The sequence below is a fragment of the Canis lupus genome, chromosome 21 (genome assembly GCF_048164855.1).
Source record: "Canis lupus baileyi chromosome 21, mCanLup2.hap1, whole genome shotgun sequence".
Taxonomy (NCBI): Eukaryota; Metazoa; Chordata; class Mammalia; order Carnivora; family Canidae; genus Canis; species Canis lupus.
The window spans coordinates 10,013,643-10,081,385 of record NC_132858.1 but is presented as its reverse complement, the minus strand read 5'-3'; the positions used below and the strand labels follow the sequence as shown (position 1 = coordinate 10,081,385).

The 67,743-nt window shown below is 64.1% G+C and overlaps 1 protein-coding gene and 4 long non-coding RNA genes across 21 annotated transcripts; 2 read left to right on the top strand and 3 right to left on the bottom strand.

The window, feature by feature from the left end:
- The first annotated feature begins 157 nt into the window (after positions 1–157).
- Positions 158–6,958, top strand: MRPL23 (mitochondrial ribosomal protein L23). Of its 9 annotated transcripts, none has more exons than XM_072790406.1 (6): positions 1,114–1,345; positions 1,592–1,724; positions 2,019–2,141; positions 2,941–3,023; positions 3,527–3,600; positions 5,975–6,958. In XM_072790406.1, the coding sequence occupies exons 1-6, from the start codon at positions 1,294–1,296 to the stop codon at positions 6,209–6,211; spliced, it is 702 nt and encodes a 233-aa protein (XP_072646507.1). In that variant the 5' UTR covers positions 1,114–1,293; the 3' UTR covers positions 6,212–6,958. The 9 variants fall into 9 exon arrangements, with proteins under 9 accessions (XP_072646510.1, XP_072646509.1, XP_072646513.1 ...); XM_072790407.1 differs by having other exon boundaries at positions 1,132–1,345; positions 6,756–6,958; XM_072790409.1 differs by lacking the exons at positions 1,114–1,345; positions 1,592–1,724 and adding an exon at positions 158–261 and having other exon boundaries at positions 6,756–6,958.
- A 2,767-nt stretch (positions 6,959–9,725) lies between these two features.
- Positions 9,726–20,033, bottom strand: LOC140612626 (uncharacterized). The gene is made up of 2 exons (XR_012013774.1): positions 12,036–20,033; positions 9,726–11,848 (listed from the first exon to the last, which is right to left on the bottom strand). It is a non-coding gene; the product is annotated as an uncharacterized lncRNA (long non-coding RNA).
- On the top strand, positions 17,887–22,445 carry LOC140612625 (uncharacterized). 9 transcript variants are annotated; one of them, XR_012013768.1, is made up of 6 exons: positions 17,887–19,628; positions 20,028–20,287; positions 20,568–20,666; positions 21,099–21,629; positions 21,936–22,058; positions 22,164–22,445. It is a non-coding gene; the product is annotated as an uncharacterized lncRNA (long non-coding RNA). The 9 variants fall into 9 exon arrangements; XR_012013766.1 differs by having other exon boundaries at positions 21,858–22,058; XR_012013769.1 differs by having other exon boundaries at positions 21,858–22,062.
- Positions 22,446–38,359: 15,914 nt separating this feature from the next.
- Positions 38,360–40,997, bottom strand: LOC140613308 (uncharacterized). Its single transcript, XR_012014459.1, has 5 exons — positions 39,640–40,997; positions 39,430–39,555; positions 39,232–39,349; positions 39,028–39,156; positions 38,360–38,944 (listed from the first exon to the last, which is right to left on the bottom strand). It is a non-coding gene; the product is annotated as an uncharacterized lncRNA (long non-coding RNA).
- Positions 40,998–63,540: 22,543 nt separating this feature from the next.
- On the bottom strand, positions 63,541–64,866 carry LOC140613307 (uncharacterized). The gene is made up of 4 exons (XR_012014458.1): positions 64,778–64,866; positions 64,397–64,507; positions 64,021–64,105; positions 63,541–63,760 (listed from the first exon to the last, which is right to left on the bottom strand). It is a non-coding gene; the product is annotated as an uncharacterized lncRNA (long non-coding RNA).
- Positions 64,867–67,743: the final 2,877 nt, after the last annotated feature.

Genomic DNA, 67,743 nt, shown 5'->3' with positions numbered 1-67,743 from the left:
TGAGCACGGAGGGGCGGGGCGGGGCCGACGCGGTGGGTAGGGAGACCCAGGGGGCGGGGCGACGGGGCAGGTGGACGGGGGAGGGGCGACAGGTGCAAGGGGGCGGGGCGGCAGGTGCAAGGGGCGGGGCGGGGGCGGGGCGGGGGCGGGGCGTCGCTGGCCCTCCCGGAAGCCAGGGGGCGCTGTGACGGGCCCACGCGGGCTGTGCGTGCCCCTCCTTCCGCCCGCGGCCCGGAAGCCGGCGATGGCGCGGAATGTGCTGTGAGTTGCCGGGGGCCGGGACGCGGGCCCGGGGGCCGTGGGGGCCGTGGGGGGCCGTGGGGGGCGGGGGCGCGGGGGCGGGGCGCCGTGCGGTCTGGGGCGGGGGGCGCGGCGCGCGGCGGGAACCACGAGCGCCCCCCAGGAGGGCTGCGCCCGTGGCCCTAGCGTGACGAGTGCCGTGTGCGCGCATGCGCGGCGGCGGGGGGCGCGCGGCCGGACCCGGCGGGGGCGGGGGCGGGGGCGGGGCGGGGCGGGGCGGGGGCGCCCCGGCAGGTGCGCGGGGCCCGGGAGCGGGCGGGGCCGGAGGAGAGCGGGCGGGGCGTGCTGGCGGGGAGGGTGGGGTCGCGGGTGAGTCACCGGCGGGGCCGGGGGAGCTAGACCGATGGCAGCCGGCCAGGTCGCTGGGTCGGGCGCGGGAGAAGCGCGCGGCGGCCCTGAGCCTCGCGGGCGTCGGGCTCGTGGGACCCGCGGGAGGGCCGGGCGGGCGGGGGCGGGGCCGAGGCCGTGCGGGCGGGCGCAGGTGTTCCGGCGCAGGGGCGCCCGGGGGTAGCCCTTCCCCGCCCACCGGCGGCGCGGGGACCCGGAGACGTGGAGGGTCAGGGCCCGGCCCCGACCGCGCGGCTCCCCCGGGTCCCGCCCTCGCCCCCTGCAGTGCCGCAGTCGGGCACCAGGGGGAATAAGCGAGCCCCGTCGGGTGCCGGCCATTGGCCCAGACTGCACTGGAGGAGGAAACAAGGCAGGCCTGTTCCGGGGCCGGGGGCGAGGCCTGGCCCATCAGAAGCCGCCTCCCGCCCTTGCCCACCCTGCGCCGGAGACCCCCACCCAGGGGCTGCTGCCGGTACCAGCCCACTCGGTCCATGGCAGACCGCGAGCAGACGGCCCTCAGCCACTGGGTCCTGCGGGGTCAGGGCCCCAGTCTTGCCTTCCCAGAGCCCCCACACCCCGCAGCGCCCCTGAGGCTCACCCTGGGCCTCTCACCCCCTGGCTCTGCTCATCCCGCCCAGCACAGCACTTGGCCTCCTTGAACCCATCATGATGCTGGTTGTGCCCCAAGATCAGGGGCCACGTGCAGTGCCTCAGAGAGGTAGCGGGGTGACCAGGCTGAGCCCCCTGATGACACTGTGTCCCTGCGTGCCCACCCTCCCCGCGGCCCCGGCCCTCTGCCTCCATGCAGACCCTGCAGACTGCGGGCACCCTCACCTGGCTGCTCTGCACTGGGCATGGCCTCTCACTGCTTCCCAGCTGCCTCTGCTTGCTCTGGGGGCTTTCACAGTGCGTGGGGGGAGGGGGTAAGTGGTCAAGGTGACTGGTGCCTCTCCCACCCACACAGAGAGTGTGCAAGTGGCCTCCCAGCCCGTGCTGCGGGGTAAGCCAGGGTTAGGAGCGACTCTGCAGCCAGCAGCCTGTCTGTGGGACCATCACTTTAAACAACCCTGGTCGCCAGCATCTTTGGGGGGGCCATGGTACACATGCTCTCTACTGGCCTATTTCTTGAGTCACTCATTGACCCTTTCCAGAGGCCAGCCCTCAGGTCCAGCAGCCCCCACTGGTCGAGCTGGTGGGCACCAGGGACCTTGGTGCCCACCTTGGGCAGATCTGACCAGTGAGCGAGGGAGGTTGTGGGGGCACTGGGCTGTAGGAAGCGCCCCCCGCTTTGCTTCTCACTGCTGTTGCTGTGGGTAGACACACGGAGGTCTGCTGGGGGCGCCCTTGGGGTTCTGAATGTTTGATACAGACCAATCTCTCCCTGCTCTCAGGTACCCTCTGTACCAGCTGGGCAACCCCCAGCTCCGCATCTTCCGAACAAACTTCTTCATTCAGCTGGTGCGGCCCGGCACGGCCCAGCCCGAGGACACCGTGCAGTTCCGGATCCCCATGGAGTAAGCCCCTGAGGAATTCAGGCTGGGGAGTACCCCCCTCCCTACTGGGGCAGTCCTGGTGGTGTCACAGAACCTGGCTCCTATGTGTGGCTTCTCCCCGCTGTGAAAACACCACAGGCGGCTCTCCGAGCTGCTCTGCAAATATTGACCGAGGGCCTGCTGTTTGCAGAGCCTCCGGTGGTGAGGCTGGGCTGCCCCCCACACGCCCACCCCTCCCCCACCAGGGAAGCCCAGTGGAGAGCCTAGCACTTCTTTAACTGCATTGAGCTCCGTGCTCTTTCCAGGCAGCTGGGCCGAGGCTCTCGGAGGTTCTTACCACAGCTTCCAAAACCCTAGTTTTCCAGGCGGTTCCCTCACAGAGGCCCCGGCAACTAGAGGGACACAGCATCCTGTCCCCCAGGCTGCAGGGCGCTACTCTGAAGTGTCAGGATGTGATGGCCCCAGCACATGGTCCCGGGGTTGACTTGAGCAGCAGCCTTTAGAGGCGGGGAGGAGCGGCCAGGCTGCGGTGATGATGCCACTTCAGGGGAAAAGGCCAGGGGGCCTAACTCCCCACCCCCTGGGCCCCCATTTCTAGGAAATGGCCTGGTGGTGGGCTGCAGACAGGACCGGCCCCAGTGGGCTCTCAGAGGCCTGGGGCGCCCCCCAGACTGACCCTTCCCTGGGGAGAGCTCTGCTCAGGAGCCCAGCCCCAAGTGAGCATGAGCCCCTTGCAGCCCCCCCTTCCTGTGTGGGGGACAGGTGGCCACTTGTCATCTCAGCCTGGCTGGGACATGCTTACCTTCCTTCTCTACCCCAGGATGACCAGGGTGGACCTGAGGAATTACCTAGAGCGCATCTACAACGTACCCGTGGCTGCCGTGCGGACGAGGGTGCAGCATGGTGCGTGCTGGCCCTGCTGCCCTGCTGTGGGGGGGCTCCCCACAGCCCCCCAAACACCCCTGGAGCTCACGAGGCCTCATCCCGACCACCACAGACAGGGTGCCCTTCCCCGTCCAGCTGGGAAGCTGGGGCGGCAGAGCGCTTCCTTGTTCCTCTTAACCCCCCCCCCCCCCCCCCCCCCCCCGCACCCTGAGGTGTAAGTACGCAGCCTTCCCGTGAGGGGTGCAGTGCCAACGAACAGAAGTCAATTTTTTTACTTATTTTAGATACGTTTGGGTGTTTAGCAGAGCAGAGGGTCGCGGTAGTGGCATGTGCTCCTGGAACATGGTCTGTAAATGTGAACTGGTCACACTTCGGGTGTGACGTGCTATCATCCGTGGGACACCAACCAATTCTTACATGTTTGCCTCTTTCTAGAAAGTGGGTCCTGGATGAGTTGGGCTGAAAAATCTCGTGCTCAGAATACAATGTGTCGTTTCCCCCCCCACACACACCCCCAACAGGTTCCAACAGGAAGAGGGATTACAGGAACGTGAGGGTGAAGAAACCAGACTACAAGGTGGCCTATGTGCAGCTGGTGAGTGGGCTTCGGGCAGAGGCCCAAGTCCTGGGCGTGACTTATCACGACCGTGACCTTGGTGCGGGGGACGTGTTTGTGCAGCGGCCCCGCCTGGGGCCCCGGGAGGCCCTGAGAGGCAGGATCTCCAGGCCCAGGGCGCAGGGCAGAGCCTGTGCTTCGTCCTAATCCCCGGCAGCCCCAGGCAGAGCTCATGGGAGGAGACGGCGCGGGGCATCTTGGAACTTCTCTGGGGCCAGCCGTGTCGTGCCCTTGGACTTTGAATGTGCTGTGGGCTCAGGCAGGCCCACTCAGGCCCAGGGGTTTGGGGCTCAGATGGAAGCCAGAGCTCTTGCCTCTGGAGAGCCCTGCAGGGCGGGCAGCCCCCAGCGGGGAGGCCATTGGTGCCCTGAGTTAAAGCTGCTGCAGGGGCCTGGGTCTCCACTGGACCCGTTTGCTACGCCCTGGGGTCCTGGTGGAGCCCCCTCCCCTCTGGATGGGGCCGTGAGGCTGTGGCACAGTCTGTCGGGTTCTCATGACCGTGTCTCCTGCCTGGCCTGGGGTGTGGGGGAGGGTCCAGTGCCCCATCTGAGCCTCTGCCAGCCCAGAGCATGACTTCAGGGCCCCTGCTCAGGCTCTCCCCTTCCAGCCAGAGGGGACCCCAGATGTGTTTCTGCAGATGAGCCCTCCAGGGGACGGCCGGGTCCCTCGCTATCTCCATGCAAACCTGCCAGGGACGGCCCTGCTTGCAGGGTCCCTTAGCTGCCCTTGCTGTTTGAAACCCCTGGAGGGGGATGGGGGGGTTCTTCCAGATTGTTCCATCCCAGGGTGGACAGCCGGAGTGGAGCCTGCGGCGGGAGGCGGCTGGCCGTGGCCGCTAGATGGCAGTAGCGCTATTGTGAAAACCTCCCGGGGCCTGCAGACCTATTTTGAGCATGAGGAGGCAGTTTGTTAAGAGACCCAGTCAGCGTGGCAGCTTTTCTGAAAAACAGTCACAGTTGTTGTTCTAAACAGGGGCCCCCCTAATTATTTGGCCTAATATTTGCTGTGCATATAATCAGCCAATCCAGGTGGAGAGAGCGCCCGTTGGCCATATAAAGGCGTCTGTGTCCTATGTGTGAAATTGGGCCATCTGTCTCTGTCATGGCGTGCGGGCTGACACCCCCTGTGCCGGCATTCGCCACCAGGCCTTCCGTGGGCCAGTGACGGTGACAAGTGGCTTCTGAGTCACCCGAACCCTTGCATTCTTCCCGCTTAGATCTGCTGCGTGCAGCTGCCGCGGGGGCGCCTTTCTTCCCCCGTGAGACCAGGCGGCACAGCCTAGGGCAGCGTCCCTGCTGGGCAGCCCCGCTCCCGCTGGTCCCCACTGACGTTCCGGGAGCCCCCACTGACATTCGGGAGTGTTCCCCCCGCCCCCCAGGCCCGCTCGCCTCTGTCCGGCCTGGAAACCGGCAGGAAGCCGGGGCCCTTGCCTCTCTGAAGGGGTCTCTTCTCTGCCCCCGTCTCCCGGGGCCAACCTCTCCCAGCGCGTCCCTGCGGGCCCCGCTCTGGGGCTTCTAAAAACAGAGCTAATTGTAAAGCACACAGAGGGTCAATCACGAACACAAATTAAGTTTCCGAATCTATTTTGAGTTGCCGGCTGCGGAAGAGCCCGTCAGGCGGGTGGGGGCCCCACGCTTCCCCCGACAACCTGATACACATCTCTGTGGCCCCGCATCCCACGCGGCAGAGGAGCGTCACCAGGCAGGCGGGAGCCCTCTGGGGCCCAGGCCATGGCCCGGGGCCGCTTCCCACACTGCTCCTTTCCTGCGCTTTTCTGCTGACCAGCACGCTCTCCACTGTGGCGGGTGGGGGCTGAGGGTTTACTTTTGAAAGTACAAGGTGAAGTTCCCTGGAGAGGGGCACCCACAAGTGGCTCTTGTCTCTGGTGAGAAGTGAAGAATTTCTCTCACCGGCTCCCTCCGTTTTTCCGGAGCTGTTGCAAATTGGCATCTTTGTATTTATATTTTAAAATGTCATTTTGGGTTTCCCCCACCTCAGAAAACTAGCAAAATCACCTCGATATATTAAACATAAATCCCCGTTCTGGGCAATCAGCCTTGCATGTAAACTATTGCCCTTTGGTATTTTAAAAAAGAAAAAAAAAAGCAGTGTTGAGCTGTGTAAGCTAATCCTGGTGCAGGCTGGCTACTGAGCGCACACAGCCCTGCTTTCTTCACTCGGGCCCGCGCTCCGCGCCATGTGATCAGAATTTATAAACCTTCCCTTCTCGGGTGGGGCGTGCGGGCTGTTTCAGATCATACTTGGCTGCCTGCCCAAAGCCAAATTTCTTTACAAAACAAGGGTCTCCAAGAACCAGCGCACTTTACTGATTTTACTTATTAAAATTTTCCAGATACGGATGCCGTCCTCCATCCTTTGCCCGTCTGGAAACAGCGCGGCTCTGGCGCGCGCCCCCTCTCGTGCCCTGATCTCGGGGGGCTGCTCCGTGGGACCCAGCAGACTGAAAGGGCACCTCAGAGCTGCCCGGGCCCCCTCCTCCGCTGCAGCGGTGGCCAGCCCGGTGCCCCACACACGTGCTCGGGGGTCTGGGTTGGGGCTTGGCCGACACTGGCACATTCTGAACTTTTAGTGAAAGATGTAAAACCAGTTAATTTGCAAAGCCGGTCTTGATTTATAGACTGCTGCATATGTACATTTCTTTGTACGTTCTATGCGTTTTATTTGCCAAGCTCCGAGCCGGGAGGAGGGGCAGCCTTTAATGTGGGCAGAGGCCTTTAGGTATTTTGGATGGAAAAAGTTTCAGTGTGGCACCAGACATCATTTGTGCCGTGTTTTCCCGTGCCTCGCTCCTGCCCCCCGGTCCGCCCGCGCTGCCCCCGCGCCCGTGAATGGGCGCTTTGCTGGGCTGCTTTTAATGAGGCTCCCGCCGGTGCAGACGCCACTCCATAAAGAGATAATGTCGATGAAAAGGGGCATTGTCCAGAGTAATGGTTTCCCGCTGTGAGATAAAAGCCAGCGGCCGGACGACATGTTTGTTTTCCAGGCAGGGACATCGCTCTGGACATGCTGGCCGCGTGTCCGTCCCGGGCCTTGGGCAGGAGGGTCCCGTCCCCCCCGCCCCCTGTGAGAAGGCTCCTGGACTCAGAGCTGCCCTGCTTGCCTTTGCTCCATAGGCGCACGGACAGACCTTCACGTTCCCGGATCTGTTTCCTGAGAAAAAGAGCCCTGACGGCAGCCCTGGTGACGATGACATCCGGGACCAGCTCCTGGAGGACCAGCGGCGGAGGCAGACCCGCGATCCCCGGCGCGGTGGCGTCCCCGACTGGTTCGGCCTGTGACGGCCCCAGTCCAAATAAAGTCCTGCGTGTGGAGCAAGGCCACAGGCTCCGTGTCCTCTGTCCCACATGTCCCTGTGCAGGGCTGTGCCCCATGGCACACGGCACACACGGCACCTGGCCGCAGGCACGGAGCAGGGCCTGTGGGGACTGTAACCATGTGACCCATTTCTGGCCCCGTGAGCCTACGGCGAAGGTCTTGGTGGGGAAGGTTGTGTCAGACAGGTTGTGAGGTGGGGTGGGGCGAGCACCACGGGCAGGGAGCCCGTCCTGCTGAGGGTCTAGGGTGGCAGCACTGGTGGCTCTCGAGTGGGGAGGTGTCCATGGGCGGACCCAGAGGAAGCGTGTTTAGCAGATGCCAACCCAGCACGAAGCAGTGCACAGAGGGTGGGAGATGCCGGAAACAGAGGACGAAGTGGGGGGGGTGGGAAGGATCACTGGCCTGAAGGCTTGAGGACAAGTTGGTGTGGTCAGTGGTCATCGGCTCCCTGGGGTGGACACTTGGGAAGGAGACGGTATCTGGGAGCCTGCAATGTGTACATTCAGCAGCCCTATTTGCACTGCGGGCCCGTGTGGTGGGTGCCCCGTGGGCCCCGGTGCTGTTCCCCAATTGGCAGGTAGTGTGACGGGGCTGAGCCTGCAGAGCTGGGAGCATTGGCAGCGTGCACATGGGTTTCGTGGTGACCCACTGGGCCTAGGGGTCTGGGAGCAAACCAGAGAGCACTGGGGTGTGCAGGAGAGTCGGCCACGTGGCCCCTGGGGTAGGACGTGGGTGCCACCAGGCTGTGGGGAGTCCTGTCCTCCAGCGCTGCCCTCCTGTGACCTCTGAGGGCCTTGCAGGAGCCGGCTCAGCACCCCCCTTCCGCCCAGAGGGACACCCAGCCCGGGGACAGCATCACGTGGGTCGCAGCTCCCTCCACTTGGAGGGTGAAGGTCCGGGCAGACGCCGCCCTTCAGCGTTGATTTAAAGTGATGGGGAAGGTCCGGAAGGCGACCGGAGAGCAGAGTCAACGGTATTCTCCGTAGAGAAATAATTCATGGGGCCTCACGGCCCTGAGGACCCCAACTCAAGGCTGGGAGAGGAATCCCATCCTTCATCCAAGCACGTCTAGCACGGGCCGCCACGCACACCCCAGACGCAGCCCAGTGCCTCCGCCAGCTGGCCTCCCCACTGGCGCCCCGCTCTGCAGCCTCCCCGAGACCCCCGTCCCCCTACCCCACCCCCCAGAGGCCTGGGCCACGAGGAAGGGGTGGGGAGCCGCTGTGTCCTTGGTGTCCCCAGCACCCCAGGGCTGACGGGGCCCCAGGCAGGGATGGGCCCCTGGGAATGAGCGTGGACGGACCGAGAGGAGGGCCGCGGTGGGGGCTGCCTTGCAGGTCCTCAGGAATCCAGGAAGTGGGCCTGCAGCCGGATGGAGGGGCGGGGGGAAGGGGGTGCTCCACCCCACCCCCAGGCCCAGAGCCTCAGGAGCTGGCCTGACACCCCTTCCCCTCCGGGTTGCACCCTCGATGGAGGCCCCTCCGTCTCTGCCCCTGAGACAATGGCTGTGTGGTTGTCTTGGCCGTGACTCAGTGTCCCCCGTCCTGTGCAGCGGGACACCATAGGAGGGGTTTCCCACATGGTGGACCCCTCACACGGGGCTGGGCACTGACCCCAGGGCCTCGAGTCCCCCTCCCGTGGGGATGGTCCTGCAGGGAGCGTCCCGGGCCCCAGCTTGTGGGGGAAGTGTGTGGATAGAGGGAAAGAGTGAGAGCCCCCAGTGCTACTCCCTCCTCAAGCCCCCCATCTTCTGTGATGTTCCTCTGTCGCCATGTGGGAGGTCTGTTTACTTAGCAAGAGGGAATGAGAGACCGGGGGACGCCAGGTTACAGGCAGGCAGGGGCCGGCGGGGCAGGGCAGGGCCGGCCGAGGGGGGCTGGGGCTGGGAAGGGCCCTGGGGACTGCCGCTCTGCTCAGTTCCTGGTCTGTACTGATGAGTTATAGCTGCGGCGGGCGGGCCCCGGGCCCCCAGGGACACATCCCAGACCCCCCCAGCAGCTCCAGGTGAGGCCCAGCCGCCCCAGGCCGCCGGGACAGAGCGGAAACCCATCTGGCCACAGTCTCTCCGTCAGCGGCTGGTTTTCTTCTTCGAGGGCCGGCGAGTCCTCCCCAGGGCTGCACCACGCTGTCTCCCCAGCTCCTAAGACATGGCTTAAGTCACAGACTGCAGATAACAGCCTGGAGCCGGGCAGGGGCAGGGGCCCCCACCCCACCCACCCGCCTGGCCGGGCCCTCTGCTGGGAGGGAGGGAAGGGGGGAGGGTCCCCCACAGCTCCTGCAGCCCCAAACCCCCCCCCCCCCCGCCCCTTCGTCGGGTAGGCTCCCTGCTGTCCGGCCTCCCTGCGTACCCCCTCCCCAGGAGCCCCCTTCCCCTGGCCCCCATGCCCCAGCAAGGGACCTAGGCCCAGGGATGCACACACAGCACTTCCTCTCATCCCCCACCCCCCAGGCCTTCTGGAAGGCAGCTCTGGGGCCCCCCTCCCACTTCCCGGCTTTCATGTGACCCTAAATTCTGCTAGTTTGTGCAAGGGGATGCGGGTGCAGGAGCATAACTGGGGAACCGCCAAACCCAGGGAGCCCGCTGAGCCAGACGTGATGGCCCCATGTCCCACCCTGGGAGTTTGGAGCCGGGTGAGGCGTGGGCGAGGTGCTGGGTGGTGAGCTGCCCGCCCCGGGCCCCCCGTTCCCGCCAGAGCCGAGGCTGTGCGCCTGACCCGGGGCCTCCCTCCCGGCACACAGGGCAGGGCAGGCAGGGCATGCACGTCCTCTTCTATCTTCAAACGGCTTTATTGAGACATAGCTCACATACCCTACCACCCACCCACTGCAAGTATGTCGTGAGGTGTCTGAGTACATTCGCAGAGCTGTGTCTCTATCACTGATCCATTTTAAAACATGTTTGTGTTGTCCAGAAAGCTGCCCTGCGCCCCACGGCCAGCCCTCCTCGCTCCCCCCACCCCTCCCCTGCCGGCCGCAGATCTGCTCTCCGTGTCTGCGGGCTTGCCTGTCCCAGGCATGTCACGCACATGGGGTCCTGCCCCGTGCCATCTCCGGGGGCCGGCGTGATGCCCCCCAGTGGGTCCATGTCGTCGCACACGTCAGGATGCCGTGTGTTAGGCCCAGTGATGTTCCGTGGTGGGTTCCAAGTCGGCTCATCTCTTCTCAGTGGCAGACACTGGGGTTGTTTCGGTGCACACGTGTCTGCGTTGCCCCCCGGGGAGGACTGGGTGCTTCCCCTGGAGTGTTTCATGCCAGCGGGGCTGCCCGCCCCCTGGGGAAAGCCAGTTCTCTCCCTAAGGAGGCCGCACAGAGATGAGCCGTGCCCTCTGCCGTCCCCACCACCGAGGCCTGGACCAGGCGAACACCAGGGTGGGGTTGGACAGAGCGGGGGCATGAGGGTTGGGAGCTTCCAGTCCCCCGAGGCTGGTGCAGGGAGGGGTCTCAGCCCCCCGGGGACCCCAGCCCCTGTGCTGCTCCTTCCCTGAAGGCTGCACCTGGGGCCCCCTCCCCTCACACGCCACCCCGCCTGCACACTCGGGAATCCTTATTTGCCCAGGTGTGGGGCCCATAGAGTGTGGGCTGCTCCCCACACGTCCGGGGGCCCTGGGCCGAGCCCTGGTCGCCCTGCGTGCAGGTGCCTGTCCTATCTTTGCAATTGACTCGAAGTCCCTTCAGGGCAAAGCAGGAGCCCTCCTCTCCCGACGCCTGCCTTGCAAGCTGCCCCGGGCCTCCCACCAAAGCTGCACTGCAGGGAGGCCCCTCTTGCTGCCCTCACTGGCCCCAGGCTCCGTGGCTTTCAGGGCCAACGAAGGGGCCAGGCCTCATCCCCCCAGGTCTGCCCACAGGAGCGGCACCCACTGCCAAGGCCCCACTGCCTGCCCGCGGGAACCCTAGCTCTGCTCTCTCCCCGCCTGGCCCTGGGAGACCAGTTCGGCATCTGCGTTTACTCCTTCCCGACTGAGGTCATCCCAGCACCAATCCCCCAAATCACTTCATTATTTCTTGGTAAATAGGGCTTTTCCTAGTCAGAATCATCAGCATTCTTGTGTTGCCTCCACATCTGGCTTTGATTGGCCTCGGCCGCCTCGGATGGATGCTGGAGCCCTGACGTGATGGCGAGGGAGGAGAGGCCGGCTTGCTTCCCTTCCCGCTCAAGGCCGGGCCGGGGGAGGGGCGGGCGGGGGAGGGAGACCCCAGCTCCCCCCCCCCCCCCCATGCAGGTCTCTGCTCCCTGCCTGGGCCAGTTCTGCCTCCCTTGGCCGGGACCTCAGCCCTCCCTGCACAGAGCCCCTGCCACAGGCCCTCCTTGGTGTCCCCCACACCCCAGGGCACGGCGAGCGTTTCGTCCTCCCCTCACCACACACACCGGGTCTCTGCAACCCCCCCCTCCTTGAGGCACATGACAGACAAGAGCCCCAAAGCACCCCCACCCCGCAGCTTTTCTGCATGGGATTCAGAGGCTGTCCAGCAATGACGATGCCCCGCCTGCCTGGCCCCCCAAGGACAGGAGTCTGCAGGTCAGAGGTGAGGCACGCTGCCCTCACTCCTTAGGGCAGCATGAGGCTACGAGATGGTTGCCGGCTGCTTCCACCAGGGATGTCCCCAACTCATGAGTGTGACCCCCTCCATGCGGGCATCAAAACCCTGCACAGCTGTCCTGGTCCCCAAGAGCGTCCCTGAGAGCATCCCAGGCAGCCTTGGCCCTGTGACGTTCCCCATGGTGTTGGGGCAGCCTGAGGACGGCCCCTTGAGCTGCTGACCTGCTGGCTGAGTGGTGACAGGCCTGGGGCTGCGGCGCAGAGGGAGCCGGACAGCCCCTGCCCGGGGGTGTGCGTCCAAGGCCCGTCCACTGCCCGCCAGGAGGGGAAGCTCAGAGATCCTCCACAGGGAGCTGGGGAGACCAGGGAGCGGAGGGCTCAGTGCCCCCAGGTGGGTGTTCGCAGGCCCAGCCCCCACCCACGCAGAGGCAGGCTTTTGCCGCTGCCGCGCGGGGGAGGTGCCTCCCAGAAGCCCTTGCGGCGGGCCTAGGGCAGGGGTGGGCGCCCCCTTAAACAGAACAACGTGCTGGCCTTCCATACCTTCACTTTACGAAGTGTCGGGAATTCCGACGGCCCAAACAGCTGGATTGTCCTCACCAGGTTCTCCCTAGGACTCCACCGGCGGCCAGGGCCCTAAATAATTCTTATAAAAACCATGTCAGCCCCAAACTGTGTGATATCTGATTTGTAGCACTAATAAAACCCCACGTCTGCTGCCAGAGGGGGGGGCCGCGCGAGCCCAGCGCTGGAGAGGCCTTGTTTCCCGCCGGTCCATGCATGCATATGTGTGCACACGTGTGTGTGCGCGCGTGCACGCACGCCTATGTGAGCGCATAAGTGAGCACTGGGAGCCCGGGGGAGGGGTGGCCCCAGGAGCGGGGCTCCAGCAGCTCTGGAGGCTCCCGCCTCGCTCCCTGGCCCCCCTGAGCCCCAGGGCGTGCCCTCCGCCCTGCACCCCCACTGCCTGCCTCGGTCACCAAAGCTACGACTGGTTGGCTGAACATCCTCAGGACAGGGGCTGGTGGAGGGGGCAGCCCCAGCCACACGCAGAGGCCGACCTGCCCCAAGAGGCCAAGCTGGAAGGGGCAGGTGCAGGCCCTCAGAGTTGGGGCTGCATCTTGGGCTCCTCTCAACGTGGCGCTAGCCCTGAATGAGGGGCCACCCCACAGCGCCGCCCCACAGCAGCAGGCCTGGGAGGTCACAGGTGACCACCAAGAATGGCCTCCTGACCCGTGAGTGGAATGAGAGCCTGGAGGCACCCAGCTCGGAGCCATCAGTAGGGGAGTCTAGATGATAAGCCAACCAGGGCACAGAGGGGGCACCTGTGATGGCTCGTCAACAGGGTGGCCCTTAAAGGCCAGATCAAAGGCCCCACCGAAACGCATGCTGGCTGGTTAGGAAGGCCAGCCAGGGTAGTGGCCAGGGTCTGCTGTGAAGGCACCCACCCTTGCTGGAACCTCAGCTGCCCATGGGACCTGGGTTGTGGTGGCCAGGATGGCAGGGCCACCAGCAGGATTCCCTCCTCTGTGTCCCCCCAAGGCTGCCCTGCTCTCTAAGGCCCCAGCACTGACTGATGGCAGGCAACGAGGCCTCTGGACATGTAGGGCCATCCCAGCATTCAGGGAGCCATGCAGGGCTGCCCAAGGGCCCCGAGTGGCAGGCAGACAGTGGCATTGCTCCCCAGGCAGGGGCCTCCAGCTGCTCTGGGCGCATGGACAGCATGTTGGGGTACAGAGCAAGCGTAGAGCCTTGCAGACGGGGGCCGGGTTCCCAGTCTCCCCTCGAGCCTGTGAGGCCCTCGGCTGCGGTCTCATCTTTGTGCGAAAGGTGGGAATGTTCTTGCCGTCCAGGGAGGAGCCAGGGGGCCCTGCTCCCAGGAACCCCGACCCCTGGTGTCAGGCCCCCTCCCCACCCAGGCGTGCCAGCCTGCTCCGTCCCCATGGCTGCCTGTCACTGTGTCCCGCCCACCCGATGGCTTGCCACATCCGTGTCCCTGCAGGGCGTGGCGCCGGGTTGGGGATGAGCTCCCTCACATGGCCACGGTGTGGCAGGGCTCACAAGGCGGGGGCTTACTGGAGTCCTTGACAAGCGGTCATGTGGTGGGAAGGCTCACGGGGTGTCTGACCCCAGATGAGATTGTCCAGACCCCAAGGCGGTGCCAGAAGTGGGCGCCACACCCCCTGGAGCGGACCCGTAGTCCCTGCCCCATGGGCCCCCGATCACGCCACGTCCATGGAGATGCCATTGGGTCTGCTGGCCCCTGACCCTGGGGTGACAGTGGCGAGGTCAGGAGGAGAGGTTGACCCGCCCTGTCCCAGAGCTGCCTGTGGTTCTGGAGTGAGCCGGTTGAGGGAGGAATTTCAGCGATTCGATGCTCCCAGGGCATCAGAGTCTGGCTCAGGCCTTGAGCAATCACGCCTGTACCGAGGGGTCCCCGCGCCCCAGCCCCCAGTGCTGTCTCCTGCTGCGTGGCCAGGCCCTGGCCTCTGTCTCCCTGCTTCCTCCCTAGCTCCTGGGTCCCGTCCAGATGCCCTGTCTGGTTCCAGGAGGTCCACCGACGACAGGGGCTTCATGCCACTGCTGGGTTTTTCCCATTTAAGGAAACAAGCCCGTGGTTACCTGATTCCTTCCTGCCCCCGCCCCCCTGCCCCGGCCCCAGAGTGGGCACGTCCCTTGCCTGGACTGGTGAATGGCTCCCTTCCACCCTCGGGTGCTCCTGGGGCCTCCAGTGAGAGGTGTGTGAGGGAGGGGGTAGCTGGCCATCTTACCCCGCAGGCTGGTCCCTGAGGGGCTTTGGAAAAGGGCCCCGGCCCCCTCCCCCCACTGCTGAGTGTCTCATGGGCACATCTACCCAGAACTCCAGCACTGAGGTTGTCCTGGTACCAGGACCTGGGCACCCACCCACCCAGGTCTACTTGGCGCCGGGGGCCACCTGGCGCGTGACCGTGCTGAGCCCGTCCCTGTGTCCCCAGGACAGGGCAGCACTAGTTCTAGAAGATGCCTCTCCTAAAAATAAAAACCAGGCCAGAGGCCTTGTGGGGCTGGTCCTGCAGGAGGCCCGGGGGGATTAGTTAGCAGCTGCTGGTCCCATCCTGCCTGTCCTCACCTCCCAGAACATCCCCTGCCTGCCCCGGACCCCGCCTCACCCCGGCTAAATCTGCCTTGGCCCCTCGGCCGGGATGGAATGGGAAAGCTGCTCTGAGCCTCCTGTGGGGCTTAGGGGGTAAGCGGAGCCGACAGCTGCCCGAGGACAGTGATGAGGGGCTCCAGGAATGCCCTTTATCTGGAAATATCGTGTTGCCCGCCTGGATGCCGGGAAGCCCGCGTGCCGGCCCTCCCTGACTCCTGCTAAGACGGGAACAGCCTGGGGAGGCGGGGTGCAGCTGTCCCCGTCGGTCAACGCGGGCTTGCCAAAGTAGCCTTTCTGAGCCCCCTGACCTCGCCTTTCCCAGGGGCTGCTGACCGGGACCCTGCAGACCCCCGGGGCCCCCAGGAGCAGGGGGTGGGTGGAAGGGGTCGCTCTGCTGGCAGCAGGACCCTGGCGGCCCGCAGCCCCAGGCCCGGCTCCTGACACAGGCTCCTTCTCCGGCCCCGGGGTCCCCCCCATGGACTGGGGTGCCGAGTGTGGGTCCCAGGGAGGAGCCGACAGTGGATCTCACCCCCTCCCCGCCCCCGGGAGAGGGGTCAGACACCGCGGCACGGCCTAGGGAGTGAGGGGTGCCGTGCGGGGCGGCCGGGGTGCGGGGCAGGAAGAGCGCCCGCCACCGCCAAGGGTCTGCTCGCACGGACCAGATAGAAACGCAGGAAATGCAGGAAACCTCTCGTACCAGGAAGCGGGGGCCCGAGGAAAGGAACACAGAGGGCAGGGCGGCGGTGCGGCCGCAGGCTCCGGGCCGGGCTGGGGGGAGCAGGCGCCGGCCCGGCGCGCTCGGCCTGGCATGCCGGGCCACATGCTTGCCCACGGGGCTCATGGAACATTCTTGCTGGGGGCCGGGGGCCGGGGGCCAAGGTGTGAGAGGCCCCGGAGGGCGCCGGGCGCTATAACGGGCGGCATGGCACACTTAGTCACCTCTGAGGTATGGCTCCTGGGCCGCACCCCGTGTCATCTCCACGGCAACGCCGGGAGGGGCCGGCAAACAGCCCACAACAGAGTGGCCCCCTGACTCCTGGTCGTCCCCTCAAGGGGGTGGGACCGCCTTGGAGACACCGCCAAGTTTGGGAGAAGCTCACAGGCTGGCTTCGCTCCAGCCGTGGCCTGGGACGTGTGTGCCCCTGTCCTGTCCCTGCCCAGCTGGCCCCCAAGCCAGAACACCCTGCAAGGGCCTGTGCCTCGGGGGACATGGGCGGGTGGGCGTTGGGGTGAGGTGGCCGGGTACCCCCTGGGTCCAGGGTCCCCAGGATGTTGGAGTGTGTCAGGAATGGGGCTCGGGCCACTGGAAACGCAAGTTCTGGGGGCCCTCAGACCATCAGCTCACAGGACACATGGCCCCCAGTCCAGATGTCCCCTCCACTAAGGAGGGGGGACACGATGACCCTGCCCTAGCCCCCTCATACCTAAGGATGTTAGGGTCCTGCAGAGACCTGCACAGCAGATGTTAGGACCCTGCAGAGCGGGGCTGGGGAGGGTCACTAGGACACTGCCCCAAGGGCAGCTGCCTGACGGGGGCAGTAGTGTCACACGGTGAAAGAGGACAGTCCACTGGCATCCTGCAGCCTGGGGGGCCCCTGCCCCCACGCCAGGCCAATTCCTTAAAGGTCACTTCAAACCACTCCCTCCCTCGGAATGCGGCTCCAGCACTTAGGGTCTGGCACCCATGCACCCAGGGGGCTCCCAGCTTCTAGGGTTACCGATGGCCCAGTCTGTGTGGTGACGCTGGTCAGGGGAGGCGGGGGGCTGGGGTCTGGGTGTCCTCTGAGGGCTGAGGTGGAGGCTTTGTTCCCGGTGGGGGTGGTCGGGGACCACCTAGAATCGTCCCAACTGCCTCTCTGGGAAAAGCAGGCAAGTGCACATGGGGGCGCTGGGTTCACCTCCGCCCCCAACCCCTGCGGCTGGCCGGGGCTGGGGGGCGGGGAGCGGGGCGGGCGCAGAGCAAGGCACTTCAGAATACCCAACACCCTTGCCTGGGCTTGGCCGGGGGGCTGATAGCTGATACGGAACCAGCGCCAGGGTCTGGGGCGGGAGACAGTGTCCCCCAAGGACATGGGCCTGGAAGCACAAATGTGCCTGCATCATCTTCCCCAAGGGCGGCGCTGCTGACCAGGACGGAGAGGGACACTGCTCAGAGAGGTCGTGTGTGGCCATGGCCAAGCTGTCCTTCCCGGATCAGCTGTCGGCAACCTGAGCCATCCGGGAGCCTCAAGGCCTAAATTAGGGTCTGAGGGAGAAGCCGCGGGCGTCACGGGGACACCTGAGCCTCCTCGGCAACAGAAATGTCTGGTCCCCACGCCGGGGAGGCCAGTCCACCCCAAGGACGGACGGGAGACTGACATTTTCCGGAAGTTGGAGGCGGTGGTGCCTGCGGTGGGGGTGCCCCTGCTGGAGCTCCCCCAGCCCCCGGCATGTCTGACCCTGCAGAGCCCCAGCCCCCTGCCCGCCCCTGCCAGTGGCCGCTCTCTGGGTTACAGGGATCCGGTTCGCTGCTCCTCACGGGGCTGTGTCTTATCTCTGGGAAAAAGATTATGGGTTTCTGACATTAAATTTTCATGCTGAAGTTTTCAGCATGTAGTTTGAAAAGTTTTTTTTTTTTTTTTTTTTTTTCCAAGGAACACCTGGAATGGGAGGGACAAGAAGGTTGCTCACACGGGGCTGAACCCAAGGGCAGGAGGGCATGCTGTGTGGCCGGCACCCCTCCCCACCGTGCTTATGCCTCCCCTCCCCAGACACCAGGCACTGGTCCGGCCACAACAGCTCCTGGGGCGGCCCTGACCCCTGGACCGCATGGCGGGTGCCGACGCTGGCACAGGGTCACCCTGTGTCTGGTGCTCTGCCGTCCACTATCCTCTGTCCCGTGTGTGTAGCTGGCTCCAGGCCGCCCTGCTCACATCTGCTGGAGTGAGGTCGGCCCCTGCCCCAGGAGGGGTGAGCCTCAGGCTGGGGGCGCTGCTGGGGACCCCAGGTGGTCCCGGGCCCCGCGGGGCGGCCGTCCGTCCGTCTTTCCGGGGGAAGCAGTAATCTAAGTGGCCTGGCTGCTCCCGCTCCTGCCTCTGGGTAATTGAAGGAGCCCGCTTGGAAAATCCAGCGTCGAGCTCGACTGTTGGGTCATTTTGATTTGGGGATTTCCAACCATTGGGGCCACGAGAGGTCACCCCGCTGACCCCGGCCTGCCTCATTATGTCACAGCCAGATTGCTGTGACACGTGATGGAATCCAGAAGCCCCCGAGCATGGGCAGGCGGTGGGCCGGAGGTGGGGGTGGGGCGGCCAATGGGGTGGAGGGGAGCTCTGCACCACCGGCTCGGCTCACCCCCGTCCCACCCACACTCTGTCCAAGTTGACCCCCAGCCCCCTCTGCCCCAGCACAGCAGCCTAGGACCTGACACCCCAAAGCCGGTCGGGCTCAGAGTCCTACCCACCCTGCTCGTCAACGTCAGCCAGGCCCATGCGACCTTGCCTATGCTGGACGCTGCCCCCACCTCCTCTCTCTACCCCCCAAGACATTGTAGCCACTCCTGCTCTACTTCCCACCACCTACAGGGCACAGCCTCCCACCCCAGTGCCAGTCCACTCCGCAGCCCAGGGAGTCTGGGGCGTCTCTGTGGCCCCTCTCTGTCCATCCCTGTCCTGGCAGGAAGGACAGGGTTCCTGACACTGCCGGGCCCTGGCCTGCCCCACCCCTGTGTCCTACATCCTTCCCCACAGCCCGGTCCCTCTAGGGTCCTTCCTTCTGCTTCCCATTGCACTTTCCTTGGGGGCTTTCAGGCTCAGGTCCAAGCCCCTGACCCCGTGACCTCTCCAGGCCCGTACGAGGTCTGGTTCTCTGCCACACACCACATTTCAGGATGACCGGGCCTGCCTCTGGCCAGTGGCCCTTCCCACGCCCTCCTCCTTTCCTTTCTCAGGACCCCCAATAGATCCCTGGGCTTAGCCCCGTGGCATTCCCCTCACGTCATGGTGTGGCCCACTCACTTGCCCAGGACCCCCAGAGAGTGACTGGCTGGAGCCGGAGACAGGAACTGGGGCCACCCTGAGCTCTCCCTGCTGCCCTTTAAGCCCCCCCTTAAGCCCCAGCTCTCCCGGCCCCCAGAGACCCCTTCCCACAGCCCGGGGCCCCTGAGGACGGGCCAGCGAGGCCCTGGTTGTCACCTGGTTGACACCTGGTGGGAGCTAGTTAGCCCTAGGTCAGGTGGGGTCCCTGAGGGAAGCAGAGGGAATGGGGTGGGGGGCAGGGGTGCCCAGCAGGGTCGGCGGCTCCCTCGGCTTGCCTCCTCATCCTGGTCCCAAGGGAGAGGCACACACACCATTGTCCGGGGTTTTAGAGGAGGCGATGGGGGGACCCGGATGGGGATACCTGGCAAAGGTGGGCTTTCAACCCTCTCCTCGGGAGCGGCCAACAGCCCAGCCCGAGCCTTCCGGCAAGCCCGGCCCCAGACATAGAGCTGGTGGATCTGGTGGCCCCGGTGCCCTGGAAATGTAATGCCCCTGTGGGCAGCAAGCTCCTTCCTGTCCCCTCCGAGCCTGGCTTCTGGGCTCAGCGGGTCAGCACTTTCTACAAAGTCCACACGCAGCACACAGAGCCCGGCTAGGCAGTACGTGGCACGCCTCCGGGGGAGCAAGCCGCCAGGACCCGCCGCATGCCAGGGGCACGACCATTTCCCTGGTGCACACTCCCCGCCATGCTGCCCGCCCTCCTTGAGACCCCTGCGCCTGGATCTCCTCCCTCTGCCCGCCTTCCTGTCTCCTCCTGATGTCCCCAGTTCCCAGCGGGGAGCGCGGCGGCCAAGGCACCCTGCCCTCCCCACCCGGCCGCCCTTGCTTCCTCCTTCAGCCAGCTACACTCCCGCTGCAGACAGAGGTGAAAGAGCCCCCGGAGGAGGGCGTCCCAGACCTGCTTGGAACCTGGTAGATGGCCACGGCCCCACGAGACTGGATCCGGACTATGGCAGCACATCCCTTGGGATGGAAAACCCTGTCCAAGTAAGGTCTTGGCCATCTTGGCCTGGTAGTTGGGTTCTTTCTGGATCCTGGGCTCCTCACATTTCCATGAGCCCCAAATCCAGTCCCACAGGGGTCCCTTGAGGACTGGGATGAGGCTCCGGTGGGGGATCCCACGGTGACTCAGGGAGGGGACAGCCATGCACATTTGCCCAGGGCTGCAACATGGTGGACTCCAGGCCAGAGCCGTGTGTGGTTCCCGTAGCAACCGGCACTCAGCTGCTCCGAGTCCAACCAGGAAGCTTAGGACCTGATGGGGCAGCCACTTCCTTGCCCCGGCCAGACATGGCCCTGCCTGGCTCTGAGGGAGAGCCCTCCCCCAGGCCCAGGGCAGGCTCTGGCTGCCTCTGGGTGCAAACCTTCCTGCACCTCTTCCTGCAGAGAAACAGCCTGCTCTCCTGGTCCCCTGGCCCACCCACCCACCTACCTGCGCGCCAACCCCACACTGGGACCTCCTCTTTGGGTGGTCAGCAACATCTCGAGACCAACATCTGCACAGCCCAACGTTCATCTGAGCCTGGTCTCACCTGCCACCCCCCGGCCATGGTGGGAGACGGGCCCAGCCGCGAGACGCAAGGTTCCAAGAGCAGAGAACATAGGACAGAGAGAAGGCTGTCGGTCAGATGAGGCGGGCAGGGCAGGTGGGAGCACTTGGGGAAGGATGGAGGGTCTTCGTGGGGACAATGTGTGCATTTAGAAAAAGAGGAAGGGTACTGGGGATGAGCCAGGTGGATGGACGATTGGTCCTGGGGAAGGGGCTCCATCAGCAGAGTGTCCTCCTGGCCAGGTGCTGGGACCATGGACTCGGGGAGTCCTGATGGCGGCTCCTTGGGGGAGAGGGAGCTATGGAGGCTGGACATGGGACTGCAGAGAGATGGAGCAGCATCCATTTGGCCAAAGAGCAGTGTCTTTCTTTCCAAGGGAGGCAAGACGGACCACCATTTTGTGACGCCGGTGTGTGCTGTGGGCACTCTCAGCCTCCCGGTGGCCCGGAGCAGGCCTGGGCTGGGCCGTGGGCAGGTGGGCAGACAGGCATTCCCTCCGGGAGCAGACGCAGCATTTGAACACAGAAATGTATTTCGGAGTTTGGTGGGGTAGGCGGGTGAGCGGAGTGCAGGGTGTATGCAGGGCTGCTGGTCCCCACCAAGAGGCTGGGGCGTCTTTGGGCCACATGGGGAGCAGAGAGGAGATGGGGTCTGCTGAGATGGTTGTGTCCAGGACTGGCTGCATGCCCTCCTCCCCTGGGCTGGGGGCAGGGCCCTGGGGACTGGGGTCCAGGGCAGGTGCTCTGCTCATGGCCCGAAGTGGGGGCCCTGGTGGAGGGCACCTCGGCACATTAGGCCCAGAGGAAGCCCAGCCTGGCTAAGTGGCGTGGAGTAACTCAATCAGAAGAAATATGGAGGAACCTTCTAGAAAACCCGAGCCACTCAACTCATCCCTCTCCATCCCCAGGACCCTCCATTTGATGAGTGGTGCCCAGTACTCCCCTTGGGGTGAGGAAGGCAGGACCCCATCCAGGCCAGTTTGGACCTCACCTCACTGGTCTCTGTCCTCTCTGGGCCTCTGTCCTCTTACATGAGGGTACAGCAGCTCTATCCCCATCCCCTGGGTTGGAGCTGGGTGGCATCTGGAGGGAGTCTCAGAACAATGCATCGTTGAGCTCAAGACCAGGGTGGGGGTGGGTGGGACACCGTGGAGTGGTGTGGATCAGGGTCCTGGTTACTCCCAGCCCAATGGGGTTGGGGGCTGGGAATCAGGACGAGGGGCACAGGGGCTCTCTCCTGATGAGGTCTGCTTTTCCCAAAACTAGTGCTGCGAGTGGGACCCACGGCAGCAACTTACTCATCCCGGGGAACAGGGGCTGGCGTGTTTGTCTGCGAGGAGGGCACCCTTCCGGGACCCAAGGATTCTCCAGCGGGGATGGGGGGGCTCTGCTCTCCATCTCCTAGGAAGCCAGCATGGGAGGAAACAGGCCAGAACTAGGTGGGACTGGGGACACTTGCTGCTTCCGGTGGGAGATGAGTTCCTCCCCAGGCTGGGGCAGGGTTCTGGGGGGTTCCAGGGGGTTCCAAGGGGCTCCAGAGCCTGCAGGGGCTGGAGGGAAGGGCAGCCATCTCCGGGGGGCATCTGAGTACCCTGCAGCCCAGAGCTGGAGTTGGGGGGACTCTCCTCCGGTGATGGCGGCCAAATGGAGGCCTCACCTTTCTCTAGGACACGTGCCCCAGCCAGACCTAGTGGGCTGCTCGAGCACACGGTGGGCCCTCACCTGGCCCTCCTACGCCCCAGCAGGACCCTGAGGCCCTTCCAGGACTCACTCCAGCCTAGACGTGCGGGGACTGACCTGTCCTGAGCTGGACGGCCAAGACGCGGCGGCGGTGGCCGTGCTGGGCTCCGGCCCAGGGTGGTCTCCGGGTTGGTTGGTGCTGGGAGTGTGAGGGAGAGGGTTGCTTTGGTGGCTTGGCCGAGGGGACGGCAAAGATGTCCTCCATGCTGGCCCGTGCTCCTCCTTCCCCACAGACATGGCCGCATGCCGGTCTCCATCAGTCCATCCTTGACCATCTCCCCAAGACTCGAAGACCCACAGTGGCCGCTCCCACACCGGCCGGCTGGGAAAAGGCCCACGGTGGAGGGTGCACGCCGGGGCAGCCAGGGATTGGTCACTGCCTGAATGTCCCCGGACGGATGCCCGTGTGCCCTTGGGCAGCCTTCCCCCCGGACAGGCTGTCCAGGCCGGGGAAACCCTAAGCCAAAGGGATTAAGAAGAAAGGACAGAATCGGCCGTTCCTTTGGCCGTGCTCATTTGTGCCTCATTTAGTGTATATTTGTTCAGTGGGTAAAAACACGGAGGTGATGACGCCAAGGTCGGGATGTGCTCCCATCACTCAGGTCAGCCGCACGGAGGCCCGCCCCGCCCGCCCGCCTGCCCTGCCAGCCTGCCTCTCCCCAGCAGCCATCTTGCACATTCCTGTGGTCAGCCGGGAGGGCCACGGGATCCTTCCCCAGCTCTGGGGTGACCGGATGGGGATGCGAGTGCAACCCTCTGCTCAGGCGCTGGAACCGGCCCGGGGCCCCTGACCCAAGTCCTGAGCATCCTCCCTGCAGGCCCCTGTCCCAGATGGAGCTGGAACCTCCAGCCTCGCTAGTCTCTGAGCTAGGGGTCCAACCCTGGATGGCCACCTCTTCCTTCATGGGCCTGGCCAGCCCCTGCGAGCTGAGGGTGTTTGCTGATAGGCACCTTGTGGGGGTCCCTGGGGGCCCCAGGGCTCCTGTGGCTGCAGACCTGGGATCCCAGGCACCTTGGAGATGCCAGGCCATGGTTGACTTCCGCTCAACAGCCTCCTGACCCCATTGTGTGCTAGAGGCTTCCTGGGGTGGGGGCACACAGGGAAGAGCCTGGAGGGTCCTTCTCAGGATGGGGCTGGTGGGAAAGATGCTCTAGTCTCTCCCACCTGTCAGCAATGGGATGTTGATGGTGGCCTTGACCGCAAAACCCCAGGTCACTGCGGCAAAGGCCAGAGGGACCCCATGGTGTCAGGAAAGGACTAGGATCCAGCCCCAACCCCCACCCTTCCAGCCTATTCTCCTCTAGGGCAAAGATTTCCATGAACCCCTTCGGGCCCCGAGGGGAGCCCGGCTGAGCTCCACTCTGGCGAAGGTCCCAACACGCTGGCCCAGAGGGGGGGCAGGCAGCCCTTCATCCCCTACACCGTACTCAGACCCCAGCACTCAAGGATAATGAGGCCCAGGTGCCCTGCACTAGCCTCGACCCTCGCAGGCTGCGGGGCCCCCTCCCACCCAGGAGCAGCTAATGACAACCAGAGGCTGGAAGGTGAACCCCCCTTTGCTGTCAGGGCTGCTCAGCCAGCCCTCTGGTCGGCAGGTAGGCAGCAGGGCCGGAGGCTCGACCAGTGGACGGGTCGGCTCGGGTGCCTGCCTCAGGGACTCCGGCCTCTCTGCCTCGCCCCCCATCTGTCTACCCAGTGGGTCCCCTTCCGCCACCCACTCTGTGGGACCCTGGGAGACAGCCTGACGTTTCTGTGTCTCAGATGGCTCCCCTGTGCCATGGAGCCGCCCACTGGGGTGAGGCCCAAGGAAGTCAGGCACGTCCCGGGACCTTCGCTCAGGAAGAGGTAGGCCCCTGGAGAGGCAGTAAGGGCTTCACACAACGGGAATGTGCTTGGAGCCATGGCACTGTCCCCTCACAGACGGCAAGGGTGACCAATTCTGTTACACATCCTGGACCACAACAAAACAGAAACTGCGCAAGGTACCCTAGCAAGGGCAAGGCCCAGGGCATCTGCATCACAGAGTCCCACCGTTCCTTCCCACCCACCAGGCAGCGTCCCCAGCTGCGACCCCGGGCAGGGAAGGGAGGTGGCATCCTGCTGGCCAGGCTCCAGGACCTCAGCGCCTGCCTGCACAGCCCAGGGCCCACCAGGAGACGATCTCCTCTCCTCCTACCCCAATCCTTGTCTGTCCCGGCCCATGACCTCTGGCATTACCCCTTCCGCTCTGCAGAGCGACCCCCTAGGTCCGGGCTGTGGCTTCTGGGGTGATACGTGGGGCACACGGCACGGGGAGGCCACTGGGTGGCCCTGGCAGGCCTGGGGGGGTGGTGGTGGTAGCCAAACAGAAGGAATCAGGGGCGCGTTTAGAGACTGTCCATTTCACAAGGTCGGGGGGAGAAGGGCCTCTGAGCACACGGCATGGTGATGCACATTTAGGGCGACCAGCCCAGGAAGGAGGCCACAGCTGGCTCCGGTCAACTCAGATAGACGGTTGGGGCCACAGCGCATTGGGGTTCTGTGTCAGCCAGCAGGGGAAAGAATTCTGATTTTTATTATGTAAAGGGGATAGGAAAACTGGAAAGTAAACTGCCTGCTGCAGGATGCCCAGGGGAACCAGAAGGAAGGGCTGACACCGAGTCAGGGCAGGCCCACCAGCTTCTGGGAGGCCCTGCTTGAGCCCCAGGGAGGGCTGGCGGCCCACCCAGGCCACCGTCCAGTGACAAAGGGCTGCCTGGACCATTCTGGACTGAGAGATCGGGGAAGCCCCTGGAATGTCCACGAGGAGCCCAAGGTGGACATGCAGCTCTCCCTCCAGGCTCCCCAGCAGGCAGAGAGAACCCTTGCTATCAGTGGGGAACCTGCCCTCTGTCCGCGTGGCACCATGGCCATGTCGGTGACTCCTGCCAGTCTTCCAGCTGTGCCCAGGGGCAGTCTGTCCTCTGGACCTCCTGGACATAGGGGTCCTAGGTCCAGTGGGCATCTGCCCCCTGAAGGGGTCCTAGGTCCCCAGGGCGCCTGCCTCCTGAACACCCGGCTGGGGCGGCCCCACCCTTGTCCTGCCGTCGGCCCACACTCTGGCCCTGTCCAGGAGGAAGCCCCTGCGGGAAGCCCCTCCCTCCCGGTGGCCACCTAGGCCCCTCTGTGGAGCCCAAAGGCCAGTGCGCGGGGATTGGCTTGGCCTGTCCTCCATCCCCGGGAGCAGGTGTCGGGGCGGATGGGCTGGTACCCACATACCCACACTCGGAGCCAGGTACTCAGCCCAGGCAGATGGACATTCCTGGCAGAGCCCGTGGCCAGCAGGACACAGTGGTCCCGGCTGGGAGCCCCATCTGCCTCTCTGCACAGAGGGAGCGGAACGGGGCTGCCAGCAGGAGGGGCTCTGGGTAGCATTCCCTTGCAGCTTTCCCATGACGCCCCCCTAATCTGGGCTCTTCTCCTTGGCACCCCCGCACCTCACAGCTGCCGGCCGGCCAGCTGCTCCTCCCCCGAGCGGCCCAAGACAGAGCATGTGTCGGGGCAGTGGAGGCCCTTTCCCATGGCGGGACGGGGCGAGGGGCGAGGAATTTGAGGAGGAAGGAGCAGTGCCCGGGAATTCGGAAAATGCATCCAACCGCCCTGAGCGTTGGGAAGAAGCCGGCGGGGGGATTAGGGGAATCGCAGGATGGACTTGGGGCCTGGGTGGGCCGTGACGGATGGGGCCGCCGGGGGCCCAGCGTGACAAGGGAGCCCTGTCCGGCGGGGAGCGAGGCCTGCAGCTGTCCCCATCCGTCAGCCTGGCCCGCCTTCCCCAACCAGGCAAAGACCTTCGACCCCAGGCCACTGGGGGCCAGGTTCCGGGCCTCCCTGCGCCCTGGCCAGCACTGCCCGGGGGTCCAGGACGTTCCGAGCCATGGGACTTGGCCTCGTCCAACAGAGGCTGGGCTTGCGGCCTCTTGCAACGTGTGGCCTCTGTGTCACCCTCTGCACCGGGGTCTGGTCCCGGGCTCTGTCCCTGTGCTCTGGGCTCTCCATGGGGGCGCCCCTCGGAGGAGGGGGCCGAGGCTGCTGTCTGGTGGGTCTGGCCCCTGGGAACCCTCTGGAATAGCAGCTGTCCCTGCCGCTTGGAGCCGGCTGACAGGTCTGCCCCGGCCCCCTGGGCTAAGCCTTCCATGATTGATTATGGTGGACATTCACACCAGGGGGAACGGGCCCGGATAAGCCGAGCAGCTGCTCGGAGGGGCCGAGGGGGGCTCGGGGCGCCTCCCCCACCCCCATGCTGCCCCTCCCTCCCACCCCTGTCCGCTCTGAGCTGCAGCTTTGCCTTCCGGCCCCGGCCCCCTCCCCACCCTCTCTCTGGGGTTCCAGGGCCTTCCCAAGGGAGGCACTCCTCCCCCAAGTGGACCGAGCAGGGCCGCCAGGGCTTTGGTGACCTGAGGTAAACCAAGTCACTCCCGGCCCAGCCCAGGCATGACTGGGGATGACAAGATTACAGCTGTCCCCACCAGGACCAAGCTGATCTGCAGCAGAAAGAGGCAGAAAATCCTGCTGCCCACACAGAGGGGCTCTGATCCAAGGGGAGAGAGGTATCCCCAGGGCGTGAGGACACTGAGGGGAGCTGTCTCCAGGGGACCGGGCTGGGGTCCCCCGGAGGGGTGGTGTGGACCACGGGACCCCCTGGAACGTCAAGTCCCACAGGGGGCAGAGGGTGAGCTGGATTTCACTCGGGAAAGCAGGGCTTGGCCAACGTGGGAAGACAGGGGGCCGTGGGGGCGCCGCCAATCGAAACTCCCCGACCCTTGGCTCCTGGCCGTTTGCTCAGCCAACTTTGCAGATGAGACACTGTGTGCAGAGACCCAAGAAGATAATCCCCTGGGTCATTGACTCTAGGGCCTCCTCACTGTCCGACCGCCCGGCCCACTCCCCCACACCATTGCTTCACTGCCTCCCGGAGCCTCCTCGGCGGGGCCTGGGGACTGTGGCAACCCCGTGGCCCTGGCACTCCCACCTCGGAGGCACCCTTGCCCCTGCAGGTGGGAGGGGGAGGGCGGGAGGGTCTGTTTGGTTCCCTTCAGCCCCCACCACCCTCCCCACCACCTAATAGGACCCTTCAGGGGCTGAGGGCTCAGGCCATGGGGCTCCAGGCTCTCGGTGCATGGATATGCCGTGGGCAATCCGTGGGCCACAGAAGGGGGTCCGGACCCCAAGGGCACCGGGCCTGGCGAGTCCTCAGGGCTGCCCACCTGGCAGGCAGGGGGGCCCAGAGGTGGGCAGTGCCACCCTAAGTCCTGGCCCTTGGTCCTCTGTCTTCGGGAGACCACGGTGGGGTCCACGTGGAGGGGCCTCTTTGTACCCCAACCTTGGGCTCCCTGCTGTCCCCTCAGGGGCAGGGGGCAGAGGTGGGGGCCGTCCCAGGAGCCCTCCCAGAGCAGGCGTAATTGTGGGAAATGCAAGCCACATGCCTCTGGTTCATTTACACTTAATTCAATACAATGAGCTTCCCGGGGCCTTTGATGTACCAGGACCTGCCGGCCTTTAGTGCTTTGTGGGCTGCGAAACAGGAAGCCACAGGGTTTCAGGGGCAGAGCCGTGGCGCCTCCTCCCCTCTGCAGCGGGCTGTCAGGGACCCCAGGGCCTGTCCCCTCCGAGGGGGAAGGGGAGGCCGTCCTGCACCAGGTGCTCGGGGCATTAGGGGGCCGACCGGCCAAGGCAAGGGCCTGGGTGGGTGCTCCTGCCCCTCCCATAGCAGAGGGCGTGGGAGGACCTCCTCCAGGAAGAGCAGGGACACCCCCAGGGGCAGGATGGGGAAGCAGATTCCAGGGCCGGGGTGACAGCCAAGTCAGGATCAGCTTCAGCTTGCCTCCCTGCCTCCCTGCCTCCCTGCCACCCAGGCGGCCTTCTGACCGGCCACCAAGCTGTGGGTAGGGGTCACACACATAAGAGCAGGGGCCAGCAGGCACGTGGCAGGGGACAGGCTCTGGAAATCATCGGGGGCAGGGGCCGCAGGGCCAGCTGCTCCCCCGAGGGCCTCTCCAGTGGGCCCTACCCATCCAGCCTCTGCCTGCAGACCCTCCCTCTAGGCAGGTGGGGATGGGGGCTTGCCAGCTCCCCCGAGGGTTTCCTGGAGGTGGCTCAGAGGAGGGCAGAGAGGTTGCGGAGAGGCTGCGGGCTGGGGTGGACACAGGCTGGGAGCACAGTGGGAGCAGAAGCACGGGGCTGCCTTGTGGGAGCCACACGGGAGCAAACGTCCAAGCACTTGGAGCCTGGGGTGACGCGTCCGGCTAGCCAAGACAAGCTGTCCCTGCTGGGGCTGCTGTGCGGGGGGGTGTCAGCGTCCTGCCGGGGACACAGTGAGACCAGGAACAGAGCCCAGATCCAGGATGCAAGCCCCGACCACGTGCGGCCAGTGTCCCCCAGGATCCCCCCCGGCCCCCTACCCACAAACAGGGAGCTGTGCAGGGTCTGGGGAGGGGACAGCTGTTTGCAGCTCCACATTCCACACTCAGGGTCAAGCATTTGGGGGAGGCTGTTTTTCTTAAAAAATGTCATTTGAAAATAAACACTGTCGCCGGCGCTTTTTCTGATTGCCCCGGATCCCCAGGGAGCAGTGGACAGCCAGCGCCTGGGGGTCCAGGTGGCCGGGGGTCTTCCAGCCACAGTGGCCTCTGATTTCCCTGAGCAGGACACACCATGGCCCTGGGGCCAGAGGCTCAGGAGTCTGAGCAGCCCAGTTGCCACCGGAGGCCCGCAAAATTGCAGCCTGGCTGGCTGGCAGGCCTACAAGGTGGCCTTCCTCCTGCAGGTGGCCCTGTCCCCAAGGCAGTACCAGGCCCAGGCCCAGCTGGATCTCATCCCCCATGTGTATCTGGGGGTGTCCAGGGATTCCCGGCCTGACCTCTCCCTGGTGGTGTTCCTGGGGCTCTGTGGGCCAAGGGGCCTCTTTCTTCCATCGCTGCTCTTTGCTTTGCAGTGAAGGGGCTGAGGGTCCCCGCACCCCTGGCCAGGCTGGGCATCTAAGGGCCTCCCTGTGCAGCCTCCGGCCCCGGCAACTCCCTACAGCCTGTGCTGAGGCAGCTGCACCCTGCCCCAGGGCTCGTCTGTGCTCGGGCCTCCCATGGCCACTGTGGGGGTGTCGATGTGGAGGGAGGGAGCTCTTTCCCACCTGCATATGGACCCCTGCTCCCACAGGCGGTTGGTTGCCTGACCTAAGGCAGCCTGAGAAGTGTCTAGAATCAGGGAGGAGGTTGTCCTGCCCATTCCACAAGCCCTTTCTCTTCCCCCGACCCCCGCTGACTTGGAGGCACACCCCTGCACCACTGCTGCTGGCTTGACCCCTGGGAAGGCGCTCTTTACGGTGGATACCGCAGCCCCCTGAGCCACACGGAGATGCCTGCCCTTGGCCCGAGGCTCAGCTGGACCCCCCAGCCCTGCACAGGGCGTGGGACTTGGGGAGCACCCCACCCTGCCGAGAAGAAGGGGTGGCAGGCTTGCAAGAGTGTCCCCTGCTCATCCTGTGCCTCAAGGGCCCTCGGGGCTGGGTCATCCTCAGAGAGCAAGGGTCTTCCTGCATGTGGGGCTCATGGGACAGCCGATCCCTGTCCCCACGTAGAACATGTGCACATCCCCCCTATGGTAAGGACAGGTCTGTGGTGGGGGAGCAGGCAGTAGGATGAGGCCCTCCCACCCCCCCAACCATGGTGACCCTCAGGTGAGACTCTGCAGGGAGGACCTGAAGGACCTGAAGTCTGTGAGGCCAGCAAGAGGCCACCTGCTCCCCCCCAGGGGAGGCACTGTGCACTTTTCCCCACTTGGTGTGTGCTGACCCTGACCCCCAGGCCCCCGGGGGGCCCAGCCCCACCAGCCTTGTTTGAGCTCCGAGGTCAGTGTCCTGGGACTTTGCCCGGGGGGTGCATCCCAGAGCCCACACACGAGGCCCCTCTCTGTCCTGCCCCTGCCCATCTCCGGGGCTGGGGGGTAGGTGGTGGGAAGTGGGATTGGACAGATGGGATGGCCCTCCTCTGCAGGCTCAGCTGGGGAAGCCTCTCACCTTCCAGAATGTTCTTCCTGCTTCTCTGAGCCTGCCCCATAGCCTGCCCCTCACACTCCAGGGCTGTCTTCTTGCTGGTGCACAACACCCACCTCCTGCCCCCGTGGATGGTGGGCGACTTGGCCTTGCAGGGCCTCTAGTCACCCTGCTATACCTGAACACACACAAGACATCAGTGGCGGTCACTGCATGGGGTCTGAGTCAGCATCCTGGACCCGAGCTCTGGGCGGCCCACTTGTGGCTGCAGGGGCTCAGGGGCTCCACCTCTCTGCCTCAGTCCCCCCATCTGCAGAATGTGGGTGTCGAGAGCAACCCCCTTCATGGGTCGTCCTGAGGAGAAGGTCCCACTGGGGTGAGGTGCCCGGGATCCGGGGCGAACAGGTGGCTGAGTGGACCACAGTTACCACCAGGAGGTCACTTTTATTCGAGATGTGTCTCTTTGAGTTCTCCTTGTGGTCACAGCCCCTATAGTTCTGGTGGAGGAGACCCCGAGGTCACCACATGCCGCCCTCCAGGCTGCTGGAGGCCAGAGTGCCCTGCTCACAGCCCCCTCACTTCTGGGGTGCCCCCCATCGGGAGTGACCGGAAACCAGGAGGTATAGAGGACTCTGGCTGGGCCCAATGGCTGCTCCCCCGGGGTCTGGCCGGCTTCTCCTCCTCCCTGGATGGTGGTCAGCTCAGTGTTAATATAAAACAGAGGGGGAATGTGTATGTGGTGGACAGCAGGGGTGAGGGGCCAGAGGAGCAGAGGGAAACAACATGCCAGCTCAGCATTTGCACCCAAACTGGCCAGCAGGTGGGCAGCCCCTGTCTCCCAGGAGTGGGGCCCACAGGGCCGAGGGTCAACTGGAAGGCCTTTCCAGAGGAACACTCTCTCTGGGACTTTTCGTGCTGCCCCTGAAGGCCTGTCCTGCCTTCGACCCCCTCTTTGTTTTCTCCCTGCGAGCAGGGCTCTGGGGGAAGCAGCGGGCTGTGCAGCCCCTCCCCACCGCTCCCTGTGGCTTGACCTGGGGGGAGGCAGGGCTCACAAGTCTTCTTGAGATGCACGCCTGCCCCCAGAGTCATGGGAACCCTGGCCATCCGTGGAGACCCTGCTGCCACCTTGGAAGTGACGGGCCATTTGCTGTTGGCCGTGATGGATTGGGCCGCCCTCTCTGGAGCACGGCAGAGCCTGGAGAGCCCCCGCTGGCCGGAAATGTGGGGCACCCTCTCTGACACGCCCTATGAGCACAAACGGGGTGGCTGAGGGGGCTCCTGGAGTCAACTGGGGCCTGTGGGAAAGGTCAGAACAGACATGTACCTGCCTGTGCGCCTCCTTGAGCGCGTGGCTGTGGAGCCAGGCCGGAAAGGAGGGCGCACCAGGGCGGTGGCGCCAGCAGGAATTGGGGACCACAGGCCAGTGTTTGCAGATGGGCCGGGGGCGTGTGCAGGGGAAGTCAGGGCCGGGGGAAGCCTGGAGCCTGCATGGGGCCCAAGCCAGAAGGAGTGTGCGTCTGGAGCACGTTCTTGGGTGACAGCTCCATGAAGGATGGTGGGGGAGCGGGGAGGTCTGGGGCCGTCCCCGACCCATGGGATTGCTCTGGGCTGGGCGGCCATGGCCCTCCAGCCAGCCTCTTCCCACCCGACCCTGGGGAGGACCTGGCCAGGCCCAAATGTGGAATCCCACCCGCTCGGCCAGGCCCAGCACCCAGCTCAGAACAGGAAGTCTGGGGGCCCCTTGGGCCGCCCCCATCATGCCCACGGTGGCCCGGGGTGGGCAGGCGTGGGACGTCTGAAGTTGCATTTCCTCCGGATCCCGTCCAGATGTCCTTCCCTTCCCACCCAGCCCCCACAGTCCCCTCCACCCTTCTCCCCACAAGCATTTGCCCGTGACATGCATATAATGTAAGCTCTTAATCCTATTGTTCCAGCCTCCCTCCCATGTCTACCAACCTCTTTCCGCCCGTCACTGACATCCCTGAGCTGTCTTCAGCTGGCAGCCCCTTGGGCAGGGGCCATGCCCACCCAAATCACAGGACCCATGAAATTTGGCCTTAATTAGGTTGTCTCATGACGGGATCCCACATGTGGGAGGCCAACGTTCTGGGACCCTCTCAGGAAGGGGGGTGCCAAGCCTGTCCCCCCGCCCCCAATAGACCCAGTAGGGCTGCCGAGTATAGGGGCACTGGCATGCGGCCGTCACCCACCCTTCCTCCTGGAGCTCTGTGCCCAGGGGAGGGGGGCACCGGATAGTAGCCCGCTAGGGGAGCCTGAGGCAGCAGGCCTGACCTTGACCCTGGGCTGCCCCTAGGCCCCCTCTGGCTCTGTGCCCACTGTGAAAACAGTAGCTTTATCTCTGCCGCCTCCCGAACTGCAAACAGCCACGTGTCCCTTGGGGGCCACTCTTGGCACACATGCCCTCTGCCCCACGTCCTAGGGTAAGGTCATTCACCCTCGGATGGGGGGCAATGGGGACCAATGGGGACCGTTGCCTGCAAGCCTGTGACAACCTCATGGCCCTGGGGCGGGGGGCAGATCAGGCTGCAGCTCTGACTAATGGGGCCACCCGTCATCGTGGTGAGCGAGCAGGCTCTAGAGAGACCAGCAGACTCTGGGCTCTGGGGGCTGGGCTCCGGAGCAGTGCAGCCCGGAGCATGACAGCCACAAGGGACCCTCCTTCGTCACCCCCCTTACTTGGTGACAGAGCTTAATGAACAGGAAGCTAGCAGTGGAAAACAGAGCAAAGGGCAGGGACCCTCCCCCCTTTCTCCCCTGCCCTCCCGCCCGCTTTCCCCACCCTCCAGTGCATAGACACCCAAGTTCTCTGGGGGCGCCCTGATGGTCGCCATGCCCTCTGGGGTAGCCTCCTGCCCCCAGACCCTCCCTGCTATTCCAAGCCAACTCATCCCATATGGGCCCCAGAAATCTCTTGGAAAGGGCTGTGAGCTCAGGGTGACCACAACTTAAAAGCCGAACCCCCAGCAGGCAACGTGGCAGCTTGGCCACAGGGGTGGGGGGAACATCCTCCCCAGAGGGCCCTGACGCCAGTGGGGAGCACTTGCTGACCGTTAGGGAGCCCCCCAGTCCCTCAGCCCAATCTCACCAGGCCTACCAGAGGCGGGGGTCCCTTACCAAGGGGAGGCTGAGAGGCCCTCCTGTGTCCCCATCACATGCACTGCTTCTGGGAAGCAAGGGTCTTGGGTCACATCCTGCCCTGGCCTTATCCCAGACCTCCCACCACCCTCCTGGAGATAGGGTCTGGGGGGTTCTGGCTGCAGGGGCCAGGTCAGCTTGGGAGGAGACCCCAAATGGGATGACCTGGCAGGAAATGCCCCTGCTCCCAGGGGTGCCACCGGGCTGGGTGGGCAGGGCTGTCGCCATGTGGCTCTCCTGGTCCTCCCCGCTGACCAGTGGCCCATAATCCCAGCATGGCTGTCAGCCAGAGCTTGGGGGCAGGAAGGAGAGCCCCTGTGCTCTTCTGAGGCCTAAGGGGCTGGTGTATGTTCGGAGAGACCCCCTGGAGCCCCCTCCAGAACTCTCAGCTTGAGACCCATCCCAGAGGCTATGTTGTGGCCCCCACCAAAGCCACAGGCCTGTGCCCCGGGGCCTCCAGGCCTTTCCTGGAGGTACGGGGAGGTGGAGGCCAGGACCACGGCCCCCATGCTTTTTGGTGGGGATGTGGGGGGCTTGCGGGTGGGTAGGGGAGCAGGCAGTGCCAGGACACCATGGAACGGCCTCCACCCCCAGACCCCAGAACAGTGGGCTAGTGTGTGGGCCGGGGGTGGGGCGCGGGGTGGAGGCCGGGCAGGTCCGTCCTGCTCCATAAACCCCGAAGGACGCTGTTGACACAGGGGTGATGTCACTGCCGACCAATTGGGAGCCCGTCGGGGGCTCTGTGTGTGCTGCTCTGCGTGCCGTGGGCCCCGCCACGCACGGGGCGTGATCTGAAAGCCACCTGAATAAACCCAAGGGGCCCCTGCTTTCCCCCTGGGCCCCGTCTCCTGCACGTCCCACCCAACCCACCGCCTGTACAGGAAAGACAGGGGCAAGGAGGGGCAGGCAGGGAAGGGAGGAGGCATTGTGCCTGGGCCGAGCTCTCTCACTGACATGTGGCCCCCACCGTCCCGGCCCCCCACCTCTGAACCCCAGAGTCACGCCTGGATGCTCCATGGCCTCTGGTGACCAGGGCTCCCTGCAGCCCTGCCTGACACCCTCCGGAGCAGCTCTGCGCCCCGTGTCAGGGCTCCGTCAGGGCAAGTGGCCGTTTGTCCCAGGGCCCTGACCCTCTGTCCTATCCCTTCCATCTTTGACTCCAGAAAGTCCTTCCTTCTCCCCTCCCTGTGGGCTGCAGACCAGACCCCCACCCCCATCGCCCCCACCCTCAAAACCCAGAGGGGCCTGTCTCCCTGTCCTGGGCTCAGGTGAATGCTTTGTCGGCCTCTGGCCCCATCGCCCTCGCCCCTCCTTGGGCCTTCCCCCCACCCCGAGCCTCCAATCCCCCCAGCAGAGTGTGGGACCCCCAGGGGGCTGCCCAGCGCCCCCTCCAGCTCTCGGCTATGCCCCCACAGCCGCCCCTGGGGCCCCAGGGACAGGTGTCCAATGGGCCTTGACACGTGCTAGCAAGCCCAAGCTCCGGGCAGGAGCAGGGACAGCCCCCCGCCCCCCGCGCTTGGCGCCCATGTCTGTTTACCGGTCCAGCCCCAGGCCCACGCCGCCCCCCGAGGCCCCGGCTGCCCGCCTGTGTCCGGCCAGGTGTTCGATGATGGAGCACGGGCTCCTGGGAGGACAAGGGGCTCGCTGTCTGCTTTATGCAAGCACAGTGCTGACAAGGAGCAGAATATCCACAGTGACCACTTCCAGGAAGTGGCTCGGGGCTGTGGGGGCCGCCAAGGAGCAGGCCCCTTCCCAGCAAGCCGGCCTGCAGGTGGGCTTCCAGGAAGGGGCCCCCGCGGGTTCCCCTCACCCCTGGAAAAGGGCCAGTCGTGTCACCAGGTGCAGGCTGGGGAGAGGTGCAGAGAAGGGAAGGAAGGAGTCCACGAGGGAGAGAAGGCGAGGCAGGGGCAGCCTGGGGTGGAGACTGCAGCCCCCGGGGAGGCCACGCTGGCCATGCTGCTCCTTCCAGAACCTTCCGTCCCCCTCTGTGGGTCACACCACCTCTGCTGGGGCCCTTGGCTATCGGGGGCCTTCCCGAGTACATGCTCGCACATGCAGGAGGGTAGCGGCGCATGGGCGGAAGGACACTGATCGGATCAGGTCCCCGGGATGACTGGTGGCGGTGCCTCCCGCCCCTTGCTGGTGGGGGCCGCGTGGGGCCTCCGGCCAGGACCCCCTGCCCCTCTGCTGTGCTCTCAGATGCCACCCCAGCTCTGGGAAGAGGGAAACCGTTTGTCTTCCCTGGAGCCTGGGGTGGGAGCCCGGGAGCCACTCTCGGCTGGCCCAACCCTGTGTTGTTTTTGGTGTTTTTTTTCAGGCTTCCCAGGGTGTATTGTAGTGAGACCCCAAATGTCATGTTAGGCCTGCTCAAGAGTTCATTTCCTTTGTATTGTTGGAATTGTTTCTGCCCCCATTCACTGGTATGACAAGTGTCTTGACTCCACCCCGCCCCCCAGCTGTCCGTAATCCCTGCCTGAAAGTGGGCTCTTGGGTCATTAAATCCGTGCAGAGACACAAGCCCACACAAAGGCAGAGGACACACACAGCCGGGCTCAGATGTCCACCCTCCAGGGACACTGGCCCCCACATGGGGCCAGGCCACACAAAAGCCAGCAGACCCCACAGGGCGCCCCAAACAGGACAGGGCCCACATCCATGCCTGTGGCGCCCCAAGCAGAGGCTCCCTCAGGGCCACACGGCTGGACCGTGGACACACGCAGCCCATGACAGGGCGGCCGTTTGGGCTGCAGCGCCCAAGAGCACACAGCTGGTGCCCGAGCCCATGCACACGGGGCTGCCCAGGACACAAGAGACGTACAGACGCACAGACACATGCTTGTGGACACGGGGACGTGAGTCTCAGGGACACACGAGACACACACTTGTTGAGTGTTGTGCCCTCTAAGCTGGACGATTTGCTTGGTTGGGGGAGAGTCCAGGTTGAAGACCCCCCTCAGCTCCTGGACTGGAGTTTCGATTGGAGCCTTGGAGCCGGGGTGGGGGCGTCTAGTGGGGGTGGAGGGCTGGTTGGAGTCCTAGGCGCAATCTTCCCCAGACCTCCCCGCACCTCTGCGGTGGCCCCCACCCCCACTGCGCCCGAGCTGGGGAGGAGGGGGAGTGAAATCCAAGCCCCTGTTTGCTGGAGACACTTAACTCAGCGCAGGGGCATTTTGAAAGCGCCTCTGGGTGGCGGGGGCGCCAGGAGCCTGTCTGACAGCCTCTTGGAGCCCCTTCTCTAAAAAGCAGGAAATCGGGTTGGGCCAAAGGTAAACACATTCCGACCTGGCTGTCCCTGCTCCATGGAGGGGCTCTGTGGGGCGGGGGCCGCCACCGCTGTGTCCCTAGTTCGGGCGAGGCGAGGCGGGGGCTCATGACCTGTTTGCAGAGCCTGAGCCTGTGGCTCCAGCCCCAGCCGCTTCAGGCTGGCCCTCGGGGACAGGGGACAGGTTGCCCTCACCCCTCCTGCACCCCCGGCCCCAGGGCCCTCCCCACACTACATTCCCTCCTGCTTGGGAGGCCCCAGAGCCACCAAGGAGCAGAGGAGAAGTGTGCACTCAGAGACTCAGAGGGGACAGGGGGCATGGGCACAACCACGGGCAGACCTGGGGGGACAGTCGACCTCGGCCCGAGGGGCCCCCCAGCTGGGTGTGGAGGGGACGACCCCACCCTCCTGCATTCCAGACCAGTAGACCTCAGGGCCCCAGGTCAGGGTTGAAGTGTGGCTGTGACTCACACCCCAGGTGTCAGAACAAGGCCACAGTACCCAAAGCCCTGGCCCCTGGCTCTGGGGGCCCAAAGGATTGCCCATTCATTGCAGGGACTGATGATTCCCGGGCTCTCCAGAGCATCCCTCTGCTTTCTCCAAAACCTGGGGCCCCTACAGCACCTGCGATGGCCACACCACTGTCCCCTCACAGCCCCAGGAAGCTGGCCCAGGTGACCAAGGCCAGGGACAGATGTTTGTGACAAAGGCAGTTGATAGACCCAACATTACAACTAAGGGCCGGGGGTCTGGAGATGGACATAGCCCGTCCCTGAGTGGTGCTCTGGGCCCTGGCACGACTTGGGTGGGTGGCAGAGGTGCTTGGGAGAGACCCGAGGGCCCCACTCCTTGTCCCCAGCATGGGTCTGGTGGGAAGGGCGTGGGTCCCAGAGGGGAGCCCAGACACATGATTGCAGTGGGGAATCCATGGAGGTCAGCTTGTGGGGGCGGCACAGTGCTGGGTGCCCAGAGTCCAGGCAGCCCCGTAGAGGCCCCGGCATGGAGGCAGTGTTCTCGGGCCTTTGCCATCTGGGCTTCATCAGCTGGCAAGGGAATCAGCCAAGGACCCCAACCTCATTTCCAAAAGCTGCTACCTCACGCTCGCGGTGACTGCACCATCAGAGGCAGAGGGCTATGGGCCTGGGGGTCCCTGACCCAGCTGCCGTATGGTATGAGGACCGATACCAACCCCAAGCTCAAGGGGGTCTGTGCTTGAAAACCAGGCACAAACCCAAGGCTGGACACCAGCAGGACGCATCCCGTCGCCTGTCCCTCTCCCCTTCTCCGCCGCCCCAGTCCGGCCCGGGGCAGCTGCTAGGGCCAGTCCTGTGGATGAGAGTGGACGGCCCTCCCGCGTGGCAAGCCCACCCTCCTAGGATGATTCTACACGTGACTCTCCTGCTGGTCCCAGGATCTGGGACAGGGGCTTGGGGGGCTCGAAGGGCCCAGGGGTGTTATCCCTGAGGTAGGTCATGTGGCAGGACAGCATGTAGGGGGACTCGGTGTTGTCTGGCTTCATGCTCATTGCTGAGAACTCCCTTGGCCACTCCACCACCCCCTCCCTGCAGGGGCCTTGGCCCCACAGACCCCTCCCTGGGCTCCACCCCATGTCTCCTTCCCTGTCACCCCACCCCCAGGCCCCTCCCCATGTCAAATGCCCTCCCTGCCCACCCTCCTCATCCACCCCGACCCCACCCCACCCCACCCCACCCCTGGAATCCTCCTTGGCCATAGGCTTCCTGGCCCCGTGTGCCTCCCCCACGCCACCTCCCCTCCTGTGTGTGTACCTCACCTCATCCCCGTGCCCCTCCCCTCTGTCCCCGTGCCCCTCACCTCATCCCCACGCCCCTCACCTCATCCCTGTGCCCCTCCCATTCTCTCTGCCCCCTCATCTGCCCTGTTCCCTTATGTCTTTTTCATGTTCTCCATCCAGTGGCCCCCCCACGCCCATTCCCCCCCCCCCCCCCGCCCAGGCAAACAGCTCGGATTCCAGAGTCCCTGAGACAAATTGCTGTAACTGTGTTTATTGATGAGTCCAGGGCTCCTGGTGAAGCCCTGGTGGGGAGGGGCACAGAGCGAGTCATGCTACAATGGAATGCTTCAAGGTCTGCTCGGTGTTAGGAGCTTCCAGACTAGGCAAGGGGGGGTGGGGCCTCACGCTCTCAGCCGCACCCGGGCACCCCCACACAGAGATGGACGGAAGGTGGGTGCCGGGCGCTGTGGGCCACAGGAGGCCAGGTGCACTCAGCAGCTTGCTTGCACACACGCTCGGGAACTCAAGGCCAGATCCAAGACTCCAAACCAGTGCAAACGACTTAGTGCAAATTAAATTCAGGAGGGACGGGGAAACAGAGTCATGGGGGCTTTAAGTCTCCCGAGCAAAAAGGAAGGGAAAGAAAGGAAATGAGAGAACATAGGAAAGGAAGAAGAGAAAGAGGGCGAGGGGCGTGGGGCGTGGCGGCTGGTGGTCGCCTGGCCATGGCAGGGTGGCCACGGGGATGACATTGCCAGGAGGGGTGGGTGGCGGCTGCCACGGGGGCTGCTCGCTGCCAAAGGTGTTGTGGTCAGGTTGCTCTTGTTCCTTTTGCGTCACCTGCAGAGAACGACAGGACACATGAGTGGGGAGCCAGGCAGAGTAGCCAGGGAAGCTTCTGGAAGGAGGGTACCCATGCTCACCTTCCAGAGCCGATTCCTGAGTCAAGTAGTGTAGTGGTTCCAGAATGCAGCATCTTCTTGCGTCAGAGCTAGAAGGACTTGAAGAAGTCCGGTTTCCAAGGCCCAGGCATGAGCTGGGTAGCACCATTTCTACGGGGCGGGAGAGCATGAGTGCTGGCTCCCCAGCCCGCACCCACTCCCTGTGGGTGGCCGGGGCCTCCTCACCTTGTCAGTTTGAGGGTTATAGGGGTCCAGAGAGCAGCAGTGTGTTGACTCCTTCAGGAACGCAAAGGAACGAGAGCCGTGGCTGTTCTGACTCCCCACGGTGCCAGCCTAGAATGTTCTGTGGAAGGAAGAGCGCTCGTGAGTGATGCTTCAGGGGGTGGTTGGCCCAGAGGGGCTGTGTCCCACATCTGCACTTACCAGGAAGGCCGGACGGCATCACGTCTGTCCTCACCGTCACACCGGACCATGTCCTATCCCTCTGAGCGCAGCCTCGCGCCTGGCCTTCGGTGGCTGGCGGGCTCACCACCCGAACTGGAGACCTGGCTGTGGGCAAGTGGAAAAGGAGCTGGTTGGGGGGGCAGAGAGCTGGGGTGGGGTGTCAGGAGCGCTGGCGGGCTGGGCACTCACCCTCATCTCCAGTCCGAGCCCAGAGGCACCGATCCCTGCTCCGTCGACGCCCGCAGAGGCCCGCCTTGGCCCGGGCTCTGGAGGCCAGTGCCTCCCCTGGCTCGCTGCCAGGCTCCTGCTCTTCGCCCCTGCCTGCGCCCCGACCCCCCGCCAGAGGTCTCACTCACCCCGCCCCACACTCCTCGCCTAGTCTGGTCTCGCCTGTGCCCTTGACTCCCCTGGACGCTGTCCTGTCCGTCACGCCAGACCCAGGGGCTGAGCGGTGAGGGCATACAGTGTCACCGAGTGCACTGTGGGCCCTCTCCGCGCCCGCCCCTGGGCCGCAGTGCCACGTGGGAACGGCCACCCGCAGGCCGGGCCCACGGCAGCCTCCTCGCTGCAGAAATCTCTCCAGAGCCCGATCCTGTGGCCGCCGCTCCCTCCGGGTGACACCCTGCTGCGGGCCGCCCCGCGCACTGCTCCTTCGTTCCTGCTCTCCAGCCCTCGAAGCTCCAGCACTGGCCTTGGGAGGCCTGAGCCGGAGCCGCTCCTGTACCTGCTACTAAATGAATTTCGGTGGGTGAGATGTGGTGGCGGCTGGGGACCCTGTTATGTCCTGAGTCCCCACCTCCTCCTGTCCGACCCGGGCCTGGTGCCCCCGCACATGCTGGATCCCCACGGCCACCTGTCACCTCCATAGAGGTGGTCGCCTCAGCACCTTCCTCGCTGGCAGCCCTGCCTCGTCTCCTGCCCACCCTCCTGAAATACTCTTTCTACCTGGGAAGGACCCCCAGCTCCCCAGCCCCCACTGTCTCAGCTCCCCCTGAGACGATGTCACCTGTCCTGACCGCCCTCCTTCGTCCTGCCGCTCTGCCGGGAGGCCAGCCGCTTCTCCTCGCTGGTCCTTGCTCCCTGCCACCTCCTTCTGCAGAAGGCCAGCAGAGCAAGGCCCAGGGAGGGGAGGGGACTCACCTGGCCAACAGGCAGCTGTCCTCACTTGCTTGCGGCTGCCAGCTGCAGCCCACCACCCAGGTCCCGGGTGAACCCCTCTTCGGCTCCCCTTGTCCACCAGCCGCCACGTCCTGAAACCAAAAACTGACCGGGATGAATGCCTGGCTCCCCCCTCTTTCCTCTACACCCCCAGCTTGGGCCCGCCACACGTCATGCCGATGTGACCCAGACTCCCAGACACCCGGGCCCCCATGCCACTCGCCCGCCAGGTGCCTGCCAGCCCGGCCCGGCCCAAGCCACCCTCTACCCTCTGCCACTCCTGCCAGACTCCAGATTTCCAAGGTGATCCTTGGCCCACTCAAGCTTCCCTGCACCCTGTCCCCATCTTCCCCTGGTTGCCCCCGGTACCCCACGCTTCCCTGGTTACCCCTCGGCTCCCCCGCTTCCCCAGTTTCCCCAGTTTCCCCCGAACCCCCCACCCCACCCCTCCCACCACCCCCTCCCGCACCCTGCTCTGCGGCCCTAGCCCGGGCTTTTTCTAACTGGGGTGGCCCCGCCCAGAATTCCCGCCCCTGCCCTGCCAGCCAATCGTTGCAGGGACCGTGTTCGGGGCCACCGCAAAGCCCACCTCCGCCCCAGCCCGGTCCAGCGCACGTTCCTCACCCGTCCCAGAATCCACCAAAGACGGCATTCTGCACACCCCTGCGTTGGCGTCCTGCAGACAGGGCCTGGCATTGTCCCCACACGTCCCCCTCCCCTCGGGTGGGAGCAGGCGGGTCCCCTCAGGGCAGACCACGCACACGGCCACACGCCCAGACCGCGCAGGGAGCGCGCTCTGCTCCCAATGGGAGTTCTGGCGGGGGGGATCCTGATGCTGGCGCGGGACTTGGAGCTCCCCTGTGCCACCACCATGGCTGAGACCCCACACTCACCCCAGGGCCCCGGGAGTCCACGGGGAGCCGTCATGTGGGGGGTGAGGGCCACGGGAAGCACCCAGGGGTCTCGGTGGGGAGGGTGCATGGCTGAGCTCCGACTCCAGCACCATCTAGTTGACAGTGGCTGTTGGGACCAGAGTGGCTTCCACAGGGCAGGCTTCCCACTGCGGTTGGGGTGCTCTAGGTCCCCTGACCACCGCGTTCTGATCACCCGCACAAACCGCGCCCTCTGGGTTCCGCGACTCACAGGCGCGCTCTGGTGACAGGCGCCCCGTGCACTGCTTGCCCCGGGCGCCGCTGGCTCAGGAGCCAGAGACCTGAGAGCTACAAGATACCCGAGGCTATCCTTGGCTAATCTATCCCTGGGGTGACCCCTCAGCCTTACTAGGGGGGATCTGGGCCCCACAGTCCACAGGGTTTGCCCACCAAGTCTAGGGTGTTGGCACCATGGGGAGAGCCCACATAGGCAAGGGAGCTGGAGTCACCACACCTCAGAGGTCCCCTGGCAGACTCTGCTCCTTGGACACCAACGTAAAGTGCCAGGTGCTCCCACCAACCCCGACACCCCAGCCTTCCTCATGGCGGAACCCCCAGATTTACTGTGGGACAAACCTAGACTTTGCCGCGGGTGGACTCCCGAGGTAGGATGGGGCGGACCGCCACAGTGGCCAGAAACAGACCCTAGCCCTGGCCACCTCCGGGCAGAGGTGAGTCCGCACTGCCACCTCGCGGTTACTGTGGTCCGCACACTGCGACGGACTCGGCGGTTCAGGGGCGTGCGAGGGACTCCAATCTGGCTCATGACAAAGCAAGATAGCCCCGAAATCCTCCTGCGCACGACTGGGCAGCACCTAGGACCCTGTGCTGCCGGCGGTGCTCGTGGGTTCGCCCTCTGAAGCCAACACCGTGGCCTCCCCGGGCATGGGGATCCCTCACCGTCCCCAAGTATTCCATGTTATCTCCCCAGCTTAGACCACGTGAATGGGGGTGTCTCAGATGAAGTGGCTCGGTTGAGCGCCCCGTCTTTGTGATGACCCTCGTGGACCGCTGCGGAATCAGGCCTCAGCGGACCCGGGTCACATCACGGGCGGACCCCCCATCTCAGCCGTGGTGCCCCTAATGTGTGAGTCAGTGCTGCTACCTCGCGGCTACCACTGTCTCCAACACCCACAAGGGACTCGGCTCCGTTCAGGGAGTGCAATCAGCTTGGGGATTCATGTCCAATGCAAGGGGAGAGCCCCAAATCCACAGGAGGGCAGCGCCCAGGACCCTGTGCTGCCAGAGGCGCTTATGGGGTCTCCCTCTGGAGCCAACACCGCGACCGCCCCGGGCATGGGGATCCGTCATCGTGCCCAAGTAATCCCTGTCATCTCCCCAACTTTGACAATGTGAACGGGGGTGACTCAATTGGAGAGGCACGGTCGAGCGTCCCGTCTTCGTGATGACCCTCGTGGACCACTGCGGAATCAGACCTGAGCGGACCCGGGCCACATCGCGGGCGGACCCCCGCGTCGGCCATAGCGCCCCTTATGTGTGAGTCGGTGCCGCCACCTCGCGGCCACCACATTGTCCAACACACACAAGGGAACTTGGCTCCCTTTACGGAGTGCAGTCCGCTCAATAGTTGGAACCCGATACAGGGGGGAACCCCGAAATCCTGCGCTCGGCAGGGCAGCACCCAAGACCCCATGCTGCCGGAGGTGCCTATGGAAAGGGTCTCCCTCAAGCCAACACCGCAGCTTCTCCGGACGTGGGGATCCCTCACCGTCCCCAAGTATTCCCTGTTATCTCTGCAGCTTGGACCACGTGGACGGGGGTGACTCAGATGGAGTGGCTCGGTCGAGCGCCCCGTCTTCGTGATGACCCTCTTGGACCACTGCGGAATGAGGCCCGAGCGGACCCGGGCACCAAGCCAGCGGACCCCAGCCTCACGCTGCGCAGTGATGTGTCAGTCTGTGCCGCCACCTCGCGGCCACGGCCCTCTCCTTACCCCCAACTGATCCAGCACCACCAAAGAGCTTTCAGCTTGGAGGTCAGCGCCCCCCGCCACACATACGGAGGGACAGACAAATCCTCCTGCACTCAAGCTCCGGGACCCCGCGTCACCTCAGACGTAGTGTGGTGGGTCTCCCTCTAGAGTTTGGGCTCCCTGTCACCCCAGGTCATGAGGCCCTAGGTCCCCAAGTCTCCCCCCTGTGGAGATGCGGCACCGGGGTCCCAGGGTGCAGAGGGGATCCCACTCTTAGCATCACTTGGGCTCCAGTGCAGACCAGCGCACCTCCGTCAGGAAATGCACCTCCATGCACCCTTCACAACCCCGGGGTACAACGTGGGTGCTGGACGATGGCCACAGCGTGTGCTCACCACGTCAGGACCCCCACCTTTTGATGACCTCCCCCGGATACCCCACATCCGTGGCTGCGCTCGGGCGGCCCGCAGGACCTTCGCAGCAGGACCAGGAGGCAGCTGCACGCCTAGGTCATTAGCATCTAAACATCTGAATTGAATGGAGATGTTAATGACCGGTCGTTGGGGGTCTGTAGAGCTCTGAGTGCTCAGTCGGAAGCAGACGCCAGTTCAATTAAAAAGCCATCTTTGCGGGCAGTCTTTGGTGTGGGTGTGCCGCGTCAGGTGTGCAGGGTCCCAGGTGCGGCGGCGGTGCTGTCCTCATTGTGCCTGGGAGATGGGATGTGAGCCCCACTCGAGGCACTGATGGTTTGAGGGGGACCTGTGGCCGAGGGATGTGGATGAGCCCTGACTTCAACCCTGCGGTGGCTCAAAGAAGTGCCACATGTCCCCGATGACCCTGTGGACCGCTGCGGAATCAGGCCTCAGACCCGGGTCACACCGTGGGCGGACCCCACACCTCGGCCATGGCGCCCCTAAAGTGAGTCGGTGCTGCTTCCTCGCGGCCACCACGGTCTCCAACACTCACAAGGGAACTCGGCTCTGTCAGGCGGTGCAATCAGCGTGGGATTCGAGTATGATGCAAGGGGAGAACCCTGATCCACAGTAGCGAGGCGCCCAGGACCTCGTGTTGCCAGAGGCGCTTATGGGGTCTCCCTCTGGAGCCAACACTGTGGCCTCCCTGGGCATGGGGGTCCCTCACCGTCCCCAAGTATTCCCTGTCATCTCCCCAGCTTCGACCATGTGAACGGGGGTGACTCAATTGGAGAGGCTCGGTCAAGCGCCCCGTCTTCGTGATGACCCTCGTGGACCACTGCGGAATCAGACCTGAGCGGACCCGGGCCACATCGCGGGCGGACCCCCGCGTCGGCCATAGCGCCCCTTATGTGTGAGTCGGTGCCGCCACCTCGCGGCCACCACTGTGTCCAACACACACAAGGGAACTTGGCTCCCTTTACGGAGTGCAGTCCGCTCAGTAGATGGAACCCGATACCGGGGGGAACCCCAAAATCCTGCGCTCGGCAGGGCAGCACCCAAGACCCCATGCTGCCGGAGGTGCCTATGGAAAGGGTCTCCCTCAAGCCAACACCGCAGCTTCTCCGGACGTGGGGATCCCTCACCGTCCCCAAGTATTCCCTGTTATCTCTGCAGCTTGGACCACGTGGACGGGGGTGACTCAGATGGAGTGGCTCGGTCGAGCGCCCCGTCTTCGTGATGACCCTCTTGGACCACTGCGGAATGAGGCCCGAGCGGACCCGGGCACCAAGCCAGCGGACCCCAGCCTCACGCTGCGCAGTGATGTGTCAGTCTGTGCCGCCACCTCGCGGCCACGGCCCTCTCCTTACCCCCAACTGATCCAGCACCACCAAAGAGCTTTCAGCTTGGAGGTCAGCGCCCCCCGCCACACATACGGAGGGACAGACAAATCCTCCTGCACTCAAGCTCCGGGACCCCGCGTCACCTCAGACGTAGTGTGGTGGGTCTCCCTCTAGAGTTTGGGCTCCCTGTCACCCCAGGTCATGAGGCCCTAGGTCCCCAAGTCTCCCCCCTGTGGAGATGCGGCACCGGGGTCCCAGGGTGCAGAGGGGATCCCACTCTTAGCATCACTTGGGCTCCAGTGCAGACCAGCACACCTCCGTCAGGAAATGCACCTCCATGCACCCTTCACAACCCCGGGGTACAACGTGGGTGCTGGACGATGGCCACAGCGTGTGCTCACCACGTCAGGACCCCCACCTTTTGATGACCTCCCCCGGATACCCCACATCCGTGGCTGCGCTCGGGCGGCCCGCAGGACCTTCGCAGCAGGACCAGGAGGCAGCTGCACGCCTAGGTCATTAGCATCTAAACATCTGAATTGAATGGAGATGTTAATGACCGGTCGTTGAGGGTCTGTAGAGCTCTGAGTGCTCAGTCGGAAGCAGACGCCAGTTCAATTAAAAAGCCATCTTTGCAGGCAGTCTTTGGTGTGGGTGTGTCGCGTCAGGTGTGCAGGGTCCCAGGTGTGGCGGCGGTGCTGTCCTCATTGTGCCTGGGAGATGGGATGTGAGCCCCACTCGAGGCACTGATGGTTTGAGGGGGACCTGTGGCCGAGGGATGTGGATGAGCCCTGACTTCAACCCTGCGGTGGCTCAAAGAAGTGCCACATGTCCCCGATGACCCTGTGGACCGCTGTGGAATCAGGCCTCAGCAGACCCGGGTCACACCGTGGGCGGACCCCACACCTCGGCCATGGCGCCCCTAAAGTGAGTCGGTGCTGCTTCCTCGCGGCCACCACGGTCTCCAACACCCACAAGGGAACTCGGCTCTGTCAGGCGGTGCAATCAGTGTGGGATTCGAGTATGATGCAAGGGGAGAACCCTGATCCACAGTAGCGAGGCGCCCAGGACCTCGTGTTGCCAGAGGCACTTATGGGGTCTCCCTCTGGAGCCAACACTGTGGCCTCCCTGGGCATGGGGGTCCCTCACCGTCCCCAAGTATTTCCTGTCATCTCCCCAGCTTCGACCATGTGAACGGGGGTGACTCAATTGGAGAGGCTCGGTCAAGTGCCCCGTCTTCGTGATGACCCTCGTGGACCACTGCGGAATCAGACCTGAGCGGACCCGGGCCACATCGCGGGCGGACCCCCGCATCGGCCATAGCGCCCCTTATGTGTGAGTCGGTGCCGCCACCTCGCGGCCACCACTGTGTCCAACACACACAAGGGAACTTGGCTCCCTTTACGGAGTGCAGTCCGCTCACTGGTTGGAACCCGATACCGGGGGGAACCCCGAAATCCACCTGCGCTCGGCAGGGCAGCACCCAGGACGCCACGCTGCCAGAGGCACCTGTGGGAAGGGTTTCCCTCTGAAGCTGACACCGTGGGCTTCCCAGGCATGGGGATCCCTCACTGTCCCCAAGTATTCCCTGTTGTCTCCTCAATTTCGACCACATGGACGGGGGTGACTCAGATGGAGTGGCTTGGTCGTGCACTCCATCTTCATGATGACCCTCATGGACCGCTGTGGAATGAGGCCTGAGTGGACTCGGGTCACACCGCAGGCGGACCACGTCCCCCCCTTGGCCGAGTTGCCCTCGTGTGAGTTGGTGCCGCCACCTCGCGGCCACTACTGTCTCCAACGCTCACAAGGGAACTGGGCTCCATCAGGGAGTGCATTTGGCTCAGGGGTTGGCGCCTGATGTAAGGGGGAACTCCAAAACCCACCTGCACTCTGGGCAGGGCAGCACCGAGGACCTTTGCTGCCAGAGGCATCTGTGGGGTCTCCCTCTGAAGCTGACACCACAGCCTCCCCAGGCATGGGGCTCCCTCACTGCCGCCAAGCCTTGCATCTTGTCTCCCCAGTTTCTTTCCAGCCTCAGGTGATGCAGATGGTTGTCAGCTGGAGTGTCTCTGCCAGCCAGATCTCCATGCGGGAGATGGAGCTGGGAGCGCCATCCTTTGCCCCTCACCTTGGCCCTGGGCCTTCGAGGGCTACTTCCTGTCACCTGTGCCCCAGGCTGGTCCAGTCCAGTTGCCAAGCCTGTGAAAAAGCAGTAGGTGCCTAAATCCCAAGCGCTGTATGTGTGCATATCCTGGAGGACCCAGCCGCGAGACAGGTGCGCACAAATGGACCATCCGCCCCGTGGGCAATGTCGGGTTCCAGGGCAGGTCCTCATGGGTGCTGCCGGCATCCGGGAGCCAGGGGTAACACTGGGGGCATCACCCTGTAGTCCCCTACAGGCTTAGGGCTGGGTTATGAGGGACCCTGATGCGAGCGATTGGACGGGGTTGGATGGAGTGCCGTGGGGGTGAGCAGGTCATGGGAGAGGCAGGAGCGCGTGCGTGGTGGGGAGAACCAGGTGTGCCATAGCGTGCAGGGGAATAGGGGTTTCAGGACCAGGCTTTGAATGTGTGTCATGCACCATGGGACATTCAGGGCTGCAGCAGCTGGAATGGGCCATGGGGCCATGGAGTGCGGCAGGTCACAGCCAGAATCATGTTCCTCCTGCCACACTCGACGCGCCCAGCACCTGTGCCCCTGACTCCCAGCCCAGCAAACCTCGGACGCTCCAACCAAAGGACTAACTAGCTCATCTCTAGCACGTGGCTGGCAGCTTCCCATGCGCCCAGGGCTCCATGGGCCCCATTCCACCTCCCTTGTGATCCTTTCTCTGAAATGTCTCCTCAGGGTGCCCGCTGGTTCAGTCGGTAGAACATGGGACTCTCGATCTCAGCATTGAAGGTTCGAGCACCATGTTGGGTGTGGTCATTACTTAAAAAAATAAAGTCTTAAAAAAAAACTCTCTCCTGGCCTCGTCACCCTGATGCCTAACTGTCCCTCGCCTTCAAATCCCATCAGTAGCAAGGTAATCACTTCTGTTCCCATGAGCTGAGCCACCTCCCCACCCTCTCCCTCCATCTTGCCAGCCCCGAGCCACATCTCTCAGCAGGATTCAGTGCGAGCCTATCGCTAGGTACCTTCCCACCTGAATACTTACCTCCCACTGGGGTCCCAGCCTCCCTCCTGGGTACTTGCTTCTCCCCTAGGTACCAGCCTCCCCCTGGGTACTAGCCTCCCCCTGGTGTACCAGCCTCCCCCTGGGTACCAGCATCCTTTCTGGGTACTAACCTCCCCCTGGGGTACTAGCCTCCCTGTCAGTACCAACCTCCCCCCCCCGGGTACCAGTCTCCCCCTGGAGTACTAGCCTCCCCCTGAGTACCAGCATCCTTCCTGGGTATTAGCCTCCCCCTGGGGTACTAGCCTCCCCTTGGGTACCAGCCTCCGTCTTAGGTACCAGCCCCCTCTGGTGTACCAACCTCGCTCCTAGGTCCCAGCCTCCCTCCTGGGTACAAGCCTCTGTCTTGGGTGCTAACCCAAGATCTAAATAACAGATCCATGCAGTTATTTCCATAAATATGTTTCATCCCTCCCACCCCTTCTCACTGTGGTTGGCCACGGCTTCTAGGACTCGCCTACCGCTCTGGTCTCCTTGCCGAGCCTTGACTGTGCCCTGTGCCCCATCCCACTCCCACCCCGACCATCCCTGGGGAGACCCCACCATCCTCCGCAGTACTTGAACAGTCCCTGCTCGGCACAGGTGTTCACATCTGCCATGGTGAGCCACGCCAGCCCGTGTCTTGTCCCCCCGGGGACCCTGAATGCCATGGTGGGCAGGAGGAAGGAAGCAGCACAGCAGCGGGCAGCAGAGTCCGCCAGCCAAGGCCTGGCCCTCAGGGACCCTGGGAGCTGCGCGCCTTCTCCGGGGCCGAGCACAGACCCCGCCGCATTCAGCCACCCACGTGGGCATAGGGCGCTGGGCCTGGCACACCGTCTTGGGGGACCGTTCGAAAGCCTCCTTGACCCCTGGCTCCTGCCGTCCTCTGCTCCTGCTTATAAACCTTCTCTCCTCTTCCTTGGCTGCCAGCTAGACAGGCCCTGGGCCCTGATGCCCGCCGTCCCTCCCGTGCATCCTTGCTCTGCCCCCGCCCACCTCCTCCCTGTGTGCTGCCACGAACACACACATCTTACGCTGGACCGTGAGGACTTTCTTTAGGCAAACCAATGCCGCCCATGCTGCAGACGACCCATGGTCCCATCTTTTCTTCCTTCCTCGTGAACCAGTAGAGTCTTCTGTTAGAAACTTCTAGATGCTGTACTGTTACAGTGTCACACACACTAGCCTACTGGGCAGCCAGGGGAGGCCACGTGACTGATTCCCAGGCAGGTCACTGCTTCCTCTCGCCACTGGTGGGGGCAGGGCAGGTGCACAGGCTGTGGGGCTGAGGCGGCCCCCCTGAGCCTGAGGTCCCCACCCTGCAGCCTGGGTGGGTTAGAACCTCTGGGGGTAACTCCCTCACGGCTCCAGAGCCCAGAAACCAGAAATTGGGATGTCGGCAGGGATGGTTCCTCAGAGGCTGCGAGGGAGCACCCATTGCACCCACTGTCCCGGGGACTGGTAGTCCGGGCAACTGGTAATGGCAAGTCCTTGTGTTTCCGGGCCTGCAGACACACCCCTCCATGTCGGCCCTACCTTCACATGACCTTCCCCCTGGGTGTCTGGGTCTTTTCCCTGTGTCACTCGTCTTCTTGTGAGGACACGGACATGTTGGGTAGACATTCTCTCTGGGCCCCTAGGCCCTCATCCATGAGCCCTCGTGACCCTATCTCCAAACACCGTCCTGTCCTGAGGCACAGGGGGTTAGGATGTGAATTCAGGGCACACACAATTCAGCCCACCACAGACCCCAAGATGGAAACTCTGCTTGGGGGTGCAAGGCAGCGGGACAGGAGGCTGGGCCAGTGATGCTCACAGCTTTACGGCTGGGGAAAGTCAACTCCGCCCATCCGGCTCCATGGGGTCTCCTGGCTACAGTGTGGGGCGCCTCTGGGTGAACCAACCAGATGCCCAGGGGTGCCCGGAGGACAGAACCTGGGGGTGGCTGCCAATGGGCCAAGGACCATGTGTCCAGGTAGGGCTGCCCTGGCTGGGGGGGAGCCGACTTTGTGCCTGGTGGGGCCTCCTGTGGCCTGGGGCAAGCAGGTGGGCCGAGCCAAGGAGGAGGCAGCCGTGTGGAAGTGCCCAAGGCTGGACTGAGGCTGGTCTGTCCTGGCACGCTGGGGCTGCATGCACAGAAAAACCCACTTGCTGTGACTCTTGGTAGGACGCTCAAACCAGCCTTGCCCCCTTAGCAGACAGACGTCTGTCTCGAGGGTGGAATGGCCTGGTCAGGTGTGGGGCAGACCCTTGGGCCGTCGCTCAGGGACCCTCTCCAGCCACAGCCCCCGTGGTCCTCATCTTCCTCCCATGGTGAGCAGCCCAGAGACCCAACAGGATTCAGCTGCAAGTGGCAGTAGCTCAGCTCAGACTGGCTTCAGCCAGCAGGCTGGACCCGAGTTGTGTCCTCTCGACGCCTCTCTGCAGCTCTGCATCCCACCACTCATTCAACCTCGCGCGCAGAAGGCTGTAGCATGGCACTGAAAGCTGTTCCAGGCTTGCAAAGCCCCCACCCCATAGTGAGCCAACAGTGGCCCCCGAAAGACCTGTCCATGTCCCAACCCCCCAAATCTGTGAGTGTGACCTCGTTGGGAAAAAGTCTTCACAGTGACGCTTAAGCTAAGGATCTTGAGATGAGATCCTGGATTACATAGTGGACCCTAACCCGATGACAGGTGTCCTTACAAGAGAATGGCCAAGGCCACATGACTCCAGAGACAGAGGCTGGAGGGACGTGGCCACCAGCCCGGGGACACTGGAGCCACCAGGAGGTAGGAAGAGGCAGGCAGGCCCGTTCCCTGGAGCACCCCCGCCTGGACCTCAGGCTGCTGGCCTCTGGGGCTGGGAGAGAGTCGATTCCTGCTGTTTAAGCTGCCTGGCATGGGGTCACCTGTTACAGACGCTCCGAGGAATGAACACAGACCTTCATGGCAGAGACACAGCTCCTTTCCTAGATTCCAGCAGAGACTCCACGGATAGAGATCGTGGCCCAGCTCAGGTCACACGCCCGTCCTACAACCATCCCCATGGCCCAGGAATCTGCCTCCCGCTTGGCAAAGGGGTGCCACGGTCCCAGACCCCATGGGCAGAACTGGCCCCACCCCAGGATCCACAAGTAGGAGACCAGAAACCTCTATGTTCCAGTTGCACCCATGGTTTTGTTGTGGGGCTGAGCTGGCTAGAGCAGCCGAGATCCGTGGAAGCAGCACTATGTTAGTACTTGGAAGGTGGGTACAGGCCCAGGGACGGCTCATACACGTTGTCACCGGCCTGTCACTGCCACTCAGCGTGCTGGCACTGCCCCCAGGTCCTGCCACCCCCCCACACACCCTGGTCCCCTGAGTCTAGGGCCAGGTGTGAGGGGCACCAGCTCATCTAGGCACCCTCAACCCTCAGCTCCGAGGTGCACATTTGCTTCCCGCGGCTGCTGCCATGACCCGTTATCCCAGACTCGGTGCATTAAGTCCATGCAAAGTGATTCTCTCCTGCTTCTTCAGGCCAGAGGCTGAAATCACGGTGTCTCATGGCCAAGCTCTCTGTGGAGGCTCCAGGGGAGGATCCCTTCTGCCTCCTCAGCCTCTGGGTCCCAGGTGTCCCCCAGCTCCAACTCTGCGGTCACATTCTGCCCCACCCCTCACCCCACATCTCTGGGTCTGTATGCACATTTCTTCTTCTCTCATATGAACATGGTCATGGGATCAGGGCTACCACCTGCCAGTGTGGCCCCCCCTGCAAGAACCCGTTGTCCAAAGCAAGTCCGTTCATAGGTTCCAGGTGGCCACGAATAATCCATTCAATGTGCAGGAGACTCAGTGGGCTCCAGACGGTCAACATGGGCCGCGTGTGTCCTTGTGGCACCTGGTGGCTCTCACCCTCTCCCGATTCCCACCTGAGCGCCTGCTCTTGAGCCCCATCCCAGCCCCATCCCAATGCAGAGGCCCCTTGTTTGTCTGTTGGGCAGCTCTATTTTCTTTTCTTTTTAAAAAGATTTATTTATTCATGAGAGACACAGAGAGAGAGGCAGAGACATAGAGGGAGAAGCAGACTCCCTGCAGGGAGCCTGATGTGGGACTGGAACCCAGGACCCTGGGATCACGCCCTGAGCTGAAGGCAGATGCTCAACCACTGAGTCACCCAGGGGTCCTGAGCAGCTCTGTTTTCTGACCAGACCCTTCCGTCGTCTCGTGCTTATAGAACAGACATAAGACACGATGCTCAGTCCCAAGAGGGAGGCATGGAGGGACTGCCTTGCACATCACGGGACTGGTGGGTTTGCCCGTGACTCAGCTGCCCCCGTTTCTTTGGCTGTGGTGCATGGGCGGCCCAGCAACCTCCCCCAAACCTTGTCCTGCCCCTGCCCGCATGTGGCCCACTGCTCCCCCTGCCCCTGCCCAGCCCTGCCCTTGAACCTGGGGTGCTCCCACCAGTGAGATATGCGAGACCTCACAGGTAGTGTCAGGAAGCCTCACAGTTTGTGTGTCTGAGGGGCCAGCTGCCCCTGAGCAAGAGGCCCGAGGCTGCCGAGAGGAAAGCCCACACTGGCCTGCCCCAGAGCGAGGCCCCAGAGTGAGCGCCATCCCTCCCTCCATGACCCCCGGGCACTCTCCTCCTCCAGAAAGTCCTCTTGGATTCAGCCAGGGAACACCAGGCAAGCTGGTGCTAACCAAACTTAATCATGGGGTGGGGCTTGACTTCTGATTTCCAGGTGGGAGAGGTTCATTCCACTCAGCTTCAGGGGCAACTCCCTGATTCCTCACAAGAGTGATGGGGGTCCCAAGAGATTGGCTCACCCCCTCCGATGGCAGCAGCAGGAGCTGAGCTGGGAGATGGAATTGGCGGTGGCCCCAGGACAAGGAGGCTGAGGGGCATGATCCCCTGGAGCAGTGGGTCAGGCCGGGCTGGGCCTCCCAGCATGGCCCCTCACAGGCTCTGCTCCCCTGGTTTCCCAGCCCCATCTTGGGTCCTGCTCTTCTGAGACTCCAGGCAGAGAAGCTCCCCAGACCCTCCTGGAAGACTTGCATGGGACCCTGTGACCATCGGTAGTCATGGAGCTGGGCCGGGGCCCTGGTGCTGGTGGGGTCACAGCTCATGTGGCCTGAGATCTCGCTGTGGGCCCTACTGTTCCCCACCTGGGGTGTAGAGCTCAGAACAAGACACGCCACTCAAGCAGGGCCCGCGTGGTCAGTACTAACGGGGATCCCTGTGCAGCAGCCGACTCACAGCTTCTGCTCACCTGAGCCCCAGGACCCAGATGCTGGACCCCAGGGGGCTTGCATGTCTGAGATGCCCATTGCCTGAGGCCCTAGGAGGCTAGGGGGGTGGCTCCTTGCTGTCAGCCCCTTAGAGGACATCCATGCTCCCTCCCCACCTCATTGTCCCGATGGTACACAACCCGTGTCTACCCTGCGACCCCTCTGCCAAACCTCTACTGACCACTGACTGCCCCTCTGACTCCTGACCCCTGGGCCTCCTGCTGTCCCTTCCTGCTGGCTGCAGCCCACGGCCCACCCCAGTCTGGTGTCCCTATGCAGAGTGGGCATCCAGGGTCTGTGGCCTCCGCCGTTGCTCCTAGACCAAGGATGGCCAACACCTGCCACCAGCCCCAGAACTCAACCAGGGATCTGGCACCGTTGATTTGTGGGGCATCTGCTGGGGGACTCCAGGCACCAATCCCACCTGCAAGCTGGGGACCTGAGGATCCCTGGGCCCCGTACACAGTCCACCATGGTCAGACCCACCCTTCTCTGGGCCTCATCCACATCTGCCTACTGCAGGTTGGCCTGGTCCTGGCCCCACCTCCACCCACAGAATCACCACCATTTTGAATCTCATCAAGGGACAGTGAAGTCTAATGGCCAGAGAGAGGAAAGATAGAGGACGCCCCCTACACAGCCGCTTCCTGTAGGTAGGGGAAGCAGTGAGCCCCCCTCGATCCGTATCAGACCCCTAAGGGCTGTGGAAAGAGAGAGGGTCAGGGAGAGGGGCGGCGATGGCCTGGCCTGGTCTGGGGCTGATGCTGCCATGAGGACAGGAGACTCAAGTGCATGTAAGACAGGCTGCAGGACGAGAAGGGACCCCAGGTGCTGAGCCAGCACAGCATGGAGTCCCAAGGAGGTGGCACTTTGCTTTGTGCTTGGTGAGGAAGGAGTGCTTGCACACAGGGTCTGGAGCCTCTGGCCATGGCCGTTGCAGAGATGTCTGTTGAATGGATGAATGGCGGATGGATGGATGGATGGATGGATGGATGGATGGATGGATGGACGGATAGATGGACGGATGGGTGGATGGGCCGCTGTGGAAGGGCAGGATGGGGATGTGGCCGGAAGCTCCCAGGGAACAGATGATGCTTGCCTGGGTCAGCATCCAAGGGGGAAGAAGGGCCTTCCTGCCGCAGGCACAGCAATGACTCCTGGCCTCTTTGAGAGTCATCTGGAAGTTAATCCCTTAGAAAACAAATATTTCAGACATCTCGACACAGGCCCTCCAAGTGGGAGCCTGAGCACGTGGGCCGGGGGCCTGGATGCTCTCCCGAACCCCCAGATGCAAGCCCACCGAAGCCTCACAGCCACGTCCATGGGGGATGCAGACCTCTGCCAGGAAAGTGTCAGAGCAGCCGGCCACCTGCCTGGGCCCCCACCCCTGGGCCCTTGTCCATCCTCCTTGGCAGCTCCCACCACGGACAGGACATTCCTCAAAGTTGGGACTGCATGTCGGGGGTTTGGAGCTAGAAAGGCCAGGGAAGGTCCACAGTCGTCTTGTGGCCGAGAATCACATCTGTCCCCCTCCCTCTGCCTTCCCTGTCCCCGAGGCTGAGCTAGGAGATGGGGCCTTTGCCCTGTTTTCTTCCTGAAACATGTGCTGGGCCTGCATGCTCTGGCCTTCGCCCATGAGGGCCCCTCTGCCCGGTGCCCCTGATGCACACACATGGCCTGCCCTACAGGCCATCTTGGGAGCCCTCAGGCCCCCTCCAAGTGGCCTCCTGTGCTGGAGGCTGCCTCCTTCCTGCCCCAGGCCCTGGGGCTGGGCCGCATGTGGCACCTAGTAGCCCACGCCTGAGTTGTTTCTCCCGCTTAGCCTGCAAGCTCCCCAAGGACAGGCTCAGGAGTGCAGGGCTCTAGATCAGCAGAGCCGGCGTCTTCTGGGATCCCCCACCTCCATGGGCCAAGTGCATTCTCGAATCCCCCTGCTTCCCCAAAGGCCAGGAGGCCTGGGACCAGTGCAGGAAGCAGAGCAGAGGGACCAGGGCTGGGGGGCAAAGCAGAGGGATCAGGGCTGGAGAAGAGCGAGGGAACAGGGCCAGGGGATGGAACAGAGGGACTAGAGCTGGGGGGAAGGGGAGGCGTGGAGCAGAGGGACAAGGGCTGGGGGGCAGAGCAGAGGGACCAAGGCTGGGGGGCAGAGTAGAGGGACCAAGGCCAGGGGACAGAGGAGAGGGACCAGGGCTGGGTGGGGAACAGAGGGACCAGGGCTGTGCGGGGGAGCAGAAGGACCAGGGCTGTGGGTGGGAGCAGAGGGACCAGGGCTGTGGGTGGGAGCAGAGGGACCAGGGGTGTGGGGGGGAGCAGAGGGACCAGTGGTGTGAGGGAGGAGCAGAGGGACCAGGGCTGTGGGGCAGAGCAGAGGGACCAGGGTTGGGGTGGGGAGCAGAGGGATCAGGTCTGGGGTGGGGAGCAGAAGGACCAGGGCTGTGGGTGGGAGCAGAGAGACCAGGGGTGTGGGGGGGAGCAGAGAGACCAGGGCTGGGGTGGGGAGCAGAGGGAATAGGGCTGTGGGGCAGAGCAGAGGGACCAGGGCTAGGGTGGGGAGCAGAGGGACCAGGGCTGGGGTGGGGAGCAGAGGGACCAGGGCTGGGGAAGGGGGAGCAGAGGGACCATGGCTGGCAGGGGGAGGGGCTACCACTGATGGGACCAGCAAGGACCAGTCCAGGGACATGTCTTCCAGCTCTGGGACAGGTGGATTCGGCCACAGGACAGGGTGGGCCCAGGAAATGTGAGGTGAAAGGATTACACCACTTCCGGGTCTGAGCCTCAGTTTCCAGAAGGACCCTCCCTCACTTCCATCCACCCCCAGCATTCTCAGGAGCACAGAGCCACAAGATGGCAGGAGTCTGGGCCCCACTGGCACCTGGAGGAGACCCCCACCTGGCACGGCTGCCCTCACCCCGCAGTGCCCACAGTAGGAATGTGCGATGGGCTGCCCGGGCATCTGAGAAAAGGATTGTGGGGCCTGATGGGTCACTCTGGAAGGCGGCTGTCGGAGGGCCGTGGCTTGGAGGTCACTGGCCCCCGCATCTGGGGGTCTGGGGCAGAGGGAGCCCACCAAAGACCTTGCCGGGGCTCAGACCCCTGCCCCCCACCACTGAGTCAGCGCCACTGGGAGGAGGGGACGAGGATGAAAGTGTGTGGGTGAGGGTCCCAAGGAGGAGGGGGCGGGTGGCGTGTGGGCCCGACAGCCTCTGTTCAGGAACACCCAGGGTCTGTCCTCTACCTCACCTCTCACACTGCATATTTCCAGAAAGAAATAATTTCCAATTCCAAGGCGCTCCATGGAGGCGGATTTTTCCATCTGGGCTTTGTTGATGAGCTATTTTGGAGAGAGCTCCTGCCCTAACTCACTTCCCTTGTCCGAGCTCACAGGGGGACCATTAGGGGAGGCAGACCACGGCCACGCACAGGGGCCACGGGGGGAGACACTTCATCCCACCCCGACCCTGGGAGGACCCCGCCTGCGAGCCTGTGAGTGGGGGTCCGGGTCCCTGAGGCAGGGGCTGGGGGTCCGTAGGTGGGGGCCCATCTGTGCACGCATGCAGCCTCCTCCCCTGGCTCTTGCACATCCGGCTCTGGCTACGCCGCTTCCCACCGCGTGGAAGCACAATGCTTCCAGCCCCCACTCATCCATCACCCTGTCTGAGGAAATGCTCGCCGTCATCCCACCCAGACCCCAAGGCCCTCTGCTCCCGTCCCAGGGCCTCACTCCGGGGGCGATGGCCCCCTCCCCTCATGGCCTGCACACCTGGGCCAGCGGGGCGTCCGGGCCAGCAGGGCAGTCGACCGACTGGGCTCCGGAAAGCTGCCTCTCCCCCTGCCCCCCAGGCGAAGACCGCTCACCCCTCCTCTCTTTGGGGAACGTCCAAGTTCCCCACTTCCCAACACTTGGCCTACGTGTCCCTGAGTCCCTGCCTCTGTCTCTGCCGCAGCCTCTCCTCCCTTTTGTGGTGACTGTCCTTGGAACAGTGACTGGCACGGACTGAACTGTGTCCCCCAGTTCCCATGCTGGAGCCCTGACCCCCAGCACCCCAGACATGACCATTTCTGGAGCTGGGGCCTCTACAGAGGTGCTTGAGATAACATGGGGTCACCAGGGTGACTGGGGTCGCTACAGGAGGAGGCCATCAGGACATAGACACACATGGAGGGATGACCCGGCGAGGACCCAGGGAGAGCACGGCCATCCACACACACGCAGAGAGGCCTCAGGGGGACGCCGCCTGCCCAGGCCTGGACCTCAGGCCTCAGCCTCCAGGACTGAGAGAGAATAAATGTCTCTGTTTGGAGCCATACCGAGTCTACGGTCATTTATTATGGAAGCTGGAGCCAATACAATAACAGTCCTTCCCTGCCTCAGTTTCCCCGCCAATCTCTTGGCCCACCTGCTCAGATTTGTTGGCGGGTCACCCTCCCTTCCCAACAAGCTGAAAAGGCCCCCTATGCAGGACTCACTCCACAGACCGCCCAGGCGGCACCCCCAAGCCAGCCAGCCAGCTCTCCCTTCTCTGGGGAGCAGGACCCCTTGGGGCGGCGTGGTCAGGCACAGCCACCCTGCTGTGTGGCCTTGCAGGGCCTGGAAGGCTGTGGTCTTGGGGATGAGTGTGCAAGCTTGTGTCCTGCTCTCAGCACTCCCTTGGACCCGACTGGTGGGGCCAGGCCTCCGTGACCTGCAGAGCTCAGGAGTCGGCTTTGCTGCCTTCAGGGGAGACATCTCGTCCTCCCCGGAGTCTGGGGCATGCATGAAGGGGGGCGGGTGAAGAATGGTCACACCTGCTGGCCCCATCTCAGGTACCCTGCTGACCCCTGGTCACCTCCAGGCCGCCCTGGGAGGGGTCACTTGTCCTTGGGCCTCAGTGCACGTGAGCACCCAAGGAGACAGCCACAGGTTCCATGTGGGGCTCACACCCAGACACGGGCTGGTGCTCAGGGGCTGGGCAGAGGAGGCGGTGTGGATGGGGTGTGGAACTCCAGCTCCCACGCACACTCACACAAGGAACCTCGAATCTGTGTCCACGATCCAGCCAAGGCCACAGCCCCTGCACAGCTAGCTTGCGGAGGGGTCTGCAGCTTCACTTCCTTGAGCTTCTCCAGGCACCGGGGTCTCCCTTCCACAACCTCTCCTGCCCTCTCCAACCCCCCAGCCCTTCCCCGTGGCTCCTGGCCTCAAACCCCTGGGGGGTGCCGGAGGGGAGCCCGACTGTCCTCCATCCCAGGCCACCACAGGCACCTTGGCGGGGCCTGCCTGGTACTCACTAGACGTTGGCAGCAGGAGGGATCAGTGGGAAGAGCAGAGGCCACTTGCCCCCTCTCCCTGGCCCCCTCTGGGCCCCACAGGTCTTCCAGGACCCAGGGCATCTCTTCAGGGAGGAAGGCCTGACTGGGGCCAAGCCTGGGGCTGCTTTCCAGGGGCACTGATGGGTCCAGGGAGGAGCCTGCCGTCCTGGGGCCAGGGCTCAGCCACCCACCACCATCCTGTTCACCCTCCCAGCGCCGCCACCGAAACCCTGGCCTACCTCATTCAGTTGGGCCAAGGGAAGAAGATGGCTTGTTCTTTCCCCTGACACCTCCTGGCACCCCTCAGGGCCCCAGCCTCCTCATCCTCTAAGGGCAGGACAGTGGCCGGGGAACTTGTTTTCTGAGATAAGCTTGCTCTCCAGAGGAGCCTCCTGGCTGTGGGCTTTCAGGATCATGCATTGAGCAAGGCTGCCCATCAGAAGGAACCCCGGGGAGGTCCCACAGGGACGTGCCAAAGGGCACGGGCTGGCCTAAAGAGCCTGGGATCTCCTGGCAGAGAAGCAGGTTGGGCTCGGGCCCCTGGGGGACCCATTGCCCCTCCCTATCTTCCCCCTTCTTTCTCCTTCCACCAGAGGGGCCAGCCATGGTGGGCCAGCACCCCCCACCCCCACTGCCCCATACGGATGAGGTTCAGATTGGGATTCGCAGGTGGATTTGCAGGGTGCCCTTTGAAGCTGTCCGGCCCTCACGCAGAACTTCTCCCTTGGCACTGCCGTCTGGGGCTGTCTGGGAGCACTGTGGGGTCCCAGCTCCCCTCCGTCGCCCACATGTCTCCTTGACTCTTCCATGCCTGTTTTGGGTGTGACAGAGGGCGCACCCCTTCTCAAAGAAGACTTGGGATACATAGGAAGCAGGCCAGGCCCTGGGGAACTCTCCCTACAATGTGTGTCTTCAAGGTACCCAAAACCTCCGCCCCGGGGTCCAGTGCCCTCCAAACAGAAGGAGACAGGCCAGCCTTCCTGGCTTGGGGCACACCTTTCCCTGGGACACCCCCAGAACTTGGGCTGCTCCAGCCATTCCCACGGGGCAGCCCTTGTCTTCTCAGCCTGCCTGCCTCTATCTGGGGCACACCCTGGCTGTGCGGGGGGACGCCCGGCTCTGTTCCAGGGTCCAGAGTGCAGGCTGCCCTCGTGTGCGCTCCCAGCAACTGCTCGGGCATCGGTCGGCACTGCCCATGGCTCCCCGGAACGATCACTCCAGTGGCATTTCTCAGCACGGAGCTGCTGGGCCAGTAGGAAGGCCTGGGGTCAGGGGCACCGGCCCCGAGCAGCATTATCTGCGTGTGCCCTGGGAGCCCAGCCTTCGGGGCAAGTCACTTGGCCAGAGTGTCTGCCGGAATGTGAGGCCCAGCCCTGCCTGGGAAGGTGCCCTGTTTGCAGGGAGCCCCGGGCAGCACAGGGAGCCAGGTCCCCACCGCGGGGACTGAGGGGCCTTTGGGAGCTCCTGTTGGGGGTCTGCTGGCCAGTCCTCAGCTCAGGCCCTACCCGAAGGCCGGTGGGCAGCACCTGGGTCTATGTAGGTGCAGCTCTGGGTGCCCACGTGGCCTAGGGCTATAGGGTGCCGGCGGAGGGCTCTTGCTTGGACCCCATCCTGGTGGGGCATCTGGTGTGGACTGCTGGGTCCTCCTCAGCTCCAAGGGTGCTGGTGTGAGGGCCCACGGGGCCCAACTCCCCCTTAGAAGATCCCTCTGCCCACCTGTCAGGCCCGTGGTCCTTGTACCAAGAAAGGATGGTCCTCAGGCCTGGAGTAGCTTGACCAAGCCGGCAACACCTGGGCCCTTTGGAGTCCACTTTAGGGCCTGGTGCTCTACCCAGAAGACCCCACACTGCACCCCACCCTCTGTCCTCCAGCCTCCATCTCTGGAACTGGGTGGCCCCTTCCCCAGCGGAGAGCTAGGACCCTGGCCATCCACCCCCTAGCCCAGCTCTCCTTATGGATTTCCTCCACTCCGGCCTTTGACTGCTGGTTGGGCCCGTAGCCAGTGTCGATTCACCCCTTGCCCCTCCTCCCCTCCCCCTTCTTCCTGCCTGGCTGGGCCCCAGGCCTGGGGTGGGCATCCAGGCTGGGGCAGGGGTGTGGCCCTGCCTGGGTGGGGGGCCTTAAAACCAGGAGAAAGGAGAATGATAAAACCCGCCTTCTCCCCCTCCCTCCTCCCCTCCCTCTCCCTTCCCCCTCCCTCTGTCCACCCTCTCTCCCTCCCTCTCCATGCCCCCTCCCCCTTCTCATCATAAAACAAGGAATTCATTTTTCACGTGGTGGAGCTTGAGTGCAAACCACCGCTCCTGCTGTCTATGTGGGGGTGGGGATGGAGCGGGACACTGGGTGTCTTCTGTCCCTGTCGCAAGCAGGGGGGGCCACCTCAGAAGCCCAGCTGGGACCTTCTCCCTCTCCCCAGTCAGAAGACTGAGGGGCAGGAGCTTTATTTTCCTCCTTTACTTCCCTGTCCCCTTTTTGGGGCCGAGGTTAAATGGAGGGCAGGGGGCCCACGGCCTTTACTCTGACATCTTTGAACTCAGGAGAGGCTTTGACATCCTGACCGCCAGCCCCCAGCACCAGTCACTGGCTCCCAGAACAGCGCTCTGTACAGGTGGCCCTCCCCTCAGAGGATCGCCCAAAGTCACCCTCTGGTGCCCCCAACCCCTGGCTCCCAGGTCCCCAGAAATCAGCCTCCCAAATAAAACAAAGCCTGGGCCCCTCGTACTCAACCAGCCTGAAGCTTGAGGGTCCACCCTCACTCCCTCCCTGCCCCCCAGACCTGCTGCCCATGGTCCCTCCGACCACACCTGGTCCCCAGTGACCCTGCAAGCACCCTACCTCTCCCGTCTTCTTCTGCCTTCAGGCCTCTCTCTTCTAAGGACTGTCTCCAAGGAACCTGCCACCCTGGTGGCCTGTGGTCTCCAGCCCGACAGCTTGGCAGGGGTGCCCCACGCTGCCCCCCATGACCGGAAGCCACCAGGTCCTCACAGGGGACACAACTAGGAGAGACCTTGAGAACCAAGACCCCGACAGGACCAGCTGGGCAGAGGTGGGGCAGGGAGTGGCCCCCTGGCCTTCTCGTCTGTAGCTCCGGGGAGCAGAGCTGGCCACTGGGCAGGGCTTGGGCAGCGGGCCGGCTCCTACCTGTCCCTGGAGACCCCCATAGGACATCCTCTGTGCCCCCCTGGGCCAGGCATGGGACACACTGGGACCCCCAGTCTGCTCCAAAGCCCCACACAGGGGTCCTTCCTCCCTCCCAGAAGCCTGGGAAGATGGGGCAGCCTTTCTGAGGACCTTCCCAGCAGCAATGCGGCAAGAGTCTCCCCAAGCCTCAGGGGCCGCCCCTCCTGCTGCCACCACTGGACCACCCAGGTCTGTCCAGGTCCCGGGCACAATTTTCTCTGCACCCCACTTAGCAAGCAGGCCTTGCTCTTCCTGCCCACAACCAGCTGGCCGTCTTGGCCCCCAGAACCAAGGGATGGGCCCAGTGGCAGAGAGTGCAAGATGGAGACCCTCCACCCCCTTCCCTGGGACCCCAGAACATGGCTTAAATGTGTGACCTCAAGATCTGAACCTGGGCAGGACCCCTTGTCTTGGTTCCAGGTCGTGGGGGCTGAGCCCAAGGTGGGGAGGGTGGGCAGGGTTCCTGTTTCAGAAAGTGAGGATGAAATGAAGTCAAGTGAGGAGACCCCCACGGGGGAGGGGCGGCTTCCAGGAGACAGGGTGCCAGGGAACGAGGGACTAGAGCCGGGACACCCACCACGGGGCTCCTCACCCCAGCCCTGGCGCAGGCCTGGGGCCATCCGAGCGCCCATGGGGGCACCTGGCCGCTCTGTCCAGACACTTCTCAGAGAGAGGGTCATGCTCAGTACTCCCTCCCTCCACTGCTCCGGAGCCCCAGGATATGCCAGCCCACTGGCCGGCTCCCACTGCCACACTGCACCCACCTGGGTCGAGGTCTTGGCCTCCCATCTGCCCATCTGATCCCAACCCAGGGGAGAGCTTCGGTGCCCACTCAGCACACTCAGCCTGGGATCATGGGGACGGTCGTGGACGAACAGAACACGCAGATGACCAGAACACGTGGATGATCAAGAATGGGACCTCTCCCTGGGCCCTGGCTCGGGGTGTGTGGGGGGAACCAGTCAGGGCTGGGCGGCAGGGACACAGGTCCTCAGAAGTGAGGGGCTAAGCCTGGACCAGCCTGGATGGTCTCCGGCTCCCGTTCCCACTCTTCCCCCAGGCACCCCTGCCCCATGCCCTTCCCTCATTCCCCCTCCACCCATTGTCTCTGGCCCCCTCTGGCCCCCTCTGGCCAGGGTATCTCTGGGGGTCTTCCAGCTGCCCCCGCCTCCCCAACATGTGTGCCACCCGGGTGGGGGCTGGGTCAAAGCCCCCCAGGAGGCCCTGGGTGGCCTCGGGGCCTAGTGGGTGGGCAGAGGCCGGGGGGCAGGGGCGCCAGCGTGGCCCCCGCCCCCACCCCGCCCGCAAGTGCAGCCTCTGCCAGGTTTCTGAGGGGCATTGTTATTAATATTATTATTACAGCCGCTGCAAAAACACTGCTCTAAGCCCCTCGAGTGATTTATTTAGCGTGCGGCCTCATTGATTAGGCCAACTTTCCACGGTGGTGGGGGAGGCAGCGCCTTGGCTCCGGGAACCTCTGGTCTGGGGGGGCCGCCCGCCGGGCGCCTCTGGGCAGACGCGGAAGTCGCGGCCCCTCCTGCCTGGCCAGAGGTCCCCCCGCCAAGGGGAGGCAGCCCCCTGCCCCAGAGAGGCCCCAATCTGAGGGGGGAAGCAGCGTCCGTCGGATGGCAGCGGCTGAGAAAGGGTCCCAGTCTGCAGGAGGAGGCCTGAGCTGAGGCCGCAGCGGGCCACCAAGCCTTGAGGGGCAGCAGGCACGTGCAGGGGAGGTGGCCGGGGCCACGCGGGAGGCCAGCAGGGCCCGGGAGGGATGTGCTGGCACCTCCAGTGTGAGGGCCTGTGAAGACCCCGAGGGCAGCCCGGGGCCCTGGAGACGCCAGAGTTCACCACCTCTGGAGGGGGGGACTTGGCCCAGACCCCGAATCCCGAACCCCTCCAGGCTCCTCTGCACGGACCTCCTTCACTGTTCCGGAGTGTGAGCATCTCCTCTTCTGCATCCGCCTGGAGCTCCCCGGAGCCCGGTCAGCTTGCTCTTTCCTCCTTCAGTGGAAGGATAGAGGTGCCCCTCAGGCCCGCCTGGATCACGCACCCCCGAGGGTCTCCGCCAGGGACCCCCAGCCACCTCAGGGACGCCCAGGCCTCAGCCAGCCCCTGAGACTGAGTCCCCCTCCCCCACCTGCATCCTGCTGCCACCCAGATCCCAGTCCCCCTGCCGGGGGCTTCCCACAGGTCAGGTTGGGGTGGAGGGAGTGCCAGGCACTTTGTCCTGCCTCCACCAGCCCCGACCTGCCTCCCAAGGGCTCCTGGAGCCTTGAAACCCCAGGAACTGACCCCAGCTCTGGTTCCCAAGTCAGTGTCCGCAGAGGCTGGTGGCTTCCAACAGGATTATGGGGAGTGGCTTAGGAGGCAGGCTCCTTTCCCTGCTTTGATTTGGGGTGAGGCCTTAGGAGAAGGAAGACCAAGAGTGAGGGGCCGGGTTGGAAACTGCCTGCAGTCAATACCCATTCTGCCTCTCTTTTCAGGGTACCCCTAGGGATCAAGGGTGCCATCCACGGCAGGCACAGGTGCAGGGAGGTGAGACAGTGGTCTGGGGGCTCCATGCTCTGGGAAGGAGGATCAGAAGGGAGGACTCCTCACAAAGCCCTGACTCTGGGTCTCAGCCTCTGCCCCCAAAAGCTAAAGCACATCGGGCTCTCCTTGGTCCCTCATCACCCTCCATGTGGGTACGTCTCTGCAGCTGGCTACCCATGCCCCATCCTTTGGGACCCAGAGGCCGGGGACTCGCGCCAGTGGAGGAGGTGACTGCGGCTACAGTTCCCACAGGGCTGCGGCCTCCTCCCCTTCCCTTTTTATGACTAATAAAAGGGATTGTAAACCCTGTATGCGTACAAAGTGCACCCTATAAATGGCTCCTGGTAATAATGACATTTGCAGCGTGCCCCTCCACACTCTGGTGGGAGTGACCAGGGGAGGGGGCTGGCTGTCCCGGGTACCCAAGGAGAGGGTACTGCCCATTGTCTGCCGGCAAGACACTCCAGGACTGGGGGGGCACCGCACTCCATGCGCCCCCGGCCAGCGCCCCAGGGGGGGAGGGGGAGAACAGAGAACACAGCTGCCCTCTGGCCCCCAAATGCGGCTCCTGGGCCTGCTCCCCGAACAGAGGGCCCACCGAACTGTGGCTCTCCCAACGTCTCCCCTCCATGTGGCACGTGGCTCTTCACTTGGAGCCCCAGCTTCCTTGTCCGACTGTGGGGCATCTGGCCATGGGGAAGGATGTCAGGCCTGCAGGTGCCAAAGGGAAGCCCTTTGGTCCAGCCTGTGTCCCAGTCCTCTATGTGGCCGCCCTTGTGCATTTGGGGCTGTGGCCCCGAGCCCCCCCACCCCGACGGTGGACATGCTGGGACAGGGGTGGGGGAAGGCGTGGGAGGGGAGGCGGGTGGTGGGGGGCTGGGTCCTGAGCCGTACAGTCTCCTCCGCAAAGCCCCACAGGAAAGCTCTGGGGATTAAGCCTTGTTTTCCCTGCTCTGACCTGCTCCATCTCGCCGAAAGTGGCCCTGGGAAGACACCGATCACCTTTTAAGGTGAATTTCCTATTAAGATTCTTCTGTTGAGAGAAGGGCCGATGGAATGCGCTGTTACCTAATCCACGCAGCGGGCCAGCAGGCGCCTGCCGGAGAGTGGCAGGTCCAAGGGACGCCCTGGGGGCTGCTGCAGCCCTGAGCCACTTTTATGGAGTGTTCCGGGCCCAGCCCGTGTCAGCGGAGGGGGCAGGTGGCCTCCCGAGGGTCAGGTCTCCTGTCCTCGTCTGACGAGGAGTGAGTATTTTCCCCTTAGTAAAGTTCTGGGGAAGAGTTGCCAGTTTCTGGTTTTCGGGAACATCGGCTCACAAGGACTGCCGTGGTCCGGAGCCATTGGGCAGAAGCAGGAAGTTTCTGGTGTGGGTGTGGCTCTCATGGGGCTGGGGGGCAGTGTGAGCACCCAGCTCCCCGCGGGGTGTGGGGCCAGGGTTCCTAGACTGCCGATCGCCCTAGTGTAAATGGTGCCCCACGACTGGTTTTCAAGCCACCACCGAGAGCCACTGGCCACCTGCACCCCTGCCCTGCTGAACTCGAAAGTGGAGAGGGTTCGTGGTGGGGCCTCTGGCCCTCGCCCACCTCTGCGACCCTCCCCACGCCCAGAGCCCCTTTGGAGTGTCCTCTGCCTCTGTCTCCCAGAGGGCTGGCTGGGCCTGCTCCAAGGGTCCCCCTCCCGTGGCTCCGCACCCCTCAGCGATGGAGAAGAAGCAGCTGGAGTGAATGAGTCTGAGCAGACAAGGAAATCACCCCAGGGGCTGACACTCCCAGCATGCTCTGCTGCACTGAACTTCGAGGGGCAGCACCACAGGGTGGGTGTTAGGGGTCGGACCTCCAAGGTGGCTCAGACCCACCCTGGCCTTACGTGGCCCCTGCTGGCTGGGTCTGGGGCTCTGGTTTTCCCACTCAGCACCCAGCTCTGCCTTACGAATGACACTGGCACCCTGCCTTCTGGCCGGAGGAGCCTTGGGCTGCAGGGAGCATGGGGTGCTTGGAGGGAGCGGCTGACACCCATGCTGGCTGTCATCACTTCACACCCAGGCCGCTGCTGCCCTTCTGCCTCTGGCCACTCTGGCTCTGGGCCCCCCACACTGGGCCCTGAGATGGGCCCCAGGTCAGCCCCCCACCCCCAGTCCTGCTACCTGCTTAGGCTGCCTCTGCCAATACTGTTCCCCTGCCGCGGTGGGGGGTGTTTGTGGAGTCCTGCCCTCCCCATGTGCCCCATCTCTGTCTCATTTTCCACCCTCCCTGTCAGATACCAGCATCTTTGGTCTGTGTCCAGACAGCCAGCTCCAGGCAGGAGGAGGTGTCCCAGCCTCCGCTCCATGCAACCGCAGGGCAGGCCTGCCCAGGGGTCCTGGCCCCTGGACTCCAAGAATGTCCTTCCCAGGGTGGGCCGGCAGGCAGAGGGACCACCTCTCCAAGGCCTCCCAAGGCGCTGGGAGCTGGCTGCTGGCCCCAGCCCCCCGGGGGGAGTTCCGGCAACCCTTTTCTTGGGGTTGGGGACCAGATTCCGGTTCTGTCCTATCTCCCCAGCTGGGTCTGCCTGTGTCTTGGGAGGATTGCTGCCTCCTTTCTGCACTCTGGCTGAGGCTCCCCATCTCCCCACCCCCCGCCCCAGTCTGAGAAGCCCTCAAGGGTATGCAGAGCAGTGGTGAGAAGGGGTTCAGGGAGGTTGCAAGCCTTGAAGATTTATTCCTTCCTGACCGTGCTTGCAAGGGCTACACGTCTGGAAAGAAGAGCCAGCATCTGTGCATCTGTGCATTTGCATGTGGATGTGCGTGTGTGCACACAAGTGTGCGTGCCTGTGCATGTGTGTGTACGCGCACATCTGTGCACATGTGAACTTGCATGCATCCTCAAGGAAGCAAGGACTGGGGCCAAAGAGTCCAGTGGGCAGAACCCAGGGTCTCAGTGGAGGGGGCGGGACGAGAGCCACCCCTCCCGCAAGCAGGATTCCTGTCCCCAAGTGCCACATCATTCTGAGCCATGGTAAGACCACAAGGCTGTGGGTCCAGGGACTGGCCTTGGTTCCCTGGCTGAGCTGTGGCAGCTTCTCCCCTCGTCCCCTGAGAGGCAGGGGTGCAACAGGGCCCGGGTGGGGAA

What these genes read in the sequence shown, in the direction of transcription:
- MRPL23 (XM_072790406.1), top strand. Translation starts at nt 1,294, where the DNA reads ATGATGCTGGTTGTGCCCCAAGATCAGGGGCCACGTGCAGTGCCTCAG. An exon ending in ACGTGCAGTGCCTCAGAGAG is followed by an intron (nt 1,346 to 1,591) that starts GTAGCGGGGTGA and finishes CCACCCACACAG; the next exon opens with AGAGTGTGCAAGTGGCCTCC. An exon ending in GCATCTTTGGGGGGGCCATG is followed by an intron (nt 1,725 to 2,018) that starts GTACACATGCTC and finishes CCCTGCTCTCAG; the next exon opens with GTACCCTCTGTACCAGCTGG.